This window comes from Oxyura jamaicensis, chromosome Z (genome assembly GCF_011077185.1).
Source record: "Oxyura jamaicensis isolate SHBP4307 breed ruddy duck chromosome Z, BPBGC_Ojam_1.0, whole genome shotgun sequence".
Classification (NCBI taxonomy): Eukaryota; Metazoa; Chordata; class Aves; order Anseriformes; family Anatidae; genus Oxyura; species Oxyura jamaicensis.
Genome location: NC_048926.1, coordinates 43799300 through 43863377, shown reverse-complemented (window position 1 = coordinate 43863377; position 64078 = coordinate 43799300). Strand labels below are relative to the sequence as shown.

Below are 64078 nucleotides of genomic sequence, written 5' to 3'. Positions count from 1 at the left end.
CCCATGCTGTCTTTAACCAGACTGGCTAAATTTGTAATCACATTTTGTTATTGCACGTTTTATTTCACTGCATAGGCATGTCGTTAAACCTTGTTTTCATAGGCAGATTGAACTGTAGTTTTTCAGCAATTCTTTTGAATCTGCTGCCATCTAGTGAATACAAATCAAGCTGTAATTTATGGCTTTTGTGGCCTGCAGTGAGCAGTGGGTTTTTTGGTTGGTTGGTTGGTTTGGTTTGGGATTTGGTGTTTTGTTAGTTTGTTTGTTTTGGGGGCGTTGTTTTGATGCTGTTGTTTTGAGCTTCTGAGACATTTGGAATTTTGTCCCACTCTCCATCCACTTCAAGGTGCAGCTTACAGTGTGGTAGGGTTGGCATGCATTTTCCTAGCAGGCTCCCAGATGTAAAGGTATAATTGATACAAGGCCATCTCTGCCTTATGCCTTATACCTTATACCTAATACCTTATCCTTATACCTTATGCCTTATACCCTCTCTGGCCAATTCTAAATCGCTTCATTTTCAACACCTGGAGATTTCCATTATTTCATCTCCCCACAGATAAATCCATATTTGAACATCTCAATCAAAATGAAATAATTCTGAAGAGTAATGAACATCCAGGACCTTGGGCCAAGCTGTTTTTACTGGTATAAATCAGATGGCTCCAGTATCTTCAGGAAAATCTTACTGTAAAATATCTGGCAGAAAGGTTTCTGACTTATTTGGAAGTGGTACAGTCTTCCATTCATATAAACAAGTAGCAACATTTTCAATACTTCTTAATAGCTTTTCAATCTGTAGAGTGTTGCAACAGTGATATGTGGGGGTGACAAAGACAACAGATGAAGGGTGAGGCTCCAAGAGATGGCTGAGTCACAGTCAAAATAGGCACTTCACCTCTGCTTCCTGCCACTCCTATTCCTGGGCAACTCCATCTCCATTAGCACCAGTATGGCAGGTTTCTGACCCTGAATTGTTTCAGTTTAGCTTACAAAAACAGAGTAAGATTTTTTTCCCTTGCTCGGCAAGTTTTCCTAATAGAAAACAGTATCTGATTCACAACTACAACTCAAAAATGTACTTGCCTGGGTATCCTGGCTTCAGCTGGGATACAGTTAATTTTCTTCATAGCAGCTGGTATGGTGTCGTGTTTTGGATTTAGATGAAAATAGTGGTGCTAACTCATGATATTTTAGTTGATGCAGAGCAGTGCTTGCACAGAGCAAGATCTCCTTGGCTTCTTGTCCTGCCCTGCCAGCGAGGAGGCTGGGTGTGCACCAGGAGCTGGGAGAAGATACAGCCAGCACAGCTGGCCCAGGCTGACCAAAAGGATGTCCCATACCATGTGGCATCACGCTGAACAAAAACAGACTAGGGCAGGCTGGCCAGGAGGGGCGGCTGTTATTTGAGGACTGGCTGGGCATCACTCCGCTAGTAGTAAAAAATTGCATTCTGCATTGCTTTGTTTTTTCCTTATTTTTTTCTTTCTGTTTTGTTTGTTTGTTTTCCTTGCCTTCTTATTATACTGTCCCTGCCTCAACCTATGACTTCTTGCACTTCCTTTTCAATTCTCTCCCCTACCCCACTGGGAGGGTGCAGTGAATGAACGGCTGGCTACATGGTGCTTAGCTGCCTGTTGGGTTAAACCACAACACTGAGCTAAGTATTTGCAGTTATGGAGACACTGGGAATGCAATGACTGGTTTAAGCTGAAGCAAAAGGCCTGTGGCAGATTCAAGATCAGTGCTAAGGAAACTCCAGAGTTTAAATGTCTTCAAAAATAAGATATGTTTCCATGACACCCAACAGTCTGACTTGTTCTTTTTGTTCATTTTTACTATTTATATGTATTTGGCTCATCTTGTTTGATTTAGTGAGATATGCTCTTTTAGTATTTTTCATTTTCTCCAGGTAAATTTAACGAGCTCTACTAATTCTCTTTCCCATTTGTTGTGGTTTAGCCCAGCCGGCAGCTAAGCACCACACAGCCGTACCCTGCCCCACATTGGGACAGAAGAGAGAACTGGAGAAAGCAGAAGCTTGTGGGATGAGGTAAGAACGGTTCATTAGGACAGAAAAGAAAGAATAATAGTAATAATAATTATAACGTGCACAAAACAAGTGGTGTGCAATGCAATTGCTCACCACCCCCTGACCGATGTCCAGCCCAGTCCCAAGCAGCAGTCCCCCCACTCCGGCCAGCCCTCCCATATTAATTGCTCAGCACAATGCCATGTGGTATGGAACACCTCTTTGGCCAGTCTGGGTCAGCCCTCCTGGTTCGGTCCCCTCCCAGCTCTTGCTGCACCCCCCAGCCTGCCCGCCGGTGGGGTGTGGGGAGCTGAAAAGTCCTTGGCTTAGTGTAAGCACTGCTCTGCAACAGCTAAAACATCGGTGTGGCCAGCAGGACTAGCAGGTCCAGGGAAGTGATTGTCCCCCTGTACTCGGCTCTGGTGAGGCCGCACTTCAAGTACTGTGTTCAGTTTTGGGCCCCTCACTGCAAGAAGGACATGGAGGTGCTCGCGTGAGTCCAGAGAAGGGCAATGAAGCTGGTGAAGGGTCTGGAGAACAAGTGTTAATTGGAGTGGCTGAGGGAGCTGGGATTGTTCAGCCTGGAGAAGAGGAGGCTCAGGGGCAACCTTATCGCACTCTACAGGTAACTTGAAGGAGGCTGTAGAGAGGTGGGGGTTGGCCTGTTCTCCCAGGTGCCTGGTGACAGGACGAGGGGGAATGGGCTAAAATTGCGCCAGGGGAGGTTTAGGTTGGATATTAGGAAGAACTTATTTACCAAAAGGGTTGTTAGGCATTGGAATGGGCTGCCCAGGGAAGTGGTTGAGTCACCATCCCTGGAGGTCTTTAAAAGACGTTTAGATGTAGAGCTTAGTGATATGGTTTAGTGGAGGACTGGTAAGTGTTAGGTCAGAGGTTGGACTAGGTGATCTTGGAGGTCTCTTCCAACCTAGATGATTCTGTAATTCTGTGATCAATGTGTTATCAACATTGTTCTCAATCTAAATCTAAAACATGGCACCATACCAGCTACTAGGGGGACAATTAACTCTATCCTAGCTGAAACCAGGACACCATTTTAGTATGTCTGTATTCTGTTCAATAAGACTGTTTATTCTTCCAGAAGCTGATTAATTGGCTATCCATGCTAGCTATTTACAATAAAATCCCAGTTAATCAAAGTCTGAATCCTACAAATACCACTTAGGACACTGCACCTGTTTAGCATAATTCCTCTTGTGTTTAGAATCATAGAATGCCTCAGGTTGGAAGGGACCTTAAAGATCATCTAACTCCAACCCCTCTGCCATAGGCAGGGATGCCACCCACTAGATCAGTATAGGCCCTGTCCAGCCTGGCCTTGAATACCTCCAAGGACGGGTCATCCACAGCTTCTACTGGCAACCTGTTCCACTGCCTCACCACCCTCTGAGTGAAGAATTTCCTTCTAGTTTCTAGTCTCTATCTATCCTCTTTTAGGTTAAGACCATTCCCCCTTGTCCTATCATTATGTACCCAAGTAAAGAGTTCTTCTCCATCTTTTTTATAAGACCCCTTCAAGGATGGAAAGGTTGCAATGTGGTCTCCTGGAGCCTTCTCTTCTCTGGGCTGAACATGCCCAGCTCTCTCAGCCTTTCTTTGCAGGAGAAGTGCTCCAGCCCTCTGATCATCTTTGTAGCCCTCCTCTGGACCTGCTCTAACAAGTTCACATCTTTCTTGTTCTGGGGACCCCAGAAATGAATGCAGCACTTCAGGTAGGGCCTCACCAGGACAGAGCAGAGGGGGACAATCACCTCCCTCCACCTGCTGGCCACTCCTCTGTTGATGCAGCCCAGGACGCAGTTGGCCTTCTGGGCTGCAAGCATGCACTGCTGGCTCATGTCAAGCTTCTCATCCACCAGAACCCCCAAGTCCTTCTCTGCTGGGCTCACAGGTTCTTCTCCCAGTCTGTACTCCTGTCTGGGATTGCCTCGACCCAGGTTTAGCACCCTGCACTTGGACTTGTTGAACCTCATGCTGTTCATGTGAGCCCACTTCTCCAGCCTGTCCAGGCCCCTTTGAATGGCACCTCTTTTTTCGTTGACATCAACTGCACCACTCAGCTTGGTATCATCTGCAAATTTGCTGAGGGTGCTTCTATTTCATTGTCTATGTCGTTGATGAAGATACTAAAAAGCACAGGTGCCAAGACAGACCCCTGTGGGACACCACTTGTTAACGTCCACCTGGACATAGAGCCATTGACCACCATTCTCTGGGTGTGGCCATCGAGCCAATTCCTTATCCACTGGATGGTCTACCCTTCAAATCCGTATCTTTCCAATTTAGAGATTAGGATGTCATGTGGGACCGCTGTCAAAGGCCTTAAAGAAGTCCAAGCAGATGGCATCAGTTACTCTTCCCTTGTCAACTGATGTAGTCACTCCATCATAGGAGGCCACCAGACTGGTCAGGCATGATCTGCCCTTGGTGAAACCATGCTGGCTGTCTCGGATCAACCCCTTGTCCTGCATGTGCCTTAACACTGCCTCCAGGAGGATCTGGCACAGAGTTGAGGCTCACCAGTCTGTAGTTCCTTGGGTCTTGCTTTCTACTCTTTTTCAAGAATGGGAGGGATGTTTCCCTTTTTCCAGTCACTGGGGACTTCACCTGCCTGCCATGATTTTTCAGATGCAATGGAGAGAGGCTTGGTGACTACATCAGCCAACTCCCTCAGGACGCTGGGATGTATGTCACCAGGGACCATAGACTTGCTAAGTGGCATCAGGATGTCCCGAACTTGCTCTTCACTTACAGTGGGAGGGACTGCACTCCTCCAGCCCCCACCTAGAGGTTCAGGAACAAGAGATGTGGGAAGCCCGACCACCAGTGAAGACCACAGGAAAGAAGTTAAGTACCTCTGCCTTCTCCTCATCTGTCATTACCTGCTCTCTGTCTTCATCTGTCAGAGGCACTACACTCTCCCTAGTCCTTCTTTTGCAGCCAATATACCTGTAGAATCCCTTCTTGTTATTCTTTGCATCCCTTGCCAGATTGAGTTCTGTCAGTGCCTTGACTTTCCTGATCCCATCCCTACACCTGCGGACAGCATTTCTGTACTCTTCCCAGGGCACATGGCCCTGTTTACACCATTTCCATCACGTGTGCATTTCCTTCTTTTGCCCAAGTTTGACGAGCAGATCCTTATTTGTCTGGCAATCATATAAAATGCTAGGATTTGAACATGCAGTTATCTCTCTAAGGGAAATCTAAAACAGAATCTACGAGTTTTATAAGAACTACAGGAATCTGAGTTTCATAAAAACAACAGGAATTTGAGGCAATCCTGCATGGGTGCACTAGTGACAATCTTCCACATGACCAAGCATTGTTTGACCCACCGTACTCCGTATGACATTAAATATGCTGAGATTGCAGACACAAACACTTCTATTGAAGGAGGCAGGGCAAGGCTCTGAAATGTTTCTGTTTGGCATACCTGCCACGTTTGCTTGCAGCACCGGTTTTGTTAAATTAACCTATGCTAGAATCCTAGGTCGTATCCAGAGAGTATCTCACCAGAATAATTTCCTGATTTTGAAGGGGCCATAGTAGAAGACAAAAATAACTTCCTAGTTCTGAAGCTGGCACCAGAAACAGGTTGCAAAGCACTGGGCTGTACAGCTATAATGTCGTATTTTTGGAAGCTACCATCAGTTATTTTGATAGTACTCTACCATTAAACTACTTTAAAGTGTGTACATATGGATATATTTTGCAAGGGAAAACTGGATTGGAACGGGAAGGTGAATCATTATGAGGACTACTTCTAGGGTGGGATAAGAGCATCTCTTTTCCTTTAATATGGATGCAAAACAGCAGTAGGAAGAGATCCTCTTAAGTTATTAGAGAATAAAGGGGGCATGCAGAAACAGCAGGAAGCAGTAAGACGAAGAGTCTGAGCAAGCGCAAGCAATAGGCACAAAACAAACAAGTCACTTCAGTGAGAAGGATAATTCAGTGGTAAAGCAAGTAAAAGCTTTTCTTCCACAGGAAAGCAGGTATATGGCCTCTTCCCCACCTATCCCAGGTGTAGGCAGAAGGACTGCTTGCCATTTCTCTTCTCCTTTTTAAGGTAAGCCATTCAGATACCACTAGGAAAGCCACACCGTACCAGCTTTTTTCCCCACTTCCTGTAATTTGTTTTTTATTTTTCGTCATTTGTTTTGCATGTCCGGTATTTTTACTGGGGTGGGTAGTAAGTCATATGGGATGGGATTCGGTTCCCAGCGGTGCAGAAAAGCCCCCACTACACGCCTCAACAGCGCTGAACGCGGCGGCTGTTCTTCAGTAGCCACCGTGGTTGTTCATGCCAACGCATCTACTCTTCCATTACCAGCAAAAATAATCTTCTGAGCTTAGCTGGGCTCCCAGCTGGCAAGGCGGGCCGTGACACAGCGTGTTTGCCACCTGGAGCCCGTTCGGTGACCTACATTTGAAAGCCGCCATCCCCGCGCTGCAGCTGGTAGCACGCTGCTCTCGGCCCAGCCGCAGAGGAGCGTGCTGGAGTGCACAGCTAGCTGTTCCGGAAGGCTGCGCGGGATACCTTTAAGCTCAACCTCCGAATAAAGAATAAAGCTCTCGTCCGCCTAGTAACTGTGCCGGCTGAAACTGACGCGGCCCAGCTCCCACTGGCACCGCCTTGTACGCACGCAAACCAAAAGGGAACCAGCCACCGTGCAAGCAGGGCGCTCACACGAGCCGGGCGCTGCCATTCCTGCCCCCTCACGACCACCGGCCCCTGCGCAGACACCACCGCACCGCGACCCCCCCGCTCCCCCAAGGCGGCCGCAGGCGGGAGGGCCCCGTAATGGCGGACGGCCCGCCCCGCCCCGCCCCGCCCCGGCACGGCACGGCCGCGAGCAGCGCCCCCCGGCGGCGGGACCGGCACCGTGCCCGTGCGGGCGGGAGGCGGGGCCGTGCTGCCGGAAGGGCCGCGCGGACGGCGGCGGTGAGGGACCGGCGGCTCTTCCGCCGCGGCGTAATGGCGGGGCGGCGGTAGGGGACGGGCGGCCGGCGGCGGGTGAGTGCGCTTCGCTTCTCGCCGCGGGTGCTGACCGGGACCGGGCCGGGCCGGGCCGGGCCGGGCCGGGCCGGGGCTCCTCCGCCGCGGGCTGACGGGTTGCGGCCGTTGAACCGCTCCGGGTCGGGCAGGCTGCGCCCCGCGCCCCTGGCTGCTGCCGGGGGCCGAGGGAGGAAGAGGAGGAGGAGGAGGAGGAGACCCCCGCCGGACCCGTCCCGGCGCTACCTGCCGCCGGCGGGGAAGGGCCGCCTTGCTCCCCGGGACCCGGCGGGGCTGGGGGTCGCGGCCCTGGCAGCGCCGGGCGTGCCTCGTCCCCGGCCTGCCGCCTGGGCGTGGGTTTGCTCCTCGGGATGACTCCGGGCTGAGCTGTCTGTAGGTCACCGCAGCACCGATGCGGCGGGTGTGTCTCTCCTGAAAGAGGTAGCAAGTTCGCTTTGTGCCAGTTGGACTTTGTGGGTTTGTTGGTTTGTTTGTTTCGTTTCTGCTCTTGGCTGGAATGGCTGCATCCCCCTGATAACGCGACGAGAGTGTGAGTCCAGCCCCCCTGGGACAGGTGGACCACTTATTTTGGCAACACGTGTGGGAGCAAAGTTCTTCTGCGTACGAGCCGTGTAAACACTAAAAGCTTCAAGCCTGTAGGAAGCAGACAGTGATGTGCCTGAGGGTGCCTCTGGGGCCTGCAGAACTTGAAAAAAAAAAAAATAAAAAACAAGAATATCAAGCACTATGCTTCCATATTAAAAACAGCAGAAGTATATTTCCTACTTCTTAAGTGCTTCTCTGTAGCTTGCTCTGCAGCTTAAGCTCATACATCTTATTTTGATTTTTTTTCTCGTTTGGTTCTGTGTGGCAGTGGTCAAACAGCCCAATATTCAGTGCAGCTGTAAGCACTGCTTCTTGTGTTCAGTTGGTCTCTGCCAGGTAGTGCCCACTCTCACAGTGCACACGGGTTTAAACTACCTTGCAGCTGGAGTTGCAGCTCTCTGTAAGTGTTTTACAGTAAGAACGCAGACATGATCAGGTCTGGAGAGCTAATTGGTAACACAGATTATTATTTTTTTAGATAATACTACATTACTATGAAATAAGCATACTTAGTGCCCAATAACATGAAACCTCTGAATAGCCAACTAGGTAAAAAGTGCAAAGTGCATTGGGCGGTGCAGGATTGTTTCTTAATCATCATGTGATTAAGACAGGCAGGTTGCAGGAGTTAAGCAACACCTCTGATCACAATTTTCAGCCTTAACAAGGTGAATAGTATCGACAGTAGGGGAAGGGAAATATTTGTTGATGTGAACTGGCTGTTGGGGCATTCTCTTTATTGCCTTCTACATATATTCTATACATGCCAAAGCCTTTTCAGTGATTCTTTCAAAGTGTTGCTGTAGTGAGATGAGACTGCTGTGGACTCTGACAAGTGTTTATCTGTCCGAAAGGCATCTAGAGCTTCCTATCCAAAAAAGCCATGGACTCTCCCTGTGGTGAGAGACAACCACCCACTGGTTTTAAGTGTGTTAAGAGGAGAAACCTACATGATTTTGAACTTTTTTGATGGGAACAAATTCTGCTTTTCACCAAGGCTTGCTTGCCTGTATTGGTATTACAGAAACACATTCTGTTTGTTTGTTTGTTAACCAGTGCACTTATGTTTATTGGTTGATTATTTTTAAAATACTATTTTTAACTCTTTAATTTCTAGGTGTGAATCACTAAATTGAATAGCAATAACCATGGGAGATGCTGCAAAACCTCCCTTTGCCAAACAAAATAAGGAACCAGAAATGTATGAAGAAGAATTAAAAGGAAGTCCCTTACAGAAAGACTACCAAGCCATGGATGAATATGGGAATGGCCATAGCAATAAAATGGATAGCAGCATGCAAAAGAAGAGGGGAACACCAGGTCGTTATGGAAATAGTCCTAGGCGAGGGCCACGTAATGTTTTGAATACCCCACATTCACTTAAAAACACAACTCACAGTCAAGGATTGAAGTTCAGTGATACCCAAAAAGACCAAATAAAGAAGTGGATATCTGATGACCACCGTGGTACTTCTGAGAGCTGGAGAGAGTACAGATCTGTAGCATGGATCCCCATGCATAGCAGGACAAGAAAGGACTCTTTTCATGAGGTTGAAGGTGCAGGAAACAGAAATGTCAGACGACAGCTTCAGAAAGACTTAACAAATGAAGACGTTCCAGAGATGCAGAAAGGAAACACTGGTAATCAATATATTTTCTTAATTTTTACATAGCTATACAGTAGCTTTTTGTATGTGTTACTGAAAAAGTAAAATGTCAAGAATCACCCTTAAGACAAAAATTATTTCTGTTCTGTCATATATTGCAAATTGACTGAAGTGTACTGGAGCACTTCAAATGAATTTACACAATTGTGATAAATGATTGAGTCCCAAATAGGATTCCAATTAAAGTTTGTCATTTATTAAGCAAATAGCGGCAAGCAAACAGCGCTGGGTGCACCGGGAGTCTCTGCTCCACCAAGACGCACACCTGTTACATCAGGCAGCTGGTTTTTATGCTCCTAGACTAATACATATTCATCACTACTCGTAGGAAAGGCAGGGTTATTATAATTAGTTCCCAGAATCCAAACCCTCTCCCAGACGCGTGCATATCAGTCTCTGGTGGTCTCTCTGGGGTTCGCTCATGCTGAAGGTTCGTAGTCTTCCTCCCAGGCTTTGTCCTTCGGTCGTCCTTCAACTCCCCCTTTCTCCTTATTTGGTGGATCTCTTTGCCAGGTATCAGAGGCTTGGGCAGCATTCCATGCAAAAAACAGCAGTTTCCTAAAAACTCCTTGGTTCTCTTATCTCCCAGACCCAAGTCTCAATGTTTGCCCTTCAAACCCTCTATTTACACAAACTGCCGGACCCTTCCTTTGCATGATACAAGAACTATGTACACTAATCACTCTGTTTTTCTTAGATAGGTTATACTTCATCATGCAGCCCTAGCATTGCTCCATAGTGACATAAATCAAATTAACACATTTTACAATCCCCCATTTCCTTATTTCATGGTATTGATTCATGTTTTCTTTTCCAATCGAGTCAATACTTGCTGAATTGGTACCAATCTTGGATCTTCTTTTGTTTTTATTATCATCAGGGAATGGGTTTTCCCTTACCCTGGTTCTGGGTCAACAGGTACCACAGATATTTGCATTCCTTGTATAACCGAGTGTATTAGTCTGGTAAAACAGGGTATTAAACATGAAATTACTGAATTATTAAACAACCCTCCACATATTCCCAATACAACTATCCTGATTCTAGTAAGCCAACCACCACCCATAAAGTCCCTCCATAATTCTCTTAAATTGATTTCATTTCAAATTTGAACTGGGACATGTGCAATTTTCTTCATTTCTTTTTACAAGTTCATTCACAGCTTTTCCTTCATCATCAATATCTAAACAGCAGTTACTTAAGGTTAAATTTTCCACAGACTCCTCCTTCTTGTGCTAGCAAATAATCTAAAGCTAAGCAATTTTGATACAAAGCAGTTCCCATCTTGGTATTTTGTTTTGCCATTAATCCGAGTGCATCTCCAGTTTTATTCACACCTATTTCTACTACAGCTTGCAACCTAATTATTCTATTAAGCATATCTATTGGGGTCCTATAGCCCCAGGATCCGTACTCCAACAAGCACAACCCCAATTTGAGGGTCCGCAGTAATGATAACTCCGGTCCCATGGATAATCTCTTATCCAATCAGTGTAACACGTAGAAGTCACTGTTTCACCCTTTCTAGGACAAATGTACTTGGGCTGGTTACTATATCTCTTCCAGCTCAGGCTTCCGCAATCAGTATATGGGTCTTCATCTATAATATCACAGGCATCAAAGGTTATTGACACTGAGGTATTCAGGGTGGTTACAATCTCACTTGTTCCAATTAATTTTTCTGCATAGAGCATACTGAGTTAGGTTAAAAATGCAGCTTCCTCTTTTCTGGCCTTTACACTCATAGACAGTATGATACACCAATGTCTGGGCAATGTCAAGCATCCTTTTCTAGTTGACTGCAGTTGTTGGCCGTAGCTTGGGCCAAGAAACTCAACCCAAGTAGGACTAGAAGAGGTCCGGTAAGGGCCATAGTGCTCGGCGGTCACAGCCCGAAGGGGTTGCAGCCCTTGGCAGACCTTCCTAGCCGCAGCACCAGTTCCCTATCCGGTCTTGCCCTCTTCCCTAATCTTAAAGGGATGTACATTGCAGATGTACCTTCTCGGTACCTTCAGGGGATAACGCTTAACTGATCCCTGTTATTGATAAATCTCTTCCCTTAGTAGGTATCTATTCAAGAGGTTCTTTGTTTACTAATTTTACAGGAGTAATTACAATAAATTTGGAGCAATTACAATAAAGGAGTAATTACAATAAAATTCCCACAGCAACTTAGCTTATGCTCTTCGATGAAGGCTTCTTCAAGTCCATCTGTTAGTTTCTCCTGGTTCCAATGTTACTTTCCACTCTTCCACTGGACCTTTTACTCACAACACGTGTCCATCCTTTTTCAGCAGTTCTCACAGCTGTTTCCTTGTTAATAGATAACAACTAATAGATAACAGTTAATAAATATCGGCTGTTTTCTTTTTAATAAAACAAGAAAAGGTCCTTCCCAGAGGGGAGATAAGCTTTCTTCTTTCCATGTTTCTATTAGAACCCTATCTCCTGGTTTTAACTGGTGAATCGCAAATCCTAAAGGTGGTGTCTGAGCCATCATCCCAGTTTCTCTTAGCTCTTTTAATCTTCTACCAATGGTAATTATATATTTCTGGATACTACGATCCTCAACTACATTGTTCTCTAAGGGCATCCCTTGAGAATAAGGCATGCCATATAACATTTCACATGGTGATAATCCAGTCTCAGTGTGTAGTTTAGTTCTAATATTTAAAAGTGCCAATGGTAAGCATTTCGTCTAGGGCATTTGTGTCTCGATCATTAACTTAGCCAATTGTTGTTTTATTGTTTGATTCATTCTTTCTACTTTCTCCGAGCTTTGTGGGTGCCACGGAGTGTGGTATTCCCACTGAAAGCCTAATTATTGACATAATAATTTTATTATTTTAGAAGTAAAGTGTGTGCCCTGATCAGAATCAATGGACTGGATTATCCCATATCTAGGTATTAAGTATTCTAATAACATTTTTACCACCATTCCGGAGAACAAGCAACCCAAAACAGCAAGGCATTTGAATCACCCCTCTTTGTTCCCTCCTCCAAGATCTTTACATTCCTGATGTTATCACCAGCCATGGGACTTGTCGACCCCCATGGCCGACATAACTTAGAAACTATATTAAATTCAGGTTTTCTTTAAGGGCAAGATCAGCTTGCTTAACCTCACTATTATTTCACAAATTTTATTTTGCCCATTTACTGGATATCATTTAAGATTCATGCAACATTCTGTAAATACTTGCTGGTACAGGTATATTATTAGTTATTTGCTGCTACTTTGATCTCTCACTGTTTGAAAATGTTTATTGTTCTGTGGAAACAGTGTAGAAACTGTTTTATGGTGGGTGTCATGGGGGGAAAATGTTTTTGATTCATAAAGGAAATCAGTACTTTAAGTTTTGGTTGTTAACTTTGTTTTTTCTTAGTTCAGTGAATTAATATAATTAGAATTGATGACACTAGAAACATACTTAAGTTTGAATTGTACTTGAACACATTTTCACAGAAAGTTACAATGCGTGTACTTTCAGTCTAATTATAAATCAAATTGGTTTTCTGTGCTTCTTTTAATGTAGATAAGCTGTCTTGGAAAGGCTGTTAAAGCTTTCCTTGCAGCCACCTTCTACAATGTTTTGTAAGATGTCTTCTAACCTACCACCGATCTTACAACACCTTCAGTATCTTTACTTTTTTCTCTTTTGTTTTAGTGGCCTTATTTGTAAAGTAAGTGCAGGGAATGAGAATGCTTATCTGACAACAAACCATTTGGCTACACTTGGAAAACTAGAGCCCACTGTTGTATCTTTAGTGATTGCCTTCAGGTACTGGGCAAAGGTAAGAGTTATTTTTATTCCCCCATCTGTCAAAATATTGAATGAACGTTGGTTCTATGCTGGTGAGACTGAACATATGGTTTAGAAAACAGTTGTTGAAACTGTTCTTAGAGTTGGAAAAGAGATATTATTTTTGTTACAAGTTATCTCTTGTTGTTTTATAATATTCCAGTAAATTTCAGAAGTGGAATTTTTAGATTCAGTCACTGGCATGCAAGGCTATAAATGTCCTGCTCTTTTGCATTACCAAAGTCAGAATGTATATGAAATGGAATTGGCAGTTTCCTATAAATGTAATCCATCAGGAAAAAAAAAACACAACTGTTTGTTTCCATATGTAGATTAAAACCTTTTTTTTCCAAGATTTTTTGTGTCTGCAACTAAAATGACTTACCAAAGCATAGAAAATCATTTGAACTTCAGTTATACCTGTGTAAAACAAGTCATCGTTTTGAAAATGTTCAGTGTGCTGTTTTGCCAGTCTATGTACTCTTACTCTGCAGTATATTTGCAGACCAGGACTCTTAGGCTGAAGAGTTTGTAGTAATGTTATGACTCCGGTAAACATTCATGCCTCGAGTGGAGGACATGAATATTCATATCTCACAAGAGGAGGTCAAAGATACCTGAATTTTTCTCAGTATGTGTACAGTGACAGACTTTTGAACAGGAATTAAAATGATATTTTGCAAGTTGTCTCTTGAAATATTAATGACTACACAATATATTTTTTCAGTTGTGCTGTGTTGATCGTCCCGAAGAAGGAGGTTTGTCACCTTACGTGTTTGCATTAATGGTCATCTTCTTCCTGCAACAGAGGAAAGAGCCTTTTCTACCTGTCTACTTGGGATCTTGGGTATGTATATTAATAAACTGAATATTGTGAATGAGAGGACAATCCTTTTCACTTTTGGTGATGGTGTAACCTGTCAGCTTTTTGCTATACTGAGCAAGCCATACACCAATCATTTCTGCTGGAATTCAGAAAGAATGTGATTTCAGACATGCTACACTTAACCTTTATGTACTTGGCTGTAAGGATGCAGTTCACAATTGTAGTCACTGAATTAAGTATTACTGTTGACTCTTTAGTGAGTAAGGAGAGTAGGCCATTGAATAATGCAATTCGTAACAACCTACTTCCTCATTTCTTTGGTCTTTCTTCCATGCTCTTGAGAACTCTGAATTCATATAGCTATACCCCAAAACAGTGTCTTGGACTTTAACATCTAATGCTTCATTTCCAATGAAAAATGTATAGTTAGGGAGCACATCAATTTAGTATCAGTCCATGGGATCAGAATAGGGGTTTAAAACATGTATTTCCTGACTTTAGAAGCCTGAGATGCATCTTAGTATTAGGAGTGCTATTAGGGACAACATCCGGTCTTCCAGGACATCATTCAGCTGTTTGTACCCATGGCATGCATTTTTATTTATACAGTCACCTGTTAATATTTAGTGTGCATGTTCTAGTTTCCATAAGCAATTACACAGGCCTTGCAGTTAATGATTTCTTTTGCAATATGATTGACTCATTCCCAAAGTTTCTCCACACTGTGCACTGAATGGGAGAAAAGCCCCATAGTATATGACCATACAGTTAAAATATATGTATTTATGTTTGTACAGTGTGCCAAGACAAAGTTTTGTGAAATGCGGATACTCTTCCAAAAGCACTGTGTGCTTGAGAGCTTTTTGTAGAGAAGTTTAGGGAGAAGAGAGAAGCAGGCTGGGATACTTTCTAGGGCCTGAAACAGCTATTTTTAAACTTTGTTCTATTTTTGCTTACTACTATGTGGGAAATGGTTTAAATTCAGATAATGTTAACTTTTGTTGCTTTTCCTATTTCTTTTAGATTGAAGGATTCTCAGTAAACAAATTAACTAATTTTCATATTAAAGAAGTTGAAAATGATGCTGTGGTTTGGGAGCATAACCCCCCTGATGACGCTGATGTGCCACAAGAAACTTCCCCTAAGAGGGGCAAGGTGTGAACCATTTAATTTACTTCTGTAGTAGTCTAGTAGTCTTTGCTGCTTTGGGGGTAGAAAAGAAGAGATTTCTATTTTTGCTTTGTTTTTGTTGCAAAAACATAAGATGAACTGGAAGGTTGCATAACTGACAGTTACAAGTACAAGGCTTACTGTGCTTATCTCTTGCTGCTTAGAAGCTGGCAGGTGTTAATTCAATCTCTTTGATAAGACCCTGGGTTTTAATCTGTCAGCTAGGAAAATGAAGCAATTTCATTTCAGAATTAGGTTAAGCATATGAATGCTGTTTTCTCTTACTGATGTCATCTACCTGGACTTCTGTAAGGCCTTAGACATGGTTACACATGACTTCCTGATCTCCGAGTTGGAGAAATGGATTTGAATGGTGGACAATTCAGTGGATAAGGAGTTGGCTGGATGATCGCACCCAGAGAATGGTGGTCAACGGCTCCATGTCCAGGTGGAGGCTGGTAATGAGTGGTGTCCCTAATGTTCAGTCTGTCACGGCACCAGTGCAGTTTAATGTCTTTATCAATGGCGCAGTGGGATCAAGTGCACCCTCAGCAAGTTCGCAGATGACACCATGCTGAGTGGTGCAGCTGATACAACGGAAGGAAGGGATGCCATCCACAGGGACCTGGACAGGCTGGAGAAGTGGGCCCATGTGAACCTAAAGAGGTTCAACAAGGCCACGCTCAAGGTGTTCTGCACCTTGACATGAGCACAGACTAGGAGAACTCATGGAGAGCAGCCCTGCAGAGAAGGACTTGGGGGTTCTGGTGCACGATAAGCTCAACATGAGTGTGTGTTTGCAGCCCAGGAGCCCAGTTGCGTCCTGGGCTGCATCAACAGAGTGGTCAGCAGGTGGAGGGAGGTGAAGGTGATTGTCCCCCTCTGCTCTGCCCTTTTGAGGCCCCACCTGGAGTTATACATCCAGATCTGGGGCCCCCAGCACAGGGAAGATGTGGACCTGTTAGAACAGATATAGAAGAGGGCCATGAAAATTATCAGAGGGCTGGAGCACCTCTCGTATGACGAGAAAAGTGAGAGAGCTGGGGATGTTCAGCCTGGAGAAAAGAAGGCTCTGAGGAGACCACACTGTAGCCTTTCAGTACTTAAAGGGAGCTTATAAAAAAATGGAGAGCAATTTTTTACATGGGCAGATAGGGATAGGACAAGGGGGGACATTTTTAAACTAAAGAGGGGAGATTTACATTAGAGATTAGGAGGAAATTTTTCACTTAGAGGGTGGTGAGGCACTGGAACAGGTTGCCAGGAGAAGCTGTGGATGCCCCATCACTGGAAGTGTTCAAGGCCAGGTTAGATGAGGCCCTGGGCAACCTGATCCAGTGGGTGGCATCTCTGCCTATGGCAGGGGGATTGGAGTTAGATATCTTTAAGGTCCCTTCCAACCCAAGCCATTCTATGATTGTATGATTAGTTTTGGAACTATTCTTAGAAATCATATATTTTATAATAATTGTGTAGGCAACGGTGTTACTATGTAGCTGCATGTTGCAACATTGAGCAATAAAGTTTAGGCTCTACGTTCTGTGAAATGAGATTAGATGTGTTTTTTTTTGTTTTTTTTTGAAATTTATAAATTATGACACAGATACTTAAATAAGCAATTGTTAATAATTGACACCTTTAACCATTGCTGCAGTCTTTCATTCTGAAGTATTACAATACAAGCTAATGCTATCATTTCTCTTTTTTTTTTTTTGCAATTTCTATTTCAGTTGCAGGAATATAGAAGCCACTATAAATTTTGTGTTTTGTATCAGATGGAATACAAGGAAACTGAGCTATCTGACGTTATTTACAAATGCATATTCTGGATTAGCAGATCTTTTAAGAGCTAAATACCTATGTATGCATTATATTATTTAAGCTTTTCTTCTGTAATTGACAGGTTCCCTTAGTATTTGATTCAGGACAGCGGTGTTCAGCACCTGCTGGGCAGCTCTGGGTAGAACTGCTTCGTTTCTATGCCTTGGAGTTCAATATGGCTGATTTGGTTATTAGCATACGACTCAAAGAAACAGTGTCTCGTGAATTAAAGGACTGGCCTAAAAAGCGCATTGCTGTGGAAGGTATGTTATCAAACTGTATCAATAGACTTTATAGAACTGTTATCTTTATTTTTACAGTGTACTTCCTTGGCAATTGACATCATGCGCAGTAACTTAGAATTCTTTAGCACCGAACAGTGCTTCCCAATAATACAGTAGAACATGTTTTGGTATAATCAGTTTAGTATTTCATTTGGCTATTTCTTCAGTATTATCAAAAGTAATGTAAGTGGATTTTTTTAAAAAAGAGGGGGGTTAATGGGGTGAGGCCGTCTTCAGCACAATTCATAGGTTTTGTGTGCCTACACAAATTTTTAAAGTAATTAACAGTAGTAGGCTTAATTTTTTAAGGATGTAAGTTATATTTTTTTAAAAAATAGGTTAACTTCTACACTGCTGGTTCACTGTTTCTTTCTGCTAGACCCATATTCAGTCAAGAGGAATGTAGCAAGAACTTTGAACAGCCAGCTGATGTATGAGTATATTCTTCACTGCCTGAGAGCAACTTACAAGTACTTTGCCTTGCCTCACAAGAAAGATGTAAAATTGAGCAAAAAGTCCACTCCAAATGCTAATGAGGAGAAATCCCAAAATGTGGACCATGGAAACGATGCCATAAAGCACAAAAATTCTGACTTGCAAAACCTGGATGACAGAATGAACACAGCAGTAGTGGAAGATTATGTAATTGAAACCACAGATATTCCCCAGGCGCATACAACTGATTCTTCAAAAGTGTGTGATGGCTCAGAAAGCTTGACAGAAGAAGAACTGGCTGATGATATAAGTCATTTGGGAATTGCCCGTGAAGATTCAGACTGCATAGTTGAGGAAGTTATTTCTGGAGATAATGAGGGGTTTAAACCAAGTTGTGAGGAGACAGAGAGTGGAAATGAAGAAGAGGAGGAAGAAGAAGAACAAGAAAGAAGATGGAATATCTTGACTACTGAGCAGGGGATAGATGAAGACAGCGATAGTGGAGATCTTCCTGTTACAGTGATAGAGCATGATGTAGAGACATGCTGTAACTCAGACTTGGAAGGTTTTCAAAACACAGCACTTACAGAGAGTGATGAGTTCGGTTTAGAGTGCAGTGGTATAATTGATGACAAGATTGATGTTGATGAGGAGAGCACTGAAGGTACTGATGAACTGGATGAATCCCCACAAAAATTCATGTGTTCAACACAAAGTCAATTATCTGAAATGATTAACTCTGATGATGAGGAGGAAGAGGAGGAAGAATCAAGTCTACTAAGCCAAGCAGTGTGTGGTGGTATCATGAGAGCTGAAGGTGACCTAGATAACACATTCCCTGGATCTGGAGATGATGATGCACTGTCAGAGGAAGATGATGATTTGTCCATCACCAATAAATATGAAGACAAACATTTCAAAGAAAATGTGGATGGATCTCTGAGGATCAATCTGAGTCAAGAGGATCTTACTGAAAAGGAACGTCTTTTTGAAGAGAACACAGGAATAGAACAGTGTTTAGAATCTGAACTCTTTTACGAATTCAGTAAAACAGCTTTTACAAAGGGCAAGGTAAGCAAGCTTTAACAGAACATAAGCATATTGCTTGTGTTCTGTTATCAGATATATGAAAGTACTGCTCAAATTCATTGAAGGGTTATACTTTTTAAAACCAATCTTGCTTTCTGTTCATGCAGTCTCCTACAGTAGTGTGTAGCTTGTGCAAACGGGAAGGTCACTTAAAGAGGGATTGTCCAGAAGACTTCAAGAAAATTGAGCTAGACCCACTGCCACCGCTGACACCCAAATTTTCAGTTATTCTAGATCAAGTTTGTGTCCAATGTTATCGTAAGTTTTTTCCTTTGCATATTGTGGGGAAGAAAAGAATTGCAAAAACCAATGTAATAACCACAGGCTAATGTTGTTATTATGGAAACCAGTTTATTTGCCAGTCTGCATCCAACTCTTACGGATATACTTCCTAAGATTTATAAGGCTACAATAGGCCTGTATCTAGAGTTTGTATCTGGAGAAATACAAAATACCTCCACACACTGTCTGATTGCTCTGGCATCTTAATATAAATCTAAGAGTTTAGTTTGGGGTGGAATCTTTTGACTGATGCTTCTAAATAAACCATTTGAGTAATGGTTCTTAGCAAGCAAAGACTTCAATGTTCTAGAAGTCTTCAATGGTCTTCTTCAATGGTCTAGAAATATACTGTTTTATAACACTTCTTCACTTTTATTCTTTTCAGAGTGACCCAACTTTCCTCCTTTCTCTCTTGCCATTTATGACCTGACAAAATGCATTATTTGTCTAATTAATGTTTTTCTTTGAACAGGTATTTCTCTTCTTCTTCATCCTCGTTTTTTCCTTCACATTTGAATCTTCTCTTGCTTTTCTCTCCTCCCTGCTGTGTACCCCTCACTTTTTCATTTGAATCTTTGCCATTAACTCTTTCCACAGATCAGTTTACCTTAACTGTTTTTTGTTTGTTTGTTTTTAAGAGGATTTTGCACCAAATACTGTAGAGGATCAGGCTCGGGAACATATACGACAAAACTTGGAAAACTTCATTAGACTGGAATTCCCAGGTAACTAGGTAGTTCAAGCTTTATATTCATACTTCGGTGAGTTCATATTTGAGTGTTTTCCAAAAAAAAACGTATCATACCATCATAATAAACATTTTAGTATTGAACATCTATATTGTTGCTTAGCACTACTATATATCATTACATTAATTTCTGTTATTTTCTATTACAATAGCCATTAACTAGTACAGCTTAATATCTCAGTCTTGTCTATCATGCCCTGGACTCCCTTCCTGTTAACGCAAATTTTATTTCTTTGAACAAATAAGACAGGCTCAAACTATGTCAGTTGTTTATTTTTTATTAAAGAAAAACAAGGCCACACAGTTTTTGTTTTAAGCCTTTTGGACTGAGTCACAAATACAGCAGTAGCAAGCAACAATGGCAAGCTACGGAGAAAACCAAAGTAATAGTAGAACAGTTTTAAGATAGGTGGTTTAGCTGCATTCTTTAACTAGGCTTCTTATTTATACAACAACAATAAGCTTTTTATAGTCTTTAAGAACCCTCTTAGGACTCCTAATCCCAAGGCTAAGAAACAGTATTTTAGTTTATGAACGTGTTTCTGTTCTTTTCAGCACTTCTTTGATATTACATTTTTTATATTTTGATTACTAAGACATGGAAAAGATTAAAAACCTCAAAGACTATGTATATCTATCTATCTATATGCAGTTCCATACATATATTTATTAGTCTGTGTATGTGTGTGTATAAATATATTTTAAAATTTTGTACAGGGCCAAGAGAGTCTGATCCATATTGTCCCTACCAAAAGTTACTGATTTTGAAATATTTTTAAATTGTGACCTGTCTTCAGACCATAGTTTTTTGAAACTGTTATTTTGTTTCTGTTTTTTATTATTATTATTTGTAGCACCTGGAATTCAGTTCATAGTCTTTAAAAATTCACAGAATATTTTTTTTTTTTTGCTAGAGCCCAGTATGTTGACAGATGGGTTCCCTTATTATGAAGTTTTCTTACAGAAAACAATCTTGTATATTTTAGTAAGATTTCAGCCTATGCCTACAGGCTGATCATAAAACTACAGGACCACCTAATTTGTTTCTGAATCTGTCAGACTTCTCTTTAGAACCAATAAAAGCAGATACTTTTTCCAGGTTGATAGGAAATAAATTTTGAAGTACCACAGAAAAAAAGTGTATTAAAACATACTAAAAAACACACAGTGGTTTGAAGGCTATATATAGATTGAGATTCTGTGTCAATGTGATTATAGTCCATCACATCTTTTACAGGAACAAAGCTGAATTTGTTTGGTTCCTCAAAGAATGGCTTTGGCTTCAAACAAAGTGACCTTGATATCTGTATGACAATGGATGGCCTGGAAACAGCTGAGGTAGCTTGACAAGATTTTGTTGTTGTTTTTCTAATAAATGCACGTTTTTTTTATATTGTCCATTATTGTAGCAAATTTATCACTTTGTGAAAGCTTTTCAGATCAGAATAAAAGGTGGCACAAAAGCAGATGATATATTTTTCGTTATTGGTCTAGGCATGAGTTCAAGAACTACTCTTGGTAGTCAATTTTCTTCTGAATTATGCACTATCAAAGCTTTGCTGTGCAAATAACTATAATAACTATGCTTTGTAGCATCAACAACTAGAAATGGAAGACAATGGAAAAGGACATAAATCTCCTTTCATGCCTAAAAAAAAAATCAAAAAAGCCTGTTTTGGGATACTGTCTAGTGTTGGGATATGAAACTTAATTATCATTTAAGCTCATTTAAACTTAAGCAACTTTATTCTTAAGCAACTTTAAGCGTAAATAGCAAGTAATAAAAGGCTCATCTGAAATACTTGTAGCAGATATTTCAGTTTTGACTTTTTCTTTTTTTAATGTCTTAGGGACTTGACTGCATCAGAATCATTGAAGATTTAGCAAAAGTTCTCAAGAAACAGTCAGGTAACTCTTGAATATTAAAATAAGTGGTTCTGTTTGTGACTTCAATTGATGTGATAAAGTTCTGTAGCACTGTAGATGGAAAATTGTTAATATAAAACTGTGCTGATGAATTTAATACTAGAGTAAGAGTATACATGGTAGATATTTGGATTTATTTGCACATGCAGGATTTAAGGTTACTGCATCTGAATCGGACAGATGTTAGATTCATAACTTAAATGCATAAGAACAAGCCTTAAGTTTGAGCCTTCAAGCTAGTAGTTTTGTTGTATGTTCAGTGCCTAACAAGGTAATGGTAAAAGGTAGTCTAATACAAGCTTATACTAGATATTCTGCTCAATCTACAAGAAAATACTATTTTGTTTCGCTTGGTTTGGTTTATCTTAAACGACTTTTATGTAAGTGGAGTAAACTGTAACTCTGATCTCTTAAGTTTATTTTTGTTACATTTAGACTAATCTTTGTTTTACTGGGGGGGGCATACATATATTTGTATATAATGTATTTAGTATATTCATAGCGTTTAACAAATGCCTGAAGTCAGTGTTAAAATATAAGTAACACAAATTTTGCTATCAACTAAGATTTTATTTTGTAGCATTCTTACTATAGTTTGGGCTTAGTTGTAAAGCATTCCGTACTGTTATGACTGTATTGCAGCCATGTAGTAATTAAACATTTCCTCCTAGGTCTCAGAAATGTCTTGCCTATAACAACAGCTAAAGTCCCAATTGTCAAATTTTTCCATGTCAGAAGTGGTCTTGAAGTAGACATCAGTTTATATAACACTCTGGTAAGGTTATCTGCTTTTTAACAGAAAAATGTGGGGCTGCTTCTTGAGGATGAAATGATAACTTTGTTCAGGTTCAATAGTCAACTGTGTACAGTTATCTATTTCCGTTTTAGATTGCCAAGCGAAGGGATTTTTGTTTTGTTTTAACTGAGTGCAGTCAATTGCACAATTGAGGCTTTAGAGTTGTGACATCTGTAAGACCAACATATTAGTTAACTCAGTAAGAATAAGCAGTAGAATTTTAGGTGTTTATTTCTTTCAGTAAATCAGAAAGACAAATAAATACAACTTCAGCTTTCCCATCCCTCACTTCTCATCACAGCTCTTGCCTAACCTGTAAGACCTGGGACGGTGATTTAGGATCCAGCTTCAGAAAAAAAGACCTTGGCTGAATATTTTAAACAAGTCTTGTTTATTTCAATGTCTCTGTACTTTAGTAGCCAGTTCCTTGCAGCATCAAAGGAAAGTAAGTTTTAGAGAGAAGCATTAAACTTTATGAAGCTTCTGTTTGAGCCCAAGGGGAGACTTGAGGAGGATACCTCAACCAATAAGTAAGTCTGAAAGTCTGTTCTTGAAGTTACACGTCCAGATGGGTCAGTTGATAGCTCTCACATTCTGAAATGACATTTTAGTTCATGATCTTTTTACCAAATATTTGGAAAATTGAGTAGTTTATCAATTCTTTCCTTTCTGAAATACTGTTCTGTGAATGCTGCTTTATACCACTTCTGAGCAGATGAAGGTTGTTTGTCAGCTTTTTAATAGAGCAGGTGATAACCTTATTGTCGTATGCTTCCTTTCTCAATATACACTTTACTACACAGGGCTTCATCTGTGTTTGCTGAACACACTACTCTGTAGACTTTTTGTGCACAAACTCATTAATTTTAAATAAATTAGAATGGAAGAAGTACGCATATACACATGTGAGCTCAGTCTGCAGTGCTCTGAATCATTCATTGACTCTTACTCTCTTGACTTAAAAAAAAAAAAAATGTGTTCTCAGCTTATTCCCTCATTTCTTCAGAGCTTCTGTATTTTGTACACAACTTTCTTATTTTCATAGGCCTTGCATAATACAAGACTCCTGTCATCGTATTCAGCCATTGATCCTAGAGTAAAATTTTTGTGTTACACAATGAAAGTCTTTACAAAGGTGAGTGTTTCTGACATTCTAGAAACAGTAATGCCTGCAGCAAGAGATAATAACCACAAAAGATGTAATTTGTTTCTTTTTATAGATGTGTGACATAGGAGATGCTTCTCGAGGTAGCCTTTCTTCTTACGCCTATACTCTTATGGTGCTTTATTTTCTTCAACAGAGAAATCCACCTGTCATCCCTGTTCTTCAAGAGGTACAGTATATAAAAAGAAATAAGTATCTGTACACAGTATTGACCAGAAGAATGTCAGCGCTGAATCTTAATGGCTCTTCTAATGAGTTTAATACTATGTTTTCAGATCTACAAAGAACCAAAAAAGCCTGAAATTTTAGTTGACGGTTGGAACGTTTATTTCTTTGATAAGATAGAAGAGTTGGTGAGTAAATCAGAAAGGTGAATTTGAAATGGTGCTACCTGTACATGAAAGTACATTTCTGCAAATGAAAAAGAATTCATTTTAAGAAACATTACCCTCAAATATGCTGGTTGAATAAATAAATGTAACTGGAGTAGCTATTCCTTTGCAAATCCCAAGGTGAAGCTTTAGGAATATAGTCGATTGTATTCAACTCAGTAATGCAAGCATCTGTACAACAACAGCAAAAATACCAAAAAAAAAAAAAAAAAAAAAAAGCCTGCATAATCTGAAAAAAATAGATTTAAAATAAACTGCTTTAAGGTGTTAATCATGATTAGTTGCTGGATGTGCCATGTTAGTGGGTAGAGAATTCTTTCAAGTATAAGCTACGTATTTGGCAATAGTTGGTTAAATCTGTTGAATAGTTTCATATTAAGTGAGCACTTAAAGTGAATTAATAATTCTTTCGGAAAACAGGCAAAGCCTAATGTTAGAAATACTATTAATTCTACGCTTTAATTGTTAATGTTTAAAAAATACACCACTTAAAAATCAATATTTGTCTATTAATACCAATTGTGAAGGGAAGGGAAGTATTCTGGAGTAACTGAATCATGTTTCTTTATAGAATAAAACTTGAGTTGTTGGAGTTTCCAAGTTACGAATGTTATTCTGCCTAATGTAAGTATTGGAAATGAAAATATTTCTGTCATTTTCAGCCAGATGTTTGGCCTGACTTTGGCAAAAACACTGAATCTGTTGGGCAACTGTGGCTGGGACTTCTTCGTTTTTACACCGAAGAATTTGATTTTAAAGAGCATGTCATCTGCATTAGGAGGAAGAACCTGCTTACAACTTTCAAGAAGCAGTGGACCTCCAAATACATAGTAATTGAAGGTAAAAGCACATAATGTACACATGTGGAATTCCTTTCACATCCACATGAAAGAAATGATCTTTTCATGTGGCTTCCTTATTAAGTCTTTGTATAAAAATTCCAACTGAGTTGCAGTATTACTAAAAGGTTTTGTTTTTTTCTATCTGCAAAAAAGCTACAAAGCAGACTTCACACCTGGAGATTTTCTCACTAATTTTTGCAGAGTCTATATTTGAATGACTGATTTAACGCTATGTATGTGTTACACTGCTAAAACTAAGGTCTTGATCAAGAAAATACAGTGATACATTTCAGAAGTGTTCCCTAAGATATTTTCTGGCCCATACGACTTTCATGACAACAACTTCTGTCTTACCCCCACATAGAACTTACTCTTTCATAGTATCGTAGAATATCCCACATTGGAAGAGACCCACAGGGATCAAGTCCAATTCATGGCTCCACACAGGACCACCCCAAAATCAAACCATATGTCTGACAGTATCCAAATGCTTCTTGAACTTTGACAGGCTTGGTGCCATGACTACTTTACTGGGGAGCCTGTCCCAGTGCCCGACCCCCCTCTGGGTGCAGACCCTTTCCCTAACCCCCAGCCTGACCCTCCCCTGTCCCAGCTCCATGCCGTTCCCTCGGGTCCTGTCGCTGTCCCCAGAGAGCAGAGCTCAGCGCCTGCCCCTCCGCTCCCCTCGGGAGGGAGCTGCAGGCCGCCATGAGGCCTCCCCTCAGCCTGCTCTGCTCTGGGCTGAGCAAACCAAGGGACTTCAGCTGCTCCTCATACATCTTGCCCTCTGGACCCCTCACCATCTTTGTCCTTTGGATACTCTCTAATAGTTCTATGCCCTCTTGTATTGTGCACCCAAAACTGGGTGCATTACTTGTGGTGAGGCTGCAGCAGTGTGGAGCAGAGCAGAACAATCACTTTCTTTGACTGTCTAGCTATACTGTGCTTAATGCACTCCAGGATACTTAAGTCACTTTAGAGATGGACTGCTGTGATCCCCTGTCTGTGGAGTTTTTCTTCTCTATAAGTTTGAATACATTTTAATTTCAGTGTATTAATTGAGCATTAGGAAATAGCTGCCTTGGCTTATCCATGTGCATATACATATATTGCTGATCTTGCCCTGGACTTCAGTAATGTCTATAATGCTTTTTATACAGACCCCTTTGATTTGAACCACAATCTTGGAGCTGGATTATCAAGAAAAAGTAAGTTTCCTGTTGACAAATTTGTGTACAAGGTGACAATCTTGTCTTAAATCTTATTATACTGGCTTGCTTGCTGTTTTCATTATGTTTTCTCTTTTTTGTTTCACTAGTGACAAATTTTATAATGAAAGCTTTTATCAATGGCAGACGGGTATTTGGTACTCCTGTAAAAATATTTCCTAAAGAATATCCATCAAAAATGGTAAGCTGCTTCTAAGAGAAGTACGTACATGCTCTTGGGTGTATAACTTACCTCTTGTGGGAACATGGTTCCAGTCTCTTTATGTTATCTTCTAAATTTCAGCAGTTCTCTAATAAATCTTTATAGTCATTATTAAACACTGCTTTCATGTTGTATAAAATGTGGATGCATGCAGAATACTAATAAAATGAGATATTCATTGTGTAGATTTTTCAATATTTTAGTCTATATTTAGACTAAATATATTTTCAGTATTTAGTCTATCAAAAACAGCTTACCATTCTTTAAGACTGTGTTTTTAAAAAGAACTTACAGACTTGGTAGTTGACAGGCTGCCTGTGAATAAGAGGCAGCAGTGGACAGTTAATCTCATCAGGTTTTTCAGGAGTTCAGCTACACACAAAAGGTTTACACTTTTCTGTAACTCCTACTGTAGTTCAACATTTGCTTATCTGTTTTGTTTGCCGAGTGTATGGATTTGCAATTTAAATGCATCTTTTTTTCTTTTTTCTTTTTTTTTCAGGAGTACTTCTTTGATCCAGAAGTACTCACAGAAGGAGAATTGGCACCAAATGACAGATGCTGCAGAATTTGTGGTAAAATTGGCCACTTCATGAAAGATTGTCCCTTGAGAAGAAAGTGAGTATAGTTCTGGGATCTGTGTGCAACATTTCCTTAGGTTTATTTAGAAGGAAGAATAGAATAGGAATGCTAAAGCTGCATGAATGCAATTGTATTCTGTACAGCATTAGAGCAAAAGTCAACGCATCTCTGATTCCTCTGTCCAGACACCTCAAACAGGAGGTACTGTTTATGGAAGGCACACTAGTTGGCTGTTTCTGGAATCTCTTCTCTTACATTCCACCATCATCTCCAGTTGCTGAGTAAGAGATGATAGAGCATGCACGTGTTCTGGTAGTACTCATTTGTGGACTGGAGTTATTTACAATTTTACCTTTTTAAGTGTTTTCTCCCTGATTCTCTTGTTTACCTTCTTTGGTTCCAGAAGTATGCTAAATGCTGTGTAAACTAGTACTACTTTCTTTTACCTCTTTTAAACCAACTCATTTTAGTTTCATGAACATTTCATAGGCATAGCATTGTAGGGTTTAGTCAGTAATGATTCTGCCTTCATGGGTTTGTAAGCCATGATTGTGCTTCTTTCCTTCTAGTTTCTTTACAAGTTTGTGCCTTGGCCTTTTTTAATATTTCCTCTTTAGACAGTTGCTCCTTTCCTTTTTATCTGCTTTTCTCTGTGCCTTCTCTACTCCACTACTTCCTTCTTAAAGGATTGAGACCAGGTCAACATGCAGTACTCAGATGTTGGCACACCTTGGTTTTACATAGTTAAAAAAAAAAAAAAAAAAAAAAAATCCCTTCCCCCCTTTTCTTAGTGTTTCATCTGATGATCAACATTAATCCTTTTGGCCAGTACTGTTTGTCAGTTAGTTGATTTTTTTTGAGATTTCTTTAAAATTTTTCCAAGATGTCTTTTCTTAGTTCTAATTGCCAGCTCCAAGTTCAACATTGGATGGACATGATTGAGATTATTTTTATCAGGATGCATTATTCATAGTTTATCTATGTCGACACTCGCTTGCCATCATATTGACTCATTCAGTTTTTTTAGTTTCTTCCAGTTGCTTGCCATTAGTGCTGCATCTGTGTGAACAAAGGAGCTTATTGTCATCTTCAGACTCAGAAGTTTCACTGATTGCTCTTTCTCCAGGTCATAGATAAAAAGATAAATAAACCCAGTAATGATACCCGTGTCCTCACTAAGAGGCAACACTTTAAGTCACTTTGAACAGTAGAATCTTCTCCCAGATTTTTAGAGATACATGGTTTGGGAAGGAAGGAAGCTAGATTTCTGATAGAATTGTACGAGTAAGAAATTGAATGATACCCTATTTTTATCTGTTAGCATTTTGTTTGGTGTTCCTTTTCTTCCATATCTTTACAGCTGCAGCACACAGATCTTCCTACAGACATTTTTATGGTTTTGAGATATAATTATTAGCTTTTCATCTGTACCGTAATCTAATTGCAAAGTTAAATCATTAAATGTATTTTATATCGGTATAGGACTGTTAGGAGAGTCAAAGGAATTAACTTTATTTGACTGTCTGAGGAAATACATTAAATATATTTATTGTCCATATGCAATGCTTGTGTTTTTTTTTCCTCCATGTAAGTGTATAAGGTGTATGAACTCTGTAGCCTTTTCCTCTTGCAGAGTAAGACGGCGACGCGATTATGAAGATAGCAAAAACCAGAGGTACCCAGAAAACAAAGAGAAAAGAAGCAAAGAGGACAAAGAAACCCAGAATAAAACAACAGAAAAAGACAGCTCAGTGAAGGAGGGAAAGTTGCATCCATTTACACCTCCAAAGAGCAAACCAACAAGGGGAATAGTGGAAACTGGAAGAGAAAAGAGTCCCAGGCAATCAGCAGAGAAGTGGAAGCGTCTGGAAGACAGAGAGTTAAGAGAAAAACGTTGTTTTATCTGTGGAAGAGAAGGTCATATCAAAAAGGAGTGCCCACAGTATAAAGTAGCAGCAGGTATGAAGCTGATCAACCTGAGTAGCTTAACCAGAACTTACTGTTTGGGAATTTTTAACAGTGTTGACTAATGGATAAAGGTTTTTGCTTTGAATGGCATCACATGAATGCTGTCTCATGTTTTAAAAATGCAGTCACACATGGTCAGTTTTTCCTTACTCATTTACCTTTCAAAACTCTGCCATTTCCTGAGATGTGACATGGCTTCTCTTAGCAGGTAAGATGGAAGTAAAAGAAAGAGTAAAGTGCATGTTGAAGTAAAAGAAAGAGTAGAGTGTATGTTGAAATTGCTTTCATTGTCCTCTCTACATAAGAGTTTGCCAACATTTCAAATTACAGCTTCTATTTTGGTGCATTGAAATAGCAGTAAAAGCTAGCCTATAGCTTTTCCCGTCATCTTCCCATACACAAAATATTTAGTGACCATAGGGTCACTAAATAAAATAAACTGCTCAGATAAAATACTGTGAATGAAATAAAATAGAGAATGTTCCTCCTTAATCTGTCTTTTTTCCTGGAGTCAATTTGTAACTTTGAGTTAAAAAATAAAATAATATTACAAAAAGGCCCCACACCTAGATCTTTCCGACAGACTTGAACAAAACAATGAACTGCTAAGCAGTATCTAAGTCATCCTTCAGATTAGACAGATCTCGTATTATCTGCGTTGAAATGAAAATCACTCTGTAATAAAAATGAAACTTTTTAAGATGATGAATGGTACTTTCAGCTAGCTTCCAAAAAACACACTGTTACAGTTTTCCCTAAAGTAAACCTAAGAGTGTTTAAATTCATACTATAGAAAAAATGCTCTACAGATTGCTCAATACTTGACATTTTAAAGTAAAAAATAGGTATCTGTTGCATAAACATCATTTCAAACCAGCTTTTCTCTATTAGCAAAAATGTTACTTCTAGCTCAGATAAGGAGACTCTTAATCAGATGTATTTAGCAGAAGAGGGCATAAGACTGTGCTAGCAAAACACTGGAAGTGGTAGGAAAATGGTTGCAAATATATTCAGAACTTTCAGAGTATTTGGAAGTATTCTTAATTTGATAAACCAGTAGAAGTGGTCAAAAAAGACGTTTATAAAGTAAGGCCATCCAGCTTCTGATGTTATGAAGGTGCATGTCAAGTTTAAACTTAACTTTTGAGTTTCTTTATCTTTGAGCATGTCTTGCTACCATCTCATTTGCCATCATGCTGAGTTTTGCTGTGGTGAAAATGAGTATGTCTGGCTGTTTTGTAGTCACTGATGGGAATGATGGGTATTTGGAGAATTATTATATTTGGATTTGAAGAGGGGGAGAATTGATCTAGGTTAGGCTTTTGTTTTTTGCTTGTTTAGTGCCTGAAGTGTTCTCTGTAGTTGAGCAGAAGACTAAGAAGGAGTGGACCCAGAAGATCTGATTTTTTTGTTCCTTGGTGTGCTACAAACATTCTAGGAACTTTGGACAATTCTCTTAACCCCATGTCTTCATTTCTTCTCTGAAGATCCCAGTCTTCTTCTGTAGATTTGGGAGAAGATTCCTTAGATGCTTATCTATAGATGCATCTCACTTCATTGTGCCCACTTTCCGTGTTATAAAATGGAGGAAAATAGCAATGGCATGTGTTTTCTGTGCTATTAAAGTAGACTGCAAGTATCTTTGTATTTTTTTTATGTTATGATACCTGAGATGGAAACTAGTTTTAAATTAGTAAATCTTCGTTATATTATGACCTTTTCAGGAGGATCAAAGCTAGAAGCGTTGTGTGGATCCCCTTCTTTACCAACTGTTGCAAAACATGGTGGTCGATTAAATCAGGTAAACACTATATGTTCCCTTTCCTGGATCTTTTTCTCTTTAAATATTCTGAAGCCCATGCAAAGTAACTAAGAATAGCTTTACTTAAGCTTTCAGGGAGAACCTTTGGGGGCAGGGGGTTATTGTTACAATTCAGTTTTGTTCGTTCATCAATATATATGTGTTATTTATAGGGAATGCTTATACATGAAGAAAAAAAGAAACAAAAAGGAAAAGTATTTTTGAGTCCCCAGTCAGGTTTGTATGTCTTAATTTCAATTCAGAACTTCTGTGTAAAAGCATGCATTTTTAACTTGCTTTCTCCATCAGTCCTATTGGGAATTCTGCCCAATTTGCTGAACACAGCAGTAGTCTGGACAGGTTGCTAGATAATTCTGAAGTGAAAACAGTTGTTTTTTTTTTTAAAAGCTGGAAATGTGCATTTTATTTCAGTTGTTTTGGGAGCAGAACATATAAGGCATGTTAATTCTGTCAGCCATTTGTTCTTTATTTAACTCTGATAGATTTATTTTGCAGAAGGATATGGTGTTTTTATCAATCTTTCTCTTCTCTCCCTCTGTTTTGGCATACATGGGGTTCTGTGTTTCTCTTCAGGGACGACATGTGGAGCACTTTCTTGTGAGGCTTCCTCAGAGTAATCGTCTAGAATTCCATATGATCAGCTAACTTAGGAGAGACTATGAAAGCACATCCTTTGTCTGAGCTGCCAAAATGCAAGAAAGTTAAAATTACACTTACAAGTAGCAGTCAGATGATGACATAAAGGCCTTTATGTACTCTCTCTGGATCAGAGATGTTTTGTGCATTGTGTTAGATGCATGGTTGCCGCTGCAGCTTCCTTACAGTAATTTCACACACTTATTAACTGATACAGTGAAGATTTTAAAAGCAACTGCACTTTTTATTTTATTACTTTGAGTTTTGAGTGCAACTGCAAACCATTTAGCAGCTTATTTTTTTTTCCAGGAAATATATATAAGTCTCCTCTGGGGCACCTGAAGGGGGATTTGAGTAGTCTTTACAAATTTCTGAAGACCAAACTGCTATTAAGTACCTCATTAGAGTCTCAGTTTTTTGTGGGATGGGGATAGTACTTCCTGTTTGCATTGCAAGACTCTTTCAAATATACATTTGGGGATTTAAAGCACAAAGCAATTTGTCATTAGTTGTTTAGTTGGAAAAAAAATAGTCTTCCTTGTTTATATTTTAGTATCTCCTACTCTTCTCCAGCAGCTGATGTTATAAAGTTGATCTGTGTGTGATTTCATTGTAGTTTGACTTAATGGTATTTTCCTCCTGTCTGGTTGTTTCATTTGCTTTACGTCTGTTCTGTTTGTTGTTTTTTTTAAATATTATTTTAAACCTCTAAACCTTTAAAGTGTGATGCTTTTTTTTCCCCCCAATCTCAGGCAGCCTTTCCAATAAATATATGACTCAGGGAAAAGCCTCACAGAAGAGGACCCAACAAGAATCATGAGGGATATGAAGCACTGTTAAATTGCAATACAGGCCCTTCATTCACTTAAAAACTTACTTTGGCTAAAGCATCTGGATTCACAGGACAGCAGCATAAACAATCTTCAACTTAAAATACCCATGTTTCTTTAAATTTAATACAAATTGCTAGTAAAACAAACTGGATTTTAATATGGTCTCATACCATGGACCCCTGCTCTTACATAGGTTGTTTCAGCATTTTAATAGAAAGCCACCATATTTTGTATTTGTTTACTAGGTAAATCATATAGATAAGGGCAGGTACTAAAAATGGACCAAGGTTTTATCATTCAGCCTGACCATTTTAAAATGCACTAAAATTGTGTGCAAGCCAAATATGTATTTTCTTCAAAAACTAATTTTTGAAAGAGCAAATATTTATAAATGTTGATTGTTTACTGAATCCTTGTGTAAAATTGTATGAAATGTTTGTAGACTGCTACAGCTGTGTTTGCAAACAGGTTTTTGTGGTGTTTTCTTTCCCCCCATGTAGAGAACTGAAAACATGGACACTAGGAAACATATGTAAAAGTCTCTGCAGATAAGCAGTGCCATTAAGGTTTTTGTTTTGTTTTGTTTTTCCCCTTCTGTAATCTTATGGGAATTCATTTGCTGCTGTGCTTGTGTACAAGAGGGGAAAAAGAAGGAAAAAAAAAAAAAAAAAAAGGACTATGAAACAGGTCAGTCCTGTTTGATGCTGCTAAGAATCTTTTTCATGACCTTGGGGATACAGACATAACTGCTTTATGTAACAGAGAAATGATATATGGCAACTGGGGAAAACACGTCCATTTTCATAAAATGTGAATGGAATCCTTGGACCAGCCAAGAATTTAAGTAGTATTATCAACTTGAGCTTTACTTGAAGTCCTTCCAGAGCTGGTAATGTACTCTCTATCTTGTTCAGGAAATAATTAGTTACGTCGTAAAATGGAAACCACTGTTATTTATGACTTTTAAATAAATTTTAAAAAATGAAATTCAGACTTAAGTTTCTATATTTCTTCTTAGGTGTAGTTTTCAGTATTCCTTTACTTAAATGTAAGATTAATGATTAACTTGTTAGAATAATCTGGTTTTTTTTGAAATGTCATGTTTAAATCTTTTTTTCCTACCTATCTATTTTTAAATTAAAGGTGAAAGCTAGAATTTCTAAACTGACTTCAAGAAGCTGAGATCCTGTTTTGATTTGCATCCATCTATAACTGACTATTTATAAACTTCTAGATGTGCAACTTTTCAAAAAATATATATTTTTCTTGACATATTTTCAATCTTAGCCAGCAACAAACAATAGTTTATTTTTTTCTGTAACTTCTGTCTTCATAGAAAATTAATCAATTTTTTCCCCTAAAAAATGTTTTTTCTGTACTTTTTCATTCATACCCCAAAAAGTAGAAAGGCTGACATGCCTCCTGTATGGTTTTAGTACTCTGTTGAGACTTCATTTTTTGCTAATGGCAATTACCTGTATAAACCTCCAAGAGACTAAGACACAATCTCACAAATAGAAGGTATTTTTAAAATCAAATAAATAATATTTATACATACCCTCTTCCCGTTGTGATATTTTGTAGCTTAACAGTAAAACTTAAAAAATGTGAGATTCTAAACTCACATCCAATTGCAAACTTGTTCTGTAGATTACCAGTCTTGTCACTTTGAAGCTGCTGCTTCCTTATGCAACTGCAAAGTCTGTATAGTTACCAATGGCATAGCCCAAGATTAAAACCTCTAAAGTTGGGCTGCACAACACAGGCATTACACAAATGACTAATAAATGTCTTTGCCTGAACTACAGTCGTAACTTACTAACACAATGATGCAGAGAATATACACAGATGATGAGGCATTACATATCTGCTGGATTTGTATGTTGTTAAATTTAGTGAAGGGATTTGTAATTACCTGGACTTGAGTGAAGCAGTTGACATTGCCCCCACACAACATCCTTGTCTCTAAATTGAAGAGACGTGGATTTGGTGGGTGGACCACTTGGTGGGTAAGGAATTGGCTGGGTGGTCTCACTCAGAGTTGTGGTCAATTGCTCAATGTCCACGTGGAGCTCAGGAACGAGTGGTGTTCCTCAGGGGTCAGTACTGGGACCAGCGCGGTTTAACTTCATGTCAGTGACATGGACAGTGGGATGGAGTGCACCCTCAGCAAGTTTCCTGATGACACCAACCATGTGATGCAGTCAGCACACTGGAGGGAAGGGATGCCATCCAGAGGGACCTGGACAGGCCTGAGAGGTGGGCCTGTGTGAACCTCCTGAAGTTCAGCAAGGCCAAGTGAAAGGTCCTGCATCTGGGCCGGGGCAGTCCCAAGCACAAATACAGGCTGGGCAGCAAATGGACTGAGAGCAGCCCTGCGGTCAGGAACCTGGGGGTGTGTTGATGAGAAGCTCAACATGAGCCAGCAATATGCACTTGCAGCCCAGAAAGCCAACTGTATGCTGGGCTGCATCAAAAGAAGTGTGGCCAGCAGGGTGATGGAAGGGGATTTCTGCCTCCTCCCCCCCCCCCCACCGACTCTGCTCTCATGAGACTCATGGACCACTGTGTTCAGCTCGGGGACCTCCAGCACAAGGACATGGACCTGTTACAGTAAGTCCAGAGGAGGGCCACAAGAATGATCAGAGGGCTGGAGCACCTCCTCTATGAAAACAGGCTGAGGGAGTTGGGGTTGTTCAGCCTGGAGAAGGCTCCAGGGAGACCTTAAAGTGGCCTTCCTGTACCTAAAGGGGGCCTACAGGAAAGCTGGGCAGGGAAGCTGTAAGGAAGAAACTGTGGTGAGGCCCTGGCACAGGCTGCCCAGAGAAGCTGTGGATGCCCCATCCCTGGAGGTGCTCAAGGCCAGGCTGGATGGGGCTTTGGACAGCCTGGTCTGGTGGGAGGTGTCCCTGCCCATGGCAGGGGTTGGAACTTGGTGATGTTTAGGATCCCTTCCCATCCAAACTATTCCAAGACTAGAAATCAAAGTAAAATAAAATTTAGGTTCTCAATAACTTTACTCAAGAGGCTTCTTGCCTTATTGGGAGTATATTCTCAAGGGAGCAACTTTTCACATATATAGAAAAATCCTGAAGAGGTGCACTGCATTAATTAAAAGTTTCTAAAAAAAAGAAAGAGTATCAAAACTCATAAACTAATAGTTTACAGCTAAATACTAATCTAGAATGTAATAAGTATTAGTAAACTAATAGTTTAGAAGATTTCTTCTTTACCATTTGTATATTCAGTCTCTCTAAAGATTGCACAATGAATCGGTAACACTGTCCACCGTGCTGTTTGCTGTGATTTTTTGTTTCGAAATGCTGTCGTGCTCTTGACATCCTGATTTCCACAGATGGAAAATGTCTTATGCTATGATTAATTAGTTTTAAGTGCTACATAAAGATGAAAGAAGGAGTTATCTCAGGTATGCAGCAGAGCTAACTGTCTTTCTTACATCAGCAATTTAATCTTAGTTTAATAGCTACCTAGATACCTACCTTAATTCACAGTTCCTTTTAAAAGAAAGTGTTCAGACTACAGAGCCAGCTTTTCCTATCCAGTTGTTCTTGTGAGAGTTGCTTTATAGATGTATTTAAAACAGGTTTGTCACTCATTTTTCAGTTAAACATTTTTAGTACGCAATACTTTTTTAAACCAATCACAGTCTTGTAAGACCTGCAGAAGCTGCATCAGAAATGGCAGACCAATGGGTAGTGAATAATATGCTTTTTTCCTATCATAATGAAGTTATCAATAATATTTCTCATTGTTTGCTTGAACTACTTAGATTTTAATACCGATTTTACCTCTATCTTCTTTTGGCATTGTACTGATGACAAAGAGCACCTTAACAAAAGGCTGTTTTTCTAGCCGATGCTCGGTTTTATACGCTCAGATACTTCAGCCACCTTTCTGCTGAATGATGCTTGGATTTCCCCGGGGAAATACAAGAAGGAGCAGCTCTTTATGCCCGCAAGGCGGATGGTAACGGTGGGTGTGTTTCAGGTGAGGATGTGCGCCCAAGTTTTGTGTGTCTACAAGAAAACGCGATCCTATACACTTGGTATCTGCTTTCGTAGTCGAGGTAGAAGTGCCTTAGTTCTAGTTGGATAGAACAGCTGCAACCATGTATGAAACAATAAATAAATGCGCATTTTAAAAAACAAACATTTTTAGGGTATTTAAAACTTCTGCAGCTGGCGCTCGGAGAGCCAGGTGCCTGAAGGAGATGTGGTGCCGAGGCACGGTGCTCGTGTCTGGGCTTTGTACCGTGGCGGTACGCAGGGCACTATCGGGTTATGTCGGCGGCGGCGAGCAGCCGGCAGCCGTCACGACACCGAAAGCCGCGGCTGTGTCGTCCCCGCTCTGCCGGGGCTGGCGGCCCGCCCGCGAGCTATCGCGAAACGCTGCCCTGCGCCTCCACCAGGAGCCGTTCCAGCTCTGCGGCTGCTCAGCCACCGCCCTCCGCGCTGCTGCGCTGCTCCCCGGCGGGAACGGGAGCGCCGGGCGCCGCCTGTCGCTGCCTATCGCCCCCTATCGCTGCCTATCGCCGCCTATCGCCGCCAGCACCCGCCCTCCGCCCCAGCGAGGCCCCCGTGGCGCAGCACGGCCGCGAGGGGCGGGGCGATGCCGGAGGGGCGGGCCCTCCTCCCGCCCATCACAGCCCGCCGGCCAATGAGGGCGGCCGCCGTCAGGGCGCGGCGCGGCGTCCCCGTCACGGCGTGACGTCGGCGGTGCCCATGGCCGAGGGCAGCGCGGGGGGGCCATGGCCTCGTCGGTGGTGCGGGCCACGGTGCGCGCCGTCAGCAAGAGGAAGCTGCAGGCCACGCGCGCCGCCCTCACGCTGGTCAGTGCCCGGCCACAGCCGGCGGGGACCCGGGGGTACGGGGCGGGCACGGCGGGGGCCGGCCGTTAACGGCCCGGGGGGAGGCTGGGGTCGGCCCGCTGCGGGCACGGCGGGCGTTGAGGGGGCTCGGGGTGGGGGAAGAGGGCCGTGATTTTTCTGTGCCGAGTTGGTGTTTGTCTGTCGTGCGCGTGGGGCGGGAATTCCACGCGACCGGCGTTGGTTTGTTGAGTCGTCGCAGTGACCTTGGGGAAGCAAGCTGCTGTCACGGGCTGAAGTTCTTGTGGTGTCTGTTGGCTGGCAGCGTGCGTGGGGAAGGAAGTAAACAGGCGCTGTGTGCTGCGTGGGTTAGGTTCAGCGGTCTTACAGAGCGGTAAACATCTTGAGATCAGACTGATTCACGTGGAACACAGGCTGGTGTGGGTTGGAAGGGACCTGAAAGACCACCCAGTTCCAACCCCCTACCATGGGCAGGGGCACCTCCCCCCAGACCAGGCTGCCCCCATCCAGCCTGGCCTTGAACACCTCCAGGGATGGGGCATCCACAGCTTCTCTGGGCAGCCTGTGCCGGGGCCTCACCACCCTCACAGTAATGAATTTCCTCCCAATATCTCATCTAAACTTGCCGTCTTTTGGTTTAAAGTCATTGCCCTTGTCCTATCACTACGCTCCCATAAGAGTGTATCTCACACTCCCATAGGCTAGTCAGTGCTGGCAGATGGCTGGTGCTGAAGGTGGACATCTCGGATAGGAGAAGAAACTAAAGTGTGAGACAAAATTAGGTTGCCACAAAGTCAGAAATTTTTACAATACATACAAGTATGTTACATGCTTTTTAGCATGTGCAGACATTCACTACAAATAAACAAAAAGGAACACTTCAAAATGATGTCTGTATTTTTCTTTTTCAGACCCCATCAGCCGTGCAGAAGATAAAACAACTTCTTAAAGATAAACCTGAGCATGTAAGTGTAAACAAGGCTGCCCCATAGATAGTGCTCAGGTATTAAGGAATGTGCTAAGGAATTTAGAGATGTTGGTGCCCTTTGTTTGGAGGGGAATGTGTAAGCTTGTTTATTCAGTGTCATTTCTTTATAAAATGCAGCAAGTAACTAACTGTAATGACATTTCATTGTACAGTTACTCTTGAGATAGATAAAAGTGAAGAAAAAGGTTAAGCTTCGAAGTATTTTTAAGCTATTTTTAATGACGTTTTCTAATGTGGCGTAGTCATGACCTCTGGTAGGACCAGAGGTCTTCAGCTGTTAATAGTAGGATGTTACAAATTATTTTTTTTTTTTTTAGGAATTCTCACCGTGAAGTAAATAATTACAAAGCTAGATTAATACCCATTGGAAAACATACAATTCTTGAGAAACTTGACAGAAAATGCATTTTTTAAAATATATGTATGTATATATAAAAATATAGACATATTTATATATTATTTATATTTAAACATATACTGTATATATGTATGATTTTTATTGGAATATATTATAAATATTATTTGTGTTGTTATATATAATATGTATGTATATTCTTATATTTTAGAGAGAGAGAGAATCTTTATGTATAAATAATCACCATTTTACCATGTAACTGAGCTTGTCATCTTTTTGTTCTTAGGAAAAAAACATAGTTTTTCTTTCTAACCATTATGAAAACAAGCGTTAGGTTTTCTGCCTCACAGCAAGTACTATTTCAAGAAGTACATTTCTCTTCCAACTTTGGTACAAGGCCCATTGTTTCTTTTGCTTCCTGTACATCTGCACCTATCTAGACTCTTTGTTCTAACACTTAAAACCATCGAAAGGAAGCCCAAAGCCTACAGCTTAGCTGGTCAGTCACCTCCTTGTTATAGATGGTGTTCCTGTTTTCCTGCATATTTTTATCTAGCAGCTCCTGCAGAGAGAGCTGTTTAGTCTGGACAGATCGTACGTTGTTAGTCTGAGATCCCACATCGTGGTGAGTGATACTCAATGTTTTGATGCATTTTTATCATAACATTGATTATGTGGATAGACAGCGTATTTTTCCTGTTTAATTATGAAGCAGTTGTGTGCTGGAAATGGAACAGCCACTTTTGAAAGATTCTTGTGCACACATAGGAAAGGTGGCACAGAGCCAGAAAACAGTTCTTTACCTGCACAGATGCTCTTTTTGTCAGGCATAGAAGGCTGTATTGGATAGCTGTCAGTGGTTACAAATATACCATCTGTGTTGGCTTTTAACAAGGATTAAAGCATGAAGCAAATGGGCATGTTGGGTGTAAGCTTTTTGGGATTGATCTTTACAGGTGAATGGCAGTAGGGGTAATGAAGAAATAAAAGTAATTTCTTTCAGAACTTCGTATTGAAGTAAAAGTTTTCTGATGGTCATCAGAGGAGGAGTGTAAAACTCTAGCCACTGCCCTTGGCCTGGCCTCACAGCTTCATAAATAAATTACTGTAAATAATCTCAAAATAATGCCTGAATTGGCATCTGAATAATTTTTAACTTGAAATCACAAAAACATGTTTAAAATTTCACTGTCTTTATGAGAGGAGGCTCCTTCAGGAGAGGCAGTAGTTTATCGTTACTTCTATTTTACTTCAAGACTTTTTTTAAAAATACTGTAGAGCTTAGTCCACAGTTGTAAACATCTGATGCTTACCCTTACCTTAGTAGTCAATTTTGTAAAAGTAAAAAGTGTTACCTCTTAATCTATAATACTAATGCACTTCTGTTTTAACACTGTCTTTGGGGTAGTGGGGAACAGATGTCAGCACTTTGTGTTCTGTCTACGTTTTATCTAGGTACTGCTGAAAAGGCTTAAGAATGACTTTTTTCTGTGTTTCTGGGTTGCGTTTTTTTCAGGTAGGTGTGAAAGTAGGTGTTCGTACAAGAGGATGCAATGGACTCTCTTACACATTAGAATATACAAAGTCTAAAGGAGACTCTGATGAAGAAGTAGTTCAAGATGGTGAGTTTCTGATGCAGTACAGCAAACTTGTGTGGTGATGGGGGAGGTTAGAAATTCTTTGAAGTAGCAAGTTACAGCAGGAGGTTCTAGCTTTCTGATGCAGGGATTACTGTTGCATTGTTTTCTATATTGAAGTTACATGTTAAAATCTGCAGCTTTGCAGTCTCTGTTTCAGAGACTGCTGCGTGGTATAAATCGTATGGCCTGTCACTCATGTCTTTGGAGGTGGCTAACTGCAGATATTTAGCGAAAATATGTGAGTGTATAAAGGGATACTTTATCAGCATACCTAAAGCAAGGCTTGGCAAAATAATGAATTCATTTGCAAAAAAGATTTACCAGCTGTCTTCTCTAATAAGTCTTATGCTTCATTGATAGGTAATTTGTTTTTAACCTGTTTATGCTTTTGATCTTTGAAATGTTTTTTAACAACACTTCCTATGATATTAAGCATTATTTTGATTTTTTTTTTTTGTATGCTAGTGTTCAAGCTTGATTCCTGATAATTTGTGTGTCCCATCATAGATCTATTGCTAAAGCACTGAAACTTCCCTACATTTTTTACCATGTTTATAAAATGTTCTTTGTGGTCTTTCTGTCAAATATGAAATTTTTTATTTTATTATTTTTTACAGAAGCATAATAATTCTCCTTTTATAAAAGTTCCTACAATATTTATTTTCTGTTGGGAGTTTTTGCTTTGTTTTGTTTACAAGATTTATTGAAGTCTCTTATATTTGCATTCAGGATAATTACGTTTAATCTAGCAGAGAAGTAAGAGATCTGAATAAGAATGTGGTGTCACAGTTACTTTCTTATAGAAGGTGTGGTGCTAGGCAGAGCCTATCTTCCAGCTGTCTTGGAAATATCTATGAGCAACCCATAAATTTTATTCTTTTTTAATAAGTATTAGTTGGGGCTTCAGCAAATGATTAATTTGAACTATAAAGCATGAGATGGAGAGTTCCACACAGTTCTGCATGTGCCTCTTGATTTCAAACTTAGCTTGCTTCTGATATTACCTCTTCTGCTTTACTCAGAGAGATTCTCTGACTTTATAGGGATGAAAACACATTTTTTCAGAATGCATTTCCTGATGTCAGTCTTGAGGAAGATAAAAGCAGTTTCCCTGAGTCAAGACAAAGACCTATGGCTCCAAAGCCAGACAGCATTTCAGATGTGTCTCTGTGCTGTTTTCTTTGGCTAGACTTTTATCCATTGGAGGCAGACTTCCACTGAAGGCTTTGACTTTTATATAGCTCTATGCTGCGTGAGCTGATGGCTTTGGATGCCAGCCCAAATTTTCGGGCTTTTTAGGTAGCACGTGGCTGCTTCATGGATCAAGTCCATGAACTCTTTCATTAGATTTAGTCCTCCCCAAAAATGTGTTTGGGGCAAATTCAACTCACTTGCCCCCAGGCTTGTGTTGTGTTAGCAATATATTTTGTATTTTGACTGTGATAGAACAGCTTTCCATCAATCTCTCGTATAACTTAACCAGTTCTTGTTGCTGTTTACTGATGCAATTTTAATTTTTTTCTTTTTGTTATTCCCTAGTCTGTAGATAGCTAAGGCAATTCAATCTTTGCAGTGGACTTGGAGATTTAAAGTTCAGTATCTTTCCAGGCTGATACTCTGCATACTTTAGAAAAGTGATCTCTTTCTGATTCCTAAGATGAACTACTAATTCTTAGTCCTTAGAAGTTGTTATATCTTTGAAAGGCCACACATTTGGCTTGGTATAGGATTCAATACTGCTAATAGTTCATGTAGACCTAATAATTTTGGTAGAACAAAGGACGTTCCCTTGTGAGAGAGGAACTTTTTTTCTGACCTCTTGTTGGTCAGATGTTGTCAGACTTTTAAGAATGGTAGGAGATGGGTTAACAACTATAATGCATGAGAAGTATCAAAGCTGATATTCATTCACGAATTCTACAACTTATTTCCCTGGTTATTGTGTTTCTAATTCCAAACAAAAAATATATGCATTCACATATACACACAAATAACAGTGCTAGGCTGTTATTAGAGTGTTATAGTAGGGTAAAAAATAAAATCAAAGTGTTAGTCAAGGGAAGACAAGTTGTAATGATAGTCTTGAAATTTTGCTTCCATTTTTATCAAGGTTGAAACAGAAAGTTTATCCAGTTCTATTCTAATTGAAACAGAATTTCAAAGTAAATGACGAATGATTTTGCTGTAAGTAAATGTTTTTTCTTTGTCTTCAAGGGGTTAGAGTGTTTATTGAGAAGAAAGCACAGCTGACACTTCTAGGAACTGAAATGGACTATGTAGAAGACAAACTGTCCAGTGAATTTGTCTTCAATAATCCAAACATCAAAGGAACATGTGGCTGTGGAGAAAGCTTTAACATCTGAAACTTAGGACTAATTTTTTGACTTTGAACACCACGAAACACTTGCTGTTTTTCTTTCAGAAGCAAATGAATTTTCTTCAGGTTCTTAGGCTGTGTCAAGTGTGGATGCCATTAAGGAAAATAAAGTTAAAGCATATTGAAATTTTAAATTGTGTGTTATATTCCAGCACTGATATAGTTATGCTGTAATATGTGGTGAGTTGGGATCCAAAAGGTAAGAACAGTAAGTGCTATAGCAACATCTCTGTATTCTCACATGCCAAGGAAATAAATTTCACCGTTCTTTTCCTTTGTCATTTTCTTTGTCCACTATACTCGCAATTCCCCATCCAAAACCCATGGAATTATCAAAAATATATTCTGATTTGATTTTTTTTTTTTTTTTGGGTGGGGGGAAATAAAATCACCATTTATATGTATTTGTTTATATACACAGATCTATGGTCTTCTGCTTCAAAGTTCACTGATTATGTAGATGCTTACTTTATGTTCTTAGATTTCTGATGGTTTCACGTTTTTTATGTGTAGGTTTTCTGGTATCCTATTTTCCTGTAAATCCAAGGAAGTCCAAAAAGAAGTTAATGTATTAATGTAGTAGGCAGTTAGAGCACCGTTTGTAGAAATACTTCAAAATATGCTAATCCAGTTTTAATCCTGCTCCTTGCCTTGTTGAAGGCAGAGCCTATGTTGTTTCTGTTTCAACAACCTGAAACACATTCAGGCACTGGAGTGCTAAAGCAGGAGTAAAGCAGGTCTTGTTTCTCACATTTCTATTGTTTGTCCTCATCCTTCTTGATTTAAATTGCAAAGTTGGTAACACTGCTCAGAATTCAGATTTCAGTGGTCACAGAATGTGTATATGCTCTCAAGTGCTGTCTGTGCACCAAGCACCAAAGCTATATGCATGGGGTTTCTTGAGAGAAAAAAATACTTTTTGTAGCCATGTGTGCTATTAATTTTGTTAGAATTTGAACTCTGTGGTGACAGTGTAGGTACTAGGATTCTTCCCTTACAAAACTTAACGGTAACTTCTATTTAACTCCCATCCTGAGGTCAGTTTAGTAACAGGAAGTCTTTGTGATTTAAAAACAAAAAAAACTTGTATTTAGTAGTTGTTTAAAATAATCTAGTCAGTAATTAATTATACTTACAGGATGCTATTTTTTCTTTGGGATTAATGTACTTCCTTTAATCAGATTATTCCTTTTCTAAGATGGTGTTTTTCAAGCTGATTGTATTCAGTACTTCTTCCATTGGAGCTCAGGCAGAAGTGTGTTTCTCCAGGCCTTCCCAAAGCTGGTAGGAAAAAAAGTACTCTTCCATCCTAATGTGTCTCTAATTTCCCTGATTGTCCAAAGAGGACACTGTGCAGCTTAGCTACTTACTTGTGTGGAAGAGATGGTAACTTGTCTGCCTGGGAAACTGACCTGAGCAGTTGGTCAAAAGGCTGGAAGTAGGAAGCAGAGGACAAGAGGGACTAAGGCTCCTAGAGTCATGCCACGTGCCTGTGAACAACTTTACAGCAGCAGTGTGTAAGGCTGTGGGATTGCAGCTGGGTAGATCCAGTTTGAGAAAAGTTGTACAGGGAAGAATAAAAATGAAAAAATGTGTATTGCATAAGAAAAGAAAGCCAGAATTTCCATAACTATAGTTAATGTTAAGTACTTGAATTTTAGTTGTATACTGTATCAGCTTTTGATGTAAAAAGCCTTTTTCCTGCAGTGGTCAACTATTGTACAGAGTTACTTTATACAGTAATTCAGGAATAACTGGTAGTACACTGGTTAGCTGAATTTATAGTGCTGTATGTCCTTTGGTCTTGCCAAACAAACAAATCCAGTTAATGTGATACAGCTGAATCAGTATGTCTAAAACTCTTGAGTTAAGGGCATCTCTTCAGATTACATTTCTATGCTTCTTGCTAGGGGATAAGACTATGAATGTAGTAGCACTAGTGTTTCCTAAGAATGCAGTTATTTACTCAGCTTGTTTCAGTGTGCGTTTGTTCTGTTTTGGAAGGGAGGGTTGGGTTTTTTTGTTAGTTTTGGGGTGTTTTTTTGTTTTTTTTTTTTTTTTTGGACCTGTGGTGCTCACAGCAGTCCTTTTCATGTGTTCTGTGTATATGCCTTGAATGAAAGTTTGCACTTCCATACACCCATGAAATAATCCTCTAAGAATTATCAATTTACTGACACTTAACGCACAGTGTGTTAAAGTAGGCTTCTGTAAAGTGCTATTAACAGTTATATAGGAACATGGTTTTGTCAGTCGATACATTATAATTTTGTGCAATACTGTATGTAGAGTTCTCAGTTATAACAATAAATATTGCCTGTTGATAAACATGAAAGATTCCTATCTTGAAATTCTGTTAAGAGTTACAAAGGAGGATGGGGCAGAGGGGATGGGAGGGAATTATGTTTATATGCCTTTACAAACTGGATACAATGCTACTGTTACCTGAATTAATATCTCTTAGAAATACTATAAAAGTTTAGAGAAAATGCTAGAGATTACTGATAATACTCTTTATCTGTATTGGCTGGCCATACAGCAAACAGTTTGTCCTGCTTTATTTTTTATTAACGCTTGCAAAATATTCTGCTTTGACAAGGAAACCTAAAATGTAAATACTTAGCACAATTCCACATGCTTTTCGGTTTGAGCAGCATTTGCATTGAAATTCTTTTAAGCAGTAGCCAGCATGTTTCTTAAAGAGAGGTGCAGTAAGGGAAGTCTATCTGCTGACTTGAAGCAAGCTCTTTGCCCTCATCTTCTACAGTCCCTTTCAGTGGGTCCTTAGCCTGTGTGTATCTCAACTGGTAGCAGAGCTCCACAAGATCCTCAAACTGTGAAACCCGCTGTCCTAGACCAGGCCTATCTAGCTTTTTCATAAACTCAACCCAAATTCCTAGTTCATGGGAACGGATACCTGCTGCCACAGGATGGCAGCAAGCTTACAGTCCACTCATTTCTAAATGAGAACCGCCTCTGCCTTGATTCTCATGTTCTGTTTCCTGTTTTATTTCATGAATACCGGAGTGCTTTTGCTTATACTGTTTGAAACTGTTGTGTTGTTTGCCCTTCCTTTTATTCTGTTCTGCGCTCTTTACCTCTTTCTGAAGAATTCCTTCCATAGCTTACTGAAACTAAATCTAGATAGCGGGAATAAGTTCCCCTTAACTGGCTAATGAAATGAGAGAGCCTCGGAAAACCTGAAGTATCTGGAACAGTAGAATTCATTTCACAGAGGTTTCCAGCCAGCCACTTCCTTTTTCATCCATCGTCTTTAATTTGTTCATGGTGAGTCATTCACACAGACCTTTCATTCCTAAGCATAGTGTTCCTTCTGATTCAATGCTAAATAGTTGTATGGGGTAGCAAAACTGTATTTAAATTAGATTGTTTTGCTGTTAATTACATTCTTTCCTTTGCACTTCTTTCACATCAGAAGCTTAAATACAAGCAGGTATTCAAATAAGGAGAAAAGGCAAGGTTAATGTGAGATCTTACAAAGAACGTAGGTAGTAGGGGATGGGAAATAGTCCCTCCTGTCAACCTCCATTTTCACAATAAATTTACAGTGTGTGATCCTCCTGTTTGCAAATTAGATTTGGTTTAAGTGTATAGTAAAAATTGATTTTCTAGTGAATATCTCATGAACATCCTCCACAAAAATAAGTAAATAAATAGAAAATCCAATACTTTGGGTGTAAATAGTGATAATGTAAATCTGATGTTTGGAAGCTTTGTTTAGAAATCATAGTGCTTCTCCTTGAGATACATCTTCTGCCTTTACTATTCAAGCTATGAACTAAGATTCAAGCAGATCAGTGAAACAAATGCTTGAATCTAAGCTACTGAAGCTGCGTTTATGTTAACATGTTGCACTGTGCATTTCACTGCTTTAAGAGAAGAACCGATTTTCTTTTGCTGAAATACGGAAAAACTATAGCACAGTGATAGCTATAAAGTGAATGTATGTTACTTAAACTACCCTATTAAGGTGAGCTAGAGATCACCTGGCTATGTCCTAGGGAGCCTGAACTACCTGCTGCAAGGTTACTGTAAGTTGCCTCCCACAATATTCTTTTCATGAAGAATCTGTTTTCTACAATTAGTTTGGAATTTCAGAATGCTCATGCAATCCACAAATCCAAAGGCTGTTAAACATTTAACAAGGATCTTCAGCGTTCTCATCTTACAGGCATTGCCCCTACCAGAACTGTGAAGCAGTTATGCTGGACTCGGAACTGTCATGAATTCCAGGTTTGGGTCCTTACAAAGAAAGCTATTCACGTTAAATCTGTATATGTGCCATCCTTTGTCTTAATGAAATCAGTGCAGCCAGGGCTGCCGTAAAACTCTTTAGAACAGCCTTGTGTAGTAATTAGGCCCATGTGCCTCAATAAAGAGGTTTTGCATGCATGCAATTCTAAAAACAGAACCCTTGCTTCATTATTAATTTGAAAAATATTTCCTGGAAAGTAGTACTCCAGTGGGAATCTGCCCGAGCTGAGTTTTGAAGAGAGAATGTTGTGGTGCGCTGCAAAGGCAGTGTCTTTGTTTCTGTCTGCTGACACCTCTGGCCCTGCTAGCTCAAGAAACCTGCCTGCATAGTCACCTGCTGCCGGCTCACAGCATTTCTCACTCCCCAAAGCGGCCTTTGGGGCAGGAGGTGGGAAGAGCGTGAAAGCAGGCAGGAAAGAGAATTTTTTCACCCCAGGTAAAATACTTAGTAAAATATTTAGCAAAATAAAAATTAAACACCACCAGCAGGCCAAAAAAAACACTCTCCAATTCCCATCAACAAGCGATGTTCGGCCACGTCCTGGGAAGCAGGGCCTCAATATGCATATCAGTTGTTGGGTGAACAGATGTCTTCATAATGAGAGCTTCCACCCCCCACCCCCCCTTCTCCTTTCCCACCCCGTATTGCTGAGTGTGACATCATACGGCATCGAATATCCTTTTGGCTGGCTTAGGTCAGCTGCCCTGGTGATGTTCCTTCCTCACCACTTGCCCACCCCCAGCCTGCTGGCTCTGGGGGAGTCCTGATGCGGTGCCAGCACAGCTCAGCAGCAGGCACAACACTGGTGTGATACCAGGGCTCTTCTAGCTACGAGTGCAGAGCACAGCACTGGATGGGCTGCTGCAGGGAAAGTTAACATCCCAGCCCGACCCAGTACAGATGCATAACACAGAAATACCAGTATTAATTCAGAGGATACTGAGAAATGTGGAATTGAGTCCCTCTTGGGCGTTTCTGTTTTTCTTATTAATCTTTTCCTCTTTTAAACCTATAATTTTCTCATCTTTTAATTAAAACATCTTTTTTTTTTCAGCACAGTGAGGCCACAATGGATCAAACTGGGAATGATACACTGCCAGAAGATCCAGAGCAGAAGAAACAGTCTTTCTCTTTTGGTTGTAAAGTGAGAACTGTAACAGGATAAAACCCATTTGTAGGCTTTTTGTGTCTACTTCCTTTTATCTTCAGTGTTGGTGGGGTTTGTTTTGGTTTGTTTTTCCAAAAACAATTGCCTAGGTACCTCTACGGTACCAAATTATTATTATTTGTTCAAAATGCTCTTTGGTATGTATACTGGAACTGTCAGAGTGAGGAGATATGCCAGGCTTTAATGGAATGATGCCTAGCAAGAAAATACAGAGGAACTTTTTTAAGAGTCACAAATACAATTGCATTTAATTTTTGTAGCAGAAAAAAGAATTGGTACCGGAATTTGTAGCAGCTTATCATTTCAAGTTCATTATTTATAAGCATGGCATTTAAATTACTATCATTTGCTCCTATCTGAAAACATGTATTTATATTTGTCTTATGTTCATGCAGTAAATCTACAAGATCATTTTGTTTGTTTCTCAGCTGTTCTATACATATCAGAATGCTTGATCAGAGCATCAGTAAGCGCCAGATATCAGATTCCACTTTGTATTTTAGATTATGTGTCCCTTAATATTCAGTTATCTTAATGGAAGCAGCTCACTTGATTTCTTCTGTAAATGTTGAGTGCTATTTGAATAAAACAGAAGGACATTGCAATCTCAACAGCAGGCATTCTGTATGAAGTAGTTTTTATTCTAAGCAATGCTACTTACATCTACACAGAAATTGTCAGTTTCTATGAGTTTTCAGTAAAATAAAATGACTTTTAATGCATAATATTTGGATCCAGCACGTAATAGTCTGTGATAGCAAATAAACAACACATTCTTTTCCTGATTTAGGGCATCATCTTAGTAGCTTCCTGGTGATAGATTTGCTGGACATAGGCTAAGTAGAGGGATACAAAGTGTTACAGCTTCTCTACGTTCATTTTCTCACCTTTAGTGATCTGTTTTATACACACAGCCTGTGTAGTGCAATGCATTGTTCAGGTCAAATGACATTTTAAAAATAGTTTTGGACAATTTTGTTAAGGCATGAAGTGGAAAAATTAGAGATGGCTTTTCATGGAGCTGTTGTCATCTACAGTCTGTTATAAACATTATAAAAGAAACACCTATACATATTGATATAAATCAATCCAAAGGGAATTGTCGTCATTGTGAAGTGTTGGGAACACAGCTCATTACATCTTGCATCATCATTTTGCTTTTTTCTTCATCTCTAGCCCTTGAATACTGTTTTATCCTATGTTTGTGATGCAAGATTTTTGTGACAAGCATGATCTGTCTATATGGTGTGAAGATTAATGTCTACCAAGCCATGACTTTTATCAAAACTTGTATTCTTTCAAAAGATGATAGTAATAACAATAATAATAGTAACACAATAAAACTTCCTAGTCATCCACATAATTTGTCTTCATAGCCATTAATGAGAAAAAAATCATTTTCTTTTTTTTTTTTTTTTTCAGGTGTCAGAATTGTTGTTATCCCTCAGAAATATTAAAAATGAGCAGGAAAAGTACCAATGGCTTTTGGAACAAAGGCACATCTCTCTCTTTCATACCATACCGTCAGCTGTGAGATCTAATAACTGGGATGCTGCAGCACAAAACAAATGCAGTTCTCTTTGTCGTGATTTTGTTAGTAGTATATATTCACAAATAGGTTTTGTAAAGAAAAATGCTGACTCACCAAGAACAGAAATGACAATCCCAGGCAGTTTCATATCTGAAGATGTCAAACAGCTGCTTAAATCAAAGCCAAAAATATCTGTTGCTGGAGGACACAAAAAATATGATGTTTGTGACCCACTGCAAAAACTTATTTTACCTTATGTGTTTTTGATCAAAAGTTGCCTACCAATGCCAGTTTCTTTGATCCAAGACAAATGTTTCAGCGGGGAGATATTATGCAAGATACAATATTTCAGGAAAGAGAAAAGGCTCCAGCCAGCATTTAAGAATTCTGCCATTTCAAAATTACACAGTTCTGAAGGTGAGTAGTCTCTACTGATATCTATTTATGTATGGCTCTAAATAGCACAAATGTGATTAGCTAGAAACAACAGGAATAAATAAATAAATAAATAAACTGAGACTGAATTCCAAGATAGAGCTCCTGAATATTATAACTAAATAATGGCAGTATTAATATATGGGACATGGAAAGAACGTTTGTCAAAGCAAAAGCCGGCAAATAGTCTGCAGTATTTATTTACAACAAACTTTTATTTTTCCAGAAGAGAATATAACAAGCATCAAAAAGTTCTGCAAAATCATGACAGGCTTTTGGGAATTCTCTCCAATTGAGGCCCTTGTGCACTTTTGAGAATTCTGTCATTATTGTACACAGAGGCAGCTTTTTAGTTGCTCCTGACATTGAATTCCATGGGAATCTTGGCTTGATTTTGGTGAAAGTTGGGTTCATGTAAACAATTTTCACATCTAAACACAGCAGTAGATTCTCCTAATCAACAGCTTCAATAGCTCTTGAACAGTATATTATTATTATCATTATCATTATTATTATTCTGCCTGGAGATTCCACCACAGCAGAGTATTTTTTCTACCACTCAAGCAGCAGAGTGCAAAATTTGTGCCAAAGCAACTTTACCTGTATTCCTCCCCCCCACACACACACCATAGCGTCCACTTTTTCTTTCCAGACCTCAAGAAGCAGACAGGTGTTCAGGCAGCTAGTTTAAATTGGTTCTCATGCTTATCTGCCAAGGTTCCTCACAGGCCAACAGTGAAAAAAAAATAAGCCTAGATGGCCAAGGACATTTTAATATGGAAACAGGATAAAACAAGGTGAATTGAGATCTGTTTTTCACTTCAAATAACAGGTGCAACATAGGTGGCATCAGTACACATATGTCTTCCCTGATTTGTCAGCAACTCACATCTGTGAGAGCGTGCAGCTGCTAAGTGTTGACATCTAGTCATTTTTTGGCCTAGTGAATGTGACTGGTGTGACACGAGTGCCAAGCAGTGTGATGATATGTGAAGTATTTTTCCTCCTGACGTGGTCGTCAGTAAGAATCTCTCCACGCATCTAAGTGGAACTAGGTACTAGGTTTATGCGTCTCATTTTGTTTTGTTTTCAAAACAAGAATAGCAAACAATATAGGCATTTATCGATGTGGATACCTCACTGCAGATCTGGGTCCCAAACTTCAGTTTAAATTACAGCATACAGAGGTCAGTGTTCTGCCTTGTTACGGTGTATTTCTAATTATTTGAGATGAAAGGTTGTATTACATAGATAGTAACGTAATACACACCTTATTGCCAGTGTCAGAAATACCATATGTGATCTTCCATAATCTGAGAGGACTGCAGTGGAAATTGTATAAAGGCATGGCGAAGAGGAAGGAGCCTTTCCAAATTTTTTGGAGAGAAGCAAATTACAGAACTTCCACAATATTAGAGGAAAAACATGAGAAGACAGAATACATCCTCCCTTTGATTTTTAAGGATTCAATAATTCTCTCCGTTTATCCTGCATATTCTGCTCTACGCCTTGAATTTAAGTGGAAATGACTGCAGTACAGCAGAAAAGGAAATAAATCTGCAAGTACCCTAGGCAATTAAAAAGTTATCGTTATTTTTAATTACTCTTCTGACTATAGTAGTGGCTTGAATTTGAGCCTGGAGCACGACTTCCTCATACAACACAAATACAACATAATAAAATGACTCCTGGAGATTTTTCACCTTCTCAGTGTGGAGCAGCTGAAGGGAAACATAAGCCTTCAGGCAAAGTTCACATATTTCTCCATCTCTCCAGGAATATAATAAGTTGCTGTTTATATAACAAATGTTATGTCTTTTTCTGTTAAATGTAATTCTCAGTCTAGGGAGCTCGGCTCAGTTAACTGCTACCCAAGATACCCCCAAAAGGCCTTGGTTCTTTTTTAATCACCCTTTTTCTCTGTCTCTTCTTGTCAGTCATGAATCGATCTTTGAATGCAAATGCCCGGGGGACAGCCTCTCTTTCAGTTTGCTTTGCTTCAGGAGTGAATTTCCCGTATGTATTCCTTTCCCTTCTCCCATTTTCCTTTGACGCATCAGGCTATCCTGTTTTATGATGGGATTCCCCCCATCCTAATTACAAAGGGGATCACTCTGCCAGACCCACAACCCAGTCTCTACGTGTCTGCGAGACCTTTTGCTTGCCTGGTTGGCACTGCTCATCAGTCAGTCCAGTTGTGTTGCCTCTCCAGGAACCTCTCCTGGTGCCCAGAGCAGCCACGGTTGTTCTCTTCACGCTGCTCAGAGGCCTCCACTGATGGGTGCTGCCTAACTGCGTTCTTTTTCTGTCTTCATCATGCAAGCAAGTTATTCCCTGGAGATGCATGTGACTATGAAACACAGAAGATAAAGGCGGATCTTTCTTCGTTGTTGAGATACTAAGCATGTGCAGTCCTCATGCACCAGATGGTGTTTATGAAGATACCTAAAGAAAGAGGGCTGAAGTTGCCTTAGCTACCCACCTCTAGTCATTCTCATAGAAAGCCCACTGGGTGAAAGCTAGCTAAGGATTTATTCTAGAGCTGTAAATTGTTTTCCTCATATGCACAAGGGCTGTGGGAAAGAGCTGAGTGAAAACTTCCACTGGGTTCTACTTTGCACAGCTTTTATTATACCCCCACCCAGAGGCTGGCATCTAGGCGGTGGTGCACACTACTTTGTGTCTCTTTTTTTGAAGATCTGATCTGAAACCTATCAAAGTTAATGAAAACCCACAGGCTTCGGTGAATTTTGGATTAGGACTACGAACCGTGAAATGGATTTCTTCTGACATAGGAAAGATAACTATTCAACAAGTTTCCTGGCTATTTTCTGATAAAGGCTGTCCCTGCTTTTGAATTTTAGTTTAGAAGGATACACAGCTTTACTCCCCACACATGTACTGCTGGGACAAAGCACTGCTTCTGAAAAACGGTGTGCAAAAGGGTGCTGGCTGAAGGAGGAGAAAATGAATTTGCTGAAGAAATTATTCCTTTAAGAAGAAGGTGTAGTGGGTTTATGTGGCAAGGTTTTGGTAGCCGGGGGCCATAGGGGTGGCTTCTGTGAGAAGGATCTAGAAGCTGCCCCATGTTTGGTAAAGGCCCCACTGCTGACCAGAGCTGAGCCATTAAGTGATGTTGCTTGCGCCTCTGTGAGAGCAGATTTAAGACAGGGAAAAAAAAAAAAAAAAACGCTGCGCCACACAGCAGCTGGGAGAGTGAGAGGAGTGAGGAACAGCGTTGCAGGCACCAAGGTCAGTGAAGAAGGAGGGGGAGAGGTGCTCCAGGCGCCGGAGCAGAAGTCCCCTGCGGCCTGTGGTGAGGCCCATGGTGAAGCAGGATGTCCCCCTGCAGCCCATGGAGTACCACGGTGGAGCAGGGTTCCACGCTGCAGCCCGTGGAGGAGACCACGGTGGAGCAGGTGGGCCTGCATTGATGGAGGCTGTGGCCTGTGGAAGACCCCTGCGGGAGCAGATTCCAGGCCGGACCTGCAGCCTGTGGAGAGGAGACCACGCAGGAGCAGGTGACCTGGCAGGAGCTGCTGCCCGTGGGGGACCCAGGTTGGAGCAGTTTGCTCCCGAGGGATGGACCCCGTGGTACGGAGCCATATCTGGAGCAGTTGTGGAAGAGCTGCTGCCGGTGGGAAGCCCACACTGGATCAGTTCAGCAAGGTCTGCATCCCGTGGGAGGGACCCCACAGCACAGGGGACGAGAGTGACCAAGAAGGAGCGGCAGAGAAGAATGCTATAGACTGACCATAACCCCCACTCCCCCGTTCCCCTGCATCGCTCGGGGGGAGGAGGTGGAAAAGGGTGGATGGGAGGGGGAAGGTGCTTTTGGTTTCTTTCCTTTGTTTCTCACTTCTTTAGCTCGTTAGTAATAGGCAGTAAATCTTACTATCTCCCTATGCTGAGTCTGTTTTGCCCATCACAATAATTACCGCACGATCTTCTTGTCCTTATCTCAACCCTTGAGCCCCTTTCATCGTATTTTCTCCCCGTTCCTCTTTGAGGAGAGGGAGTGAGAGAGTGGTTGTGGTGGAGCTCAGTCACCCACCCAAGTAAAAACATCACAGAAGGACATGTTTTAACCCTGCCAAAAGTAAGACTGTGTCTTAGCTCTTGCATCAGAAGCCTGATGGTGGTGTCACACTGGAGACATGTTGTTCCCTCCCAAAATGATCAACAGAATGCTAAAACAGATGCTATACCTCTGATTCCTGAGTAATGCACTCAAAATCTGAAGTTTGTTTTTATTTAGGCCACTTCATATTACTGGAGTGGAATCATAGAATCCTTTAGGTTGGAAAAGACCTCCAAGATCATCTAGTCCAACTGTTAACCCAGTGCTGCCAAGTCTACCAGAAAACAACGTCTCTGAGCACATTTACACTTCTTTTGAATATCTCCAGGGATTGTGACTCAACTACTTTTGTGGACAGTCTGTTCCAATGCTTCACAATCCTTGCCATGAAGAAATCTTTCCTAATACCCAAATGAAACCTCACCAGCATATCTTGAGGTCATATCCTCATGTTCTTTCACTTGTTGTTTGGGATAAGAAACATCCTCCCCCCCGCCCCCAACCTCCTTTGAGGTAGTTGTATAGAGCAATAAGGTCTGAATAAAGACTGAAGCATTAAGTACCTACCTCAGCATTTACCTCATCTCTTGTCACTATGTTTCCCCCCACATACAGTAAAGGATGGAGATTGTTTTTAGTCCTCCTTTTCTTATGTATTTATGAAAGTGTTTTTTATTGTCTTTAATAGTGGTAGCCAGATTGAGCTCCAGTGGTGCTTTGACCCTTTTAATTTTCTCCCTGCATAGCCTCATGAGCTCTTTATAGCCCTCCTGAGTCTGTCTTTCCCCTAGCCACCCCACCCGTCTTCCACAGGTCACAAACCATCTTTTTCTTCCTGAGCTCTAGCCACAGCTCTCTCTTCAGACAGGCTGGTCTTCTTCCGCGCCAGCTCATCTTTCAGCCCATGGGGACAGCCTGCTCCTGCTCTTTTATGATTTCCTTCCTGAAGAGCATCCAGCTTTTCTGGACTCCTTTGCCCTTCAGGACTACATCCCAAGGGATTCCACCAACCAGTCTCCTGAACAGGCTGAAGCCTGCCCTCTGGAAGTCCAGGGTGACCGTTCTGCTAACCCCCCCCTCCTTACTCTTCCAGGAATTGAAAACTCTATTAATTCATGATCAATGTGCCCAAGACAGCCTCCGGCCTTCACATCTCCCACGAGCCTTTCATAGGTCACAAGAAGAAGGTCCAGCAGGATGCCTTCCCTAGTCGGCTCACTCAGCAGCTGTGCCAGGAAGTTATCTTCCATACAACCCCAAAACATCCTAGCCTGTTTCCTCTCTGCCGTGTTGTATTTCCAGCAGGCACCTGGTAAGTTGAAACCCCCCCACACAAGAACAAGGGCTACTGGTTGTGAGACTGCTGCTTATGGACGTCAACTTGTAACACAGATTAAAGCCTGTGTAGATCTTATATAACAACATGTGCCTACAAAACAAAAGGAAACAGTACTTACAGTGTTTGTTCTTCAGTTGTAGCACTGTCATAATGGATCCCTGTCTGTAATTTGCAGGAAAGGCAGCTTGCCTGCTACAAAACAAAGATTTCATAATGTCAAGGAAGTCTACTTAGTCTGTTATTTATTTATGATTGTTCCCCCTCCCCCCCCCCCCCCCCCCCCCCCAATGTATTAGGGATACTCGTTGTTTTCATTTTACCTTGATAATGTATTCCTTCTGTTTTGTGAGATATTGCAGCTTCACATTGCTTCTGTGTTATATGCATGGCTCACATGAACACACTGGACAACTGCTGCCCCCACCAGCTAAAAAGCACGTAGTCAGTCGCTGTAAGGAGTAAACACGCACAGAAGCTTAAATACAGAGTTTGCTCTCCCAAGGACACACAAAGTGTCACAGCTAGAAATACTATTCAAGAGCTCTTGCCTTTAGTCTCTTTTATTATGCCCTGTAAAACACGCATTGTCCCAAAGCAGTTATGTCTATTTTCCTTCCCTTGATTGTAAAAGGCCCTGTGCATAGCCAGAGTAGCATGCATGGGGGTACGTGTAAACAATTGTCACACCTCACAGCTGTAAATCTTGTGCAGTGCCGGTGTAAGGCCCTGTCTGTGCCTTCTGGTAGAACTGTAGAATAAGAGGCTGCCAAATTTTGAAAAAAGAGCTGGGGCCTGAAGCATGGCAAGAGCTGGGGATGTAGCACAAATCACAGCAGATACAAAGATTCACAAAAGAAAAGCTGCTCGGCTCTTCTTGCAGTTGTTTCACAATTACCTTCTGTACTGGGGGTGGGATGGGGTCAACTCTGAATGGAGAAAACTAAAAATGTCCCTGGATCGTCTTTGTTACCTGAAAAGGAAACATAGGAAAGTGTTGCAGGTCCAGGAGGGAAACCCTTGTTTTCTTTAAGGCTTTTTGTTTTTCTGCTCATGTTTTTTGGTTTTAAGGGAAGATTTTGAAAAGTTCCTACTTTGTGTGGTGGGAGAGTAATATTAGTGGGGTGTGTGGCACACAGATCATGCCCAACAGTAGCTCTGCAGGCTTGGAACACTGCTGAGCAAACATTGGAAGAAACGTGAGAAGAAGTTTGCATCCTCCCATGTCCTGGAGCATTGTGGGGCGGCCACAAGTCTGCTGGCAGCAGTCACTTGGGAAATGGTCCCCAGGCCTGTAATTGTTTGTACTGGCAGCTGACCTCAGACTCTTAGAAATTACGTTCACATGATCAGGGAAGAGAAATGATCAATGCAGTTAGTCCCCACTTACCGATCCTCAGGCACTGAGCGAGACAGCCTGTGCTGAGCTATGCTCCAGAGGGCTGTCTCATTTTGGTCTTGAGAGTATTATTTCAAATGCATTATTTTTAGAGCTTTCAAGTCTATAAAAGCCTGTGAATGTTGGATCGGGGCCAGCTTTAAATGCATTTCTACAAGAGGTGGCCACAAATTGCTGTTCAGGGTGGTGCAGTGGACAACGTGCAGATCTGATGAGCTCCAAGACTATTCTGGGCCATGTGTGCTTTTCTGTGCTGTTGGGGGACCAGCTCACGAAAGGTGCTTGCATGCAGTTTATTTATTGGCAGACCTAAGGCAGTCCACAACTGTGCAAAGGAGTATGAACTGATTTCAGGAGTTGGCCTTAGCATGCCATCGGCAGGCAGAAGAAAGCAGAGCCCCTACCCATAGCTGTGTTTCAACTGCATGTCTGCTTCCTTTTCTAAGATAGAGCGACAGGATCACATCTCTGTGCCATGCATCATACCCTCATTGCTGCTGCTATGAATAGTCTTTTGCCACCCGTTTCCTATACAAATTCAGTGATAGGATTAGCATTGCAAGCATTAATTTTTCTACCACAGCCTCTCTGCTTATCACTGGTCCTTTTAAAATAATTTAATATTTTAAGGAAAAGGTGGAATACAGTATCAAAAAATATTTCTTAATGGAAACTGTAGCAACTGTTAAGGAGAAGAAGAGAGGTGCCTCAATTTCTGTCATGACAAAGGAGATGGTAGAAGATGGCTATGATCACTGTCTAGGAAACACCACAGCAATGCAGACAGAGCATTATTGAATGTGGATATTCTGATGGGATCTTGTCATACATATTTCCACCACAGATCTACCAGCTGCTGCTACAGTATCAAGGGAAGAGGAAGAGATGAGCCCCAGGAATGCGTCAGGGACCAAGAAGAAGTTAGACACAGACAACTTACAACAACTTACCTCTGGGTACAGAAACCAGAACTGTTGTTTACACATATTTTGAAAGCAAAGCCATCCAAAACAGTGTCCTATGGTTCTGATGCAAATATCAAGCACAAAAATGCAAGCACGGGTCACTTGGCAAGCCAAGTAGCATGTCCATCCTTGTGCAGAACTGGCAGATGTATTGTGAACTCTTCAAAATCTAAAATATTCTTTCCTGTCAATATCTCAACTCATAAGCCGTGAAGCTCTGGAAACAAAATAACAACAATTTTCATGGTGGAAGCTCCCAGAAGGCCTGATGCACTATTCTTTATACTCTCACTTGTTTTTGGAAGCCTTCAGAAGTAGCAGAAACGACAATATTTGATTAGGATTCGTGTATGTATTTTTCAGTGGGACAGGACAGATTTTCATCAGTGCCTGGAACAGCCTAGGCACTATCAATACTGGCTTAATATCGGCTGCTCACTATTACTTTAGTGAGCAGCTGGTACTAAGATGGAGTATGTTGCTCGAAAATGTTCCTGGAATGTGCACTTTTCCAATCCTTATGCAGAAACTATCAGGCAAAGAGTTTAGCAAGCACCACAGGGTGTTGGACCTCAGACTGAGAATCAAGGCTGACAGTGAAGCAACTCATTAATCAAATAGTGCTGTCAACCATACTGCTGGTTTTTGCAAACATCCTAATCTCATATCACCTCTTTGCCGGAAGGAACATAAAGGGTGTGTTCTGCTAACAGGAGCAGTGACCTTGGAGAGGGTTTCTCATTGGTGTTTTTGGTGTAGGAGAGATTGAGCATTTGTTGACATTTTTTGTAATATTTTAGAGTTCAGCCCATTCACACGTATAAACACACAGTAAAAATGTGTTAGTGATCATAAGAAATCCAGTGTAACTGGGAAAATTGAACAGATACCCACCCGTACTATGTGGTTGGTACCATCTGGCGGTGATCACCATACACTGCATTTTCATTTCCTAATTATTTTAATCCTTTCAAATAGCAGTGATGCACGCAAAACCAACGGGTTTATTTTTTATTTTGATTTTTTTTTGTTTGTTTGTTTTTGAAAATGTGCCTGCTGTGCAGCATCAGCTCTTGCAGGTTTGCAGAAGTAACAGATTATTGCAAAGGTTGTGTTTAAGCTGAACCTTCAGTCTCTGCGGTGGTGCCCACGTTTTTGCAGAACTGAAGCTGGGAAAGCTGTTGATGTGACACATTCCAAGGGTGACACTTCCCTGTTCCTGCTGCTGTGCTGGGAGTGTAGCAACACCATTCACTCAGTTTCAGTGGCATCCTGCACATACCCTCTTTGAACTGCTGATGCCAAAAGGAGATTTGACATATGTAGCCAGTGAGATAATGCTGGCAGCAGCCTCAGCACAAGTGCAGACAACGAGCTAGCAACCCTAGTGGGATTGGTTTGCTTTGTCTCCAAACTAAGTCACTAGTAAGCCCCTGTTTCAACCGTGAGACAACAAATCAGGTTCACACAGGCACTTGTGTCTCACAGGCACCAATCCCAGAACACAAAAAAACATAAACAAATGACAGCGTGTGAAACTTGTGATTTGAACCTCTGTAGATTTAATAGATTTTTTTTTTTTTTTTTCGGCTTGCTAGTACTCTGGCATTTATAGACTCCCTTGCTATTTTCCACCTGCATTTCCAATGTACTTATAGCTGTTCCCTCGTGATTGCTACCATTGCTTCTCTCTCCTCCCTATAACTGCATATGCAGTACTTGTGCTCTGCACAAGGTAATGCAGGATTTGTGTAATGAGGCATAAATCACCCTGCACTTTATCTAGAGCTCAGAGCACTGTACCAAGGTGCACTGTCAGAGCAAAATCCTGTGGCTGGCAGGTAATTAGAGAGATACCCTATCGTGCATTACCATAGCCTGCTGCACAGTGTGAACCCTGGCACAGAGAAATGATAAAACGATCTATATATGATCTACCTTCCTGTAAGTTGCAGTCAGTAATATGTTAGCCAAAACTGTACATAGTTACCATGTTAGCTACCACTTCCCTTCCTCGCAGAATCGCAGCTTTGTGTCACTGATGTTTTTTTTTTCTAAAAAATACAGACTGCAGCCATTGTTGGCTGGGTGGACATTCAAGATCTGGGGAGAAATTCTGTAACTTTTACCCTGTTTTATGAATATTGGACTAGCCATGTGCTATCCCTAATAAAATAAGCTTCTCAGTGCTCTTATCAGGTGGACAAAGCATCATCATTCTCCTAAGCTCATTTAAGTTGAACTTGCTTGATTTCACTCAAATAGGACAAAGTTTTGCAAATGACAGACCATGTTCTATGAAAAACAGGTTGTGTTCCTCCTGCGAGCTGTGCATGTGACCACATACCTGCACACTAAGTTGCAGCAAATGCCAGCAAATTTGGCATCCTTTATTGCATATGCAGTCAGTGTAATGGAAATGCATCCATCTGTATAACATACATAGAAAAGTGTGTTGCATTCCTTTTACTGTATTACACCTATGAAAGCTAAAAGTATAGAAAATAAGGGACTAATTTTATAATATTTTAATTTCAGTGTAGGGCACTTTCTCTTCCTTTACTATTTTCTATATTGTTTTGAAAGAGAAAATACTAAATTCTGGCTACACAGCTAGCCCAAGTGGACTACCAAGAGTGAATATAGATACTGACTTCAGGTATTATTCTTCGCAAGAAAATGGCAGCAACTGGTATCGAAGAGTAACGCTAGTCAGTGAACCCTCTGAAGCAAGCTTCAGAGATATATTATGGATGAAAAACCTGTTTTGCAAAGCAGGACAGGGAAGCTGTCAACATACCATGGGCACAGAAGCAAGCTGGACAGAAAGAAGTCACACGAGGGTCCTGGAGAGATTCAAACAGCTTCCAAAGCCAAAACGTTCTTTGCTAAGGTGCTTTTTTACTGCATCTACTGAGTGCATGTTTATTTTGTGTCTTTTTACAGAGACATCATTGTCTAACTGGAACTCTTGCAGTTAGCCCAGATTTCCCATGAAGCAGTACGTTTTCATACCAGAGCAGATCGGGCATTTTCTCTAAATGAGGCTGTGCAATTAAGCAGGAGAGCTGATACTTTGAGGCAAACCCTCCAGAGCTGCAGAAGCCACAGTGATGATGCCATTTGGAGAAGCTACGCCCAGGGCCAGCATCCAGGGTTATTTAGAGTAGCTCAGAGAGTATACAAAAGCTGGGAATGGCAGAGAAAACCTTTTATCATCTGCCTGTGGTAATATGCCTGTGCTTCAGTAATGCAGGACTGCAGTCAGATTTCAGCTGACAGTTCCTCTGGGGACTGCCGCAGTGGGAAATAAAACACTCCCTGATTCCTACTTGTTGTTGTTTTGTTTGTGCCTGCCTTTTTTTTTCTTTTTTTTTTTTTTTTAAATGATGAAGCAATTGCCTAAATAGAGAGTTTCTATGTCTGCAAACAAGGAGATGTGTTGGAATCCAGGTGAAAAACTCATTCTGAGTGAATTTCTTTTAAAATGGAAGTAGAAAATACTATCTAATACTAATTCCGATGTGAGCACATAATTACTCCTATTTCCAATTAGCAACTGAACTCCAGCTCAATACAAAGCACTGTACGTAAATTCAATTCTAAGGAGTAAAAGAATTAAAACATGCAGAGCATTATGTGTGCTGCTTGATCTTAATAGTGAACATCAATCTTTTCTAGTAAATTCTCACTAGGAAACTCTAACTAGAAAATTCTCACTTCATTGCTTTCATTATGTAAATGAATTGGTTTGTGTAAGTGTTAGTTTTTACTCCAGTGCTTCAGCCTGCACCCATTTTAGTGGAAGATTTGTTGGAGGTATATTTTCAAGGCCAGAGGAGGTCATTAAGTGTACATGCTGTTAAACGCCGGCTACAGAATTACATCCAGCGACGGGGGGGTCTGTAATTATTTTTGATGTAAAAACAGACCTTGTGAACGTAGACATAAGTCAGTATGCACTTAGAACAAATACATGCATATATATTGTGCAGAAGAAAAGATCATATTACTTTTTGTCTGCTCTTAAGAAACGTGTGGCAAATGTGTGTTTTTTATATCCTGTAATATGCTCTGCACCTCTGAAGAATGCAACATGGACTCTAGATGCTCTCCCTTGAGAAAAGGTGACAGGAGGTAAGGGAGATCATTCATCTCCCAGCAACTGCCCTCAGCATTTCAGTCCTTTCTGATTTTGTATATAGCCCTGACTTAATGAAACATTAATAACAAACAACAAAACCCAAAAAAACAACAACAAAAGAGAAGACCCTATTTTGTATCATGTTAATTATTTTTGATAATTTTACAAATCTTTTGGATGCTTAAAGCATAAGTCTTAATTTCCTCACACTAGACCAGATGTTCAAGGGAATCAAAGCCATTAAGGCTGGAAAAGACCTCCAAGATCATCTAGTCCAACCGTCCACCTACCACTAATACTACCCACTAAACCACGTCCCTAATACTCATCAACCCTTTCCTTAAACACCTCCAGGGACCTTGAACTCTCTATTCAAAGAAACAGATCTTAAAATATAGGATCCTCAAAGAGATGAGACTGGCAGGAGGAAACAGAGATGTCTGAAAAATTAAGTTAATGACATATGGAAAAAAGGGAATGCATTAAAACTTAACTTCACCGGATGGTCTGGGGAGTTACATGCCTGTTGTTTGGGATCTTTGGGAATAATAGTATGGTAAAACAGTTGACTATACCCATACTAAAACGTGTCTAGTGTCTTTCTCTAGTAGTCTGAAATTTTGCACCTGTGCTGGCTGACAGCAATCTGACATTACTTTGATTATGGATCTCCAGAGAATGATCTCATGACTGGTTTTGACCATCTTTCTCTACCAGAAAATTTTCAGTGGCTTTGGGGAGGCAGAATGATGTTTCCATTTCTTTTTTTCCTGTTTGATTTTTTTTATTATTTTATTTTATTTTATTTTTTAGTGAAAGGATAATGACAGTTTGACTGTTTTAGCTTACCATTTGGCAGAAAAAAAAAATAATAAAATAAAAGCAAGCATATTGGGAAAGAAACAAGTGGTTCAAGGTAATCTATTTCTCTACTAAGTGTTGAGAGTTGCTCCTTCTCTGCCAGGTAATAGGAGAGGTAAAATAGTACTAAAAAGAAAAAAAAAATCTTTGAGGATGAAGCAGAAAAGAGACCAGGAAATAAGGAAATAAGACTGATAAGGAAGAAGTTAGATCTATTTCAGATGCTACTAGACAGTAGTAAACTTGTTAGGTAAGATGTATACAAGAAGACTTGTTGATTTTAAATCCCTCTTTCTCAGTTTGCTTTGGAGTGGAAGAAGTGAAGAGCATAGCAACAAATCTGCTGATGTCACGAGTGCAATCAGTACCTCTAATGCAGTGAAGCATTTTTGAAACTTTTTTTTCCCCTGCATCCTGTGTTGTACGATCTTTTTTCCCATCAATCCTTGAAAAGAAGTTCTTTCTGGAAAAGACACAAGATAAAATCTTGGCCTTTAACATGTGAGTGACTAAACTTCTCAGGCTTTCAGAGGGACAGGATTTTCCTGCAGGAAAAGTCAGGCTAGTTGACACCATAGTTCAATAGCTTCAGTTAAACTCCAGAATCCCAGCGTAAGCGTAGGATCTAATTTGACAGATTTTCTTTGCACTTGCCACCTCTCTACCTTAATCCTTTTTCTTTGTTGTTGTTGTTGTTTTCTGTGGTTGTTTTGTTTTGTTTTGTTTGGGGGGCAGGACGCAGAGAGAGGAGCAGCAGGCTTGTGCTTGAAATGCATTCAACCTGGATAGTTAGAACAAGTCTATCATCATGATGTTCTTCTGTGTGACCAAGAAGGTGAGTCAAAATTAAATCATGCCCTAAACCTTACTTTGCTTTATCTAGGCCTGAAGTTGGAGTTATGCTTACAGTTCTTCAGCATCTAGAATTACAAGACACTGTATTTTTTCATTGGTTTTTGTGACTTACTTTTTATATGTATTTATTGTGTTTTCATAATGAGAAGAAACACTACCAAGTTTCAATTGCTAACCTATTAAAAATTCCATTAAAAGCTTTCTATAAAAAACTTTTAAACAAGAAAATACTTTTAAATCCTCGTGCTGCAGTAAGGACATGAGATATCTTCTGAAGTACTACCAGTTCAAGGGCTTTAAAAGTGGGATACACAGTCAGTACATAATACTAAAGGAAATATTTAAAATTACACGTAGGCATTTGATTTGTAATTTTCTTTTATCCAAGAGCACCATATATATATATATATATATATATGTATATATATATAAAAGTGAAAAGCGAATACCAAAACTTACTCTGCACCAGCTGTATGTCTTCTCCCTGTTTGTGAGAAAGGTATTTATTTTAAAACCTAAGATTTTAGATGACATGCTCAGGGCTGCACAGAAATCAATGTCAGGGATAGGATTAGAATCTTCACACATGTTTAAACAATGCATCTTAAATAACTAATATACTTTTAGACAAGCCTGTACTATTCA

General features: G+C 40.4%; 3 protein-coding genes across 5 annotated transcripts; all 3 read left to right on the top strand.

Annotated features, from left to right (window-relative positions):
- Positions 1-12416: 12416 nt before the first annotated feature.
- TUT7 (terminal uridylyl transferase 7) lies at positions 12417-33158 on the top strand. Of its 3 annotated transcripts, none has more exons than XM_035309339.1 (21): positions 12417-13120; positions 13856-13975; positions 14978-15109; positions 17028-17208; positions 17609-18735; positions 18861-19011; positions 19674-19760; positions 21021-21121; positions 21634-21691; positions 22381-22484; positions 23551-23640; positions 23726-23839; positions 23946-24023; positions 24725-24902; positions 26065-26112; positions 26223-26314; positions 26838-26953; positions 28551-28876; positions 30610-30686; positions 30860-30923; positions 31281-33158. In XM_035309339.1, exons 1-21 carry the CDS (start codon positions 12914-12916, stop codon positions 31322-31324), a joined length of 3495 nt encoding a protein of 1164 aa, XP_035165230.1. In that variant the 5' UTR covers positions 12417-12913; the 3' UTR covers positions 31325-33158. The 3 variants fall into 3 exon arrangements, with proteins under 3 accessions (XP_035165230.1, XP_035165228.1, XP_035165229.1); XM_035309338.1 differs by having other exon boundaries at positions 12419-13120; positions 32096-33158; XM_035309337.1 differs by having other exon boundaries at positions 30860-33158.
- A 3713-nt stretch (positions 33159-36871) lies between these two features.
- On the top strand, positions 36872-44717 carry ISCA1 (iron-sulfur cluster assembly 1). The gene is made up of 4 exons (XM_035309340.1): positions 36872-37025; positions 37934-37987; positions 39882-39987; positions 42220-44717. The coding sequence occupies exons 1-4, from the start codon at positions 36945-36947 to the stop codon at positions 42366-42368; spliced, it is 390 nt and encodes a 129-aa protein (XP_035165231.1). The 5' UTR covers positions 36872-36944; the 3' UTR covers positions 42369-44717.
- A 2781-nt stretch (positions 44718-47498) lies between these two features.
- On the top strand, positions 47499-51362 carry LOC118156431. The gene is made up of 3 exons (XM_035310515.1): positions 47499-47802; positions 49249-49774; positions 51074-51362. The coding sequence occupies exons 1-3, from the start codon at positions 47728-47730 to the stop codon at positions 51319-51321; spliced, it is 849 nt and encodes a 282-aa protein (XP_035166406.1). The 5' UTR covers positions 47499-47727; the 3' UTR covers positions 51322-51362.
- The last annotated feature ends 12716 nt before the right edge of the window (positions 51363-64078 follow it).

Excerpts from the sequence above, each read along its gene's own strand:
- LOC118156431 (XM_035310515.1), top strand. The coding sequence starts at position 47,728 with ATGGATCAAACTGGGAATGATACACTGCCAGAAGATCCAGAGCAGAAG. Across the intron at positions 47,803-49,248 it reads CTTTCTCTTTTGGTTGTAAA|GTGTCAGAATTGTTGTTATC; the intron begins GTGAGAACTGTA and ends TTTTTTTTTCAG. Across the intron at positions 49,775-51,073 it reads AAAATTACACAGTTCTGAAG|TGTCAGAAATACCATATGTG; the intron begins GTGAGTAGTCTC and ends CCTTATTGCCAG.
- ISCA1 (XM_035309340.1), top strand. The coding sequence starts at position 36,945 with ATGGCCTCGTCGGTGGTGCGGGCCACGGTGCGCGCCGTCAGCAAGAGG. Across the intron at positions 37,988-39,881 it reads TTAAAGATAAACCTGAGCAT|GTAGGTGTGAAAGTAGGTGT; the intron begins GTAAGTGTAAAC and ends CGTTTTTTTCAG. Across the intron at positions 39,988-42,219 it reads TGAAGAAGTAGTTCAAGATG|GGGTTAGAGTGTTTATTGAG; the intron begins GTGAGTTTCTGA and ends TTTGTCTTCAAG.
- TUT7 (XM_035309337.1), top strand. The coding sequence starts at position 12,914 with ATGTTTTGTAAGATGTCTTCTAACCTACCACCGATCTTACAACACCTT. Across the intron at positions 26,113-26,222 it reads AGCTGGATTATCAAGAAAAA|TGACAAATTTTATAATGAAA; the intron begins GTAAGTTTCCTG and ends TTGTTTCACTAG. Across the intron at positions 26,315-26,837 it reads AAGAATATCCATCAAAAATG|GAGTACTTCTTTGATCCAGA; the intron begins GTAAGCTGCTTC and ends TTTTTTTTTCAG.